General features: G+C 33.4%; 3 protein-coding genes and 2 long non-coding RNA genes across 6 annotated transcripts in view; 3 read left to right on the top strand and 2 right to left on the bottom strand.

Moving 5' to 3' along the window:
- Positions 1–4,671, top strand: part of Sec16 (endoplasmic reticulum export factor secretory 16) — a 72,465-nt gene extending 67,794 nt beyond the window's left edge. For both annotated transcript variants that reach the window (XM_088234879.1, XM_088234869.1), the window contains 3 exons: positions 1,068–1,207; positions 1,294–1,445; positions 4,437–4,671. In XM_088234879.1, coding sequence (XP_088091005.1) covers positions 1,068–1,207; positions 1,294–1,445; positions 4,437–4,472 — 328 coding nt within the window. In that variant the 3' untranslated portion in view covers positions 4,473–4,671. The remainder of the gene's footprint in view (positions 1–1,067; positions 1,208–1,293; positions 1,446–4,436) is intronic.
- A 7,869-nt stretch (positions 4,672–12,540) lies between these two features.
- LOC148284785 (uncharacterized) lies at positions 12,541–13,964 on the bottom strand. Its single transcript, XR_015823870.1, has 4 exons — positions 13,625–13,964; positions 13,336–13,425; positions 13,064–13,153; positions 12,541–12,610 (listed from the first exon to the last, which is right to left on the bottom strand). It is a non-coding gene; the product is annotated as an uncharacterized LOC148284785 (long non-coding RNA).
- A 3,455-nt stretch (positions 13,965–17,419) lies between these two features.
- Positions 17,420–20,022, top strand: LOC148284784 (uncharacterized). Its single transcript, XR_015823869.1, has 3 exons — positions 17,420–17,530; positions 18,799–18,932; positions 19,990–20,022. It is a non-coding gene; the product is annotated as an uncharacterized LOC148284784 (long non-coding RNA).
- A 3,722-nt stretch (positions 20,023–23,744) lies between these two features.
- On the top strand, positions 23,745–30,765 carry LOC148284783 (ionotropic receptor 84a-like). The gene is made up of 7 exons (XM_088234820.1): positions 23,745–23,767; positions 24,012–24,156; positions 25,331–25,439; positions 26,525–26,736; positions 27,169–27,285; positions 29,134–29,282; positions 30,534–30,765. The coding sequence occupies exons 1-7, from the start codon at positions 23,745–23,747 to the stop codon at positions 30,763–30,765; spliced, it is 987 nt and encodes a 328-aa protein (XP_088090946.1).
- A 23,421-nt stretch (positions 30,766–54,186) lies between these two features.
- On the bottom strand, positions 54,187–71,824 carry LOC148284782 (uncharacterized; the record flags this gene model as incomplete). The annotated part of the gene is made up of 7 exons (XM_088234898.1): positions 54,187–55,066; positions 56,971–57,064; positions 58,198–58,324; positions 59,984–60,189; positions 63,171–63,294; positions 70,356–70,458; positions 71,709–71,824. Coding segments are annotated over 7 exons (897 nt in total), but the record flags the coding sequence as incomplete, so codon positions are not given.
- Between the last annotated feature and the right edge of the window lie 265 nt (positions 71,825–72,089).

Below are 72,089 nucleotides of genomic sequence, written 5' to 3'. Positions count from 1 at the left end.
GAGGAAATGTGGATGTTCAAACATGGGCAGAATGGTGAATGTTACACAGTGTGTAAAGTGGCCACTTAAACCAGCCAATGACAGGTCATAAGCCCTGTAAATGCCTATACTTCCATATTCCATTTCCTTCTCAAAAAAAATTTCCCTCTGTTGAAATAAATTTTTAAGTTTTATTTATATTCAAAGCATTAATGTTGTGGTCAAATATTTCACTTGATGTCAGTAAATTCAGTTCAATCTGCTTATTGTTTTCACTATGGGACCTGTAAATAACATTTGTTTTTTTATTTATGTTATTTTATTGTGACTATTTTTACTATAATTTATTGATATACATTTAAAAAAACTTATACTACTACGAGACTTTATTAACCATCTAGTAAAATTATATTCGATTGTATAAATTGCATCTATCTTAAATTAAAATTAATCTTATATAAATTCTAATAAACTGCTTTAATAATTTTTAATTTTTCTTTTGTGACTATTGGTGTTCACATATAATTGGTGAAAGACGTTTAGTGTTATTATTTTTTATTTTATAAATTGTATTTATATTGTGACATCTTTTACTGTTTGTGAACTGAAAATAAAATTAAATTAAAAAAATATTCATAAACATTACCAAAACAAAATTTTAGTGCGACTCAACTTGATTGTCTTTCCCAGATCGATCTCACTTTCAATCTATGTTTTGATTGTAAATTTGAGATTGAGAATGAGATTGTAAATATGCAATATCTATTCACAGTGTGCAGATTATTTGTATACAGATGGTTTTGAGACTGACTAATTGTGATAACAATAACCAATTGATTAGAATTTTTGCCTTCAAAACAAACATTTCACGTTGATCCTGCCAAAAATCGAACCGGGGACCTCAAGCATGATAGGCAATAAGTCGAGCGCACTACTACTGCACTACGAGGCTGCTTTATTTCACTTGATTTCGAGTCAAAAACACTCATCTACGATTCTTGTCCTATTTCACACACAGAACTGTATTATGCATCCACCTGGACACAGACATGATGTTTTCAAAAATAATATGTCATAATGAATTTCAGATATCAACCGATAGCAGCGCAGCCGAGCCAGCAGACCCCTCCCCCCTCCTCGAACTTACTCCCACCGCTGGACCAAGGTAGTGGAGTTCTCCAGAATATGGCGCCAACACCTAATATATTCAAACTGCAGAAAGGAAGACGTAAGTTATATTGTATTTTTTATAAGCATAGGTCTTTTTTAATAAATTTGGTACGCCATAAATTTAAATAATCTTTCTTTTTTTAGATATAAAAAAATCATACGTAGACGTGTTCAACCCGAGTGGGGCCCCTATTAAACCTCTTCCCCCCGCCTCTGAAGTTCTAGGAGCCTCTGTGCAGACCGTAGCACCCACTTCGTACTTTGTACCGGGAGCCACCAACAATAATAGCGAACAGGTACAATTATGTATATTTTTATTCATTTAAAAATGTTGTTTCTATTCCAAACATGATACAGATGTTCACGAAATAATACAGAGAGAAAAGAAACAATGGTGATTATGTAAAAAAGGAAAGATTATGAACCGATCACTTTATTGACAAATTTACAATTTACAAATGACAAATAAACATGAATAAGTACCGGTGAATATAACGTTCGTAATCGTCCCCTGGTTTCAATACCGTATCTACACCAAATCCATTTAATTTAATATTAATTCCAATGCTCGTATTGTCAAAATACCTTTAAAATATTTTGCAATGGACAAGTGAAACATCAATATTTTTGTAATTTTTTAAAAGGATCCGACCAGATCGACTTGCGACCTATTTTCTGGAACCGATTGCAGTCATAAGTCAACAAATTGCTGTATTTAAACTTTGGTGTCCTCCTTATGTAGCGATAATATTTGACAACGCCATTGTCATGAATCTGCATCTCGGACAGTTGACATATCGATCGCCGGGTCCAGGCAAGTGCGAAGAAATGAAATTAAACTTGATTATACAGCTGTATGTAAAATTTTCTTGTCTTTTCGATTTACAAAAATATTATGCGTTAAATCTTCTACAGAATGTAATGGCGATATTGCTTGAGTCAGTTCGAAAATATTCCTTAATCTGCGGCATTTGAGTAAAGAGGTACAAGTCTGTCTTAGCTGATTATACAGGAAAGCTATTTAATAATTCATTCTGATTTAATTTTTCAACATACAATTTTGGATGCAATTTCAGGATCAACTTTAAATGCGTAAACTTCATAATGAAATAGTCAAAATGAAAGCATAGAATTAAGAATAGTCCAGAAGGTGCGTAAAATCATATTTGAATACATCGGACTCTGTCCAATAATTCCCCCACTATGCCCTACTTTCGCCGCGCGCATTCGTGAGGTAGCGTAATGTTGCTTGATGGGAAAAAATAAAATCATAACACAAATGTAAGGTTAAAAAAAAAGCAATCTGTTAATTTCTCTAAAATTTTATTGTGCACGCGGAAATATTTATTGACACAACAGAGTAGATAAGTAAAGGGTCATTTAATAAGAGTAATTGAAGTAATGAACTTTAAACTTACAATATAAAACAAATTTTATTTTACATAAAACAGATATTTTTTTATCATGTTAAATAATATTTGATGTTTTGAAGATAATATCGGTCAAATGTCCACCACAGAGTTGTTTAATCCGGGATACAATTTTCATTAATTCTCTCATTAGATGAGCAAAGTAGGGTTAAAAAAATTACTACCCTGGCAACACTAACGAAATTTCCATTTTGTTTCTTCGAGAATCTGACAGATGGAAAAATAATTCAATTTTTAAGTAATGCATTTGTCACATTCTCATTCATTTGCTAATTATACATGAAATGTGATTGCATCCTGTTTCTTTAAGATCCTAGCAGTATTTCTACACGTTAAAAGGACACAACATGGCATGGCAGTTGAATTCAAATCAGGAGTTGCGCACTGAGAAAAAAAAATATGCAGTAAATTATTTTTAATTTTTAAAAAAATGCAGCAATATTTGAATATCATTTTCATAAATAATAAATGTCAGTAAAACACAATAAACTGTTTGCAAAATTACAATAAAAATATCACGAAAATGGCGGCAATAATTTCGATTATCGATTTAACTTACTAACAAGTTGGTATAATGGTTGAGACTAACTTCAGACTCTTGTGCTGTCAGTTTTCACTAAGTTGGTATAATGATTAGAGAATGACTTCAGACTCGTTGAGTTGTCAAAAACACGAAAATGGCGGCAAATGTTGTCAAAACGCATTAAACTGTCTTTAAAATTACAAATTTAGATAAAAAAAAGTTAGTGGAGTGATAGAAACTAACATAAGACTCTCGGGCCGTCAGTTTTTAGTGCGAAATCCAAATTTCTCCGACGTTAATTGCGGGGAAAAAACGTAATACTGGGTTTTTAATGTACTAAACAATTCAATCTACAAAAATTATAAGTAAATCGCGGGAAAACACAAAATTCGAGGTTTAACTGACAGCACTTCACATGCTCTACATTTATTTTTAATAAAATTTGACTTTAAAACTCTATTTTCCAAGATAACTGAATAAGGAAAAAAATTCACACATTATTTTGATCACCACAATAATATATAGTATCTTCACAATAACGCTGTATTTTTATTGAACATTTTAGGTTTGTTAAGCGAACTGAAACGACAAAAATAACTAGAATATAGCATATTTAATTCTACTTTTTAGAAAACAAAGTATGGATTAAAATTTTTATGTTTTAAACATCTGACAGCAGTTCACATGATCTACATAATATATTATATACATATTATGTTAAATAAATAAAATTTGACATATAAGCTCTATTTTCATTTTATTTATAGATTCTGCAATTGTGGAGTTGTTTTCATTTGTTTATCGCTCAACTTATTTAATTTTTTTATAATTTTAATTAGTTTATTATTTTTACCGTTTAATAACATTTACAACGATAATTCTAGAAATTTTTTGTTCTTACTGAAAATAATATACCAACAATGTTTTGAGTACCTATGTCTAAATGTTTGTAGACAGGCTGGATTTTCTCCCTAAAGAGTTATTTACATCTAAATTTATTGCAACAGACTGAAACATTTTACACGGTGTGTAAAGTGGGTACTTAAACCAGCCAATAGGTCATAAGCCCCTTAAATGCCTAGATTTCCATATTCCCTTCTTAAAAATGTTTCCCCCTGTTCCAACAAATTTAGAATCATACACACTTTACCAAATATGCGAAGGTTAGATTTGAAGTCATTGAAAATTTTGGTTTCTTATATTATTTTTAATCATTTGTTGACCAAATAAATAATTAATTTTGTATGAATTCTGTTCTAAATAATCACTGTTTTTCGCAGCCCTGAAACTGAATACACCTTAAAGATTCATTGATTATTGTTTCTTTTTTTCAGGGAGCGCCATCATTTTACAACCCGGCAAACTATTGATGTCTATATTATGAATAAATTCAGTGAATAGTCTAATTTCATTATCATTAAATTTTGTATTATAATATTGTCCAGTTAATCAATCTCATTCGCTCACTATGTTGCTCAGAATCAGAGGAATATATTCGTTATACATTTTTATATTTCGTCCGCTTCGTGGTGTAGTGGTGAATGATGTCTCAGGTTCGATTCCCAAAAAGATTTGCATGAAACATTTATTTATACGGCATGTTTTCATCACAATACAACCCCTTAGAGTCAAAGAAACGTAAAATGATTTTGCCTACTTTACAGGAGAAACCAAAAAGCAGTGAAAATATAACCTGTTTTTACTACTTTTTGAACCTGTAACTCTAAGAGGTCGATTCGCTTCCTTCTTTTTTTAACCTTTTCCTAATTGTGCTAAAAAAATCCGTGCGTTTTGGTATGGTGTTGTCAATATACTACAAATTTAGGATTTAAAATCTGAATAATTCAATCAACTATATTTGAAGTTAAAAGTGATAATATTTTAAATATAATTGCTATAAACATTTAAAAAATCCATTGGCCATCAATGCTCACGGCGAGAGCGAACGGACCACCGTTAGCTGAGCTCTCAGGGCAACTGAGAGTGACTGGTGTTTTGTGTTAGTGGTACTGGCTAGCCTATGTCTCACGTGTAATTTTCTCTCATTTTCGAATATACTACTTATGTGCGCAAGACAATCGTATATTCGGTACTCCTTTACTTCATACGCCGCGCAACGTGACACATCAATATACTTTTGATTGTTTTGGTGATTTATCTCCGATTTCTGTTCTGATAAAATGCTTTTTTTGTGCCCAAAATGTATTTATTTTTTAATAATAAATTATTTAATTAAATATGTAAAACGGAGGAATATCGAAAATCTTAACTATGTATTTATTACATTTATAGAGATATAAAATTCGTTAGATGCAATGTGTACTGGCTACGCATCACAGGAAAGGGAGAGTTAAAATGTAAAAAATCATTCATTTTTGAAAACAAAATATCTTTGAACAGGGCTGGATCTAATGGGAACTAGCGCTTCGTAACTTACTGAAAAGGGACGGGAATATTGTTTGTAAATTAATACGAGCATATTATTCTCCCATCCCTTGTAAGCAAGTGTCTGGTTCTTTGTGCCAACTGAACATAATATTATTACATATTTCCACCAAAGGGTGGAAATATGTAATTTTTTAAATCGTGCTATACTTTTCTTTCTCGGACTTTTCCAAACCTTTGGTGCATAGGGCGCTAGATAAAATTCTGATTCCACTATTTATTTATTCATAGACAAGATTATCCAACTATTGTTTTAGAATCTAATTCAGGAATGGTAAATGTTTCTGACGAAAATAACTTTCAAATTAATATTTCATTTCGCCCTTGTCGGAAATTGAACCTGTGATCTCACGCAGGGTGTCCTAATGTCCTGACCACTACACCTCAACGTGGACATAATAATATGTGTGTAAAATTGATTTTATGACAATTTGATTGGTTTGTGTTAATTCCAAATGTTAACCCACTGTATTATTTAACTTGATGAATTTAAAATATATAATGTATTAAATTTACAATATTTAATGAAATGGGTATCAGGTAGTCTATTGTGTATTATAAAAATAATATTTGTAAATAATAATATTTAATTAGACTGCCTTAATTTAGTTTTTATATAATTATTTGGATTTCATCTAGGTTAAGTGTTTTTTGTATTTCATTTTTTTACTATAAATATTTTGTGTTTTTTCATTTTTCATACAGCCAATTATTTTTTTTTCATTATCTGCACCTAATGGTGCATAGGGTATTGCATTTCTATACAAATTGCAGAGTAATTTTTGTTGAATAGCAAATGTTTTGGAGCAAATTTCTGCCATCCTTCTAAATGATATTTAGGCCAAATTTTAAATATAAATGCACTAAAATTAAACTAATTTGATTGAATAAACATATATTGTAAGATAACAACACATATTTCATGAAATTTATCGAGTTATTGTCGGTTTGAGAGCCAGTGGTCATTAAAAATGTTTTTTTTATTTCTTACATATAAGATTATAAAAAAAAAATCAAAGATACAATGTATTTTTTTAATCAAAAGCAATTCAATTCTGAAAGAATTAAGGTGGGCAAATATGTTTTTGATTCTCTCTTTATGGATTTTTCTCATTATCGTTCCCTTTTCAGGCCTAATGGTGCATAAGGCACTACATTAGTACACCCCTGTGGCTTATTCATGAAGTGAAGATGATCCAACTTACGCTTCGGATACCAGTCCAGTCCACTATAAAATATTTCAGTGTTAAAACATATTTTTAAATAAATATTTCATGTCAACCATGTCGGGAATCGAACTCAAGACCTTTTGCATGGTAGGTAAATGCACACGCCATTAGACCACAAGGCGGACAGTATGGATTTATACCTGTGTGTAGCCAGTGAGTCAAAAAAACTGATGAAGAGTTCTGGATCTATTTCGCCCAGAACACTAGATCTATTTCTCCCCAAAGACTATATCAATTTCACCCAAAGTACTGGATTTATTTAGTTAAAGAACTGTATTTTTTTGCCTGTCCAGACACTGGTAACATTTTACATTAGTTTACGTGAATTAAAAAACATATTGAATTGGCCGTGGCAATTGATCGTTTGTTAAATACACTAATCGATAATATTTATAAAAATTAAATTGTAAACTTAACCTCCAATTTGACCAGGTTTTGTTATACGTAATCCATACTTTATTAGAATTCGGGGAAAGTTAATATAAAAAATGGCTGATGTTAAATTAATAATTGTTGCGTTTTTGTCAAATCAAGTTTTATTTTACTTTTCAATTTACACGGTGCTACGTTAATATTCCAATTGCAGTGTATCTAAATCAAGTGTCGGGTGATATTAAGGACGATCCTGTCGGATGACCGATTATGTGTATACCGCTACGCAAGTGTCCAACAACCTGATTGGTATTTTCACCAACAATATTGAAAAAGTATGACACGTTTTATAAGAAACTTAAGTGTTTTTTTTTTTTTTTTTAATGATTTGTCAATAGACTATTAAACTACGCCTATTTTTTTTTCAACTTAATGTCGTATTATCAGCGCTGTGATTTTTTTAAGTTTTGTATTTCTGAAATAACTTCAGACGTCAGTGGTTCTTTTCCGGTTATTCTCGATCAGTTCTTCCCATTGGTCCATCCATGGTAAGCAACCTGGAAGTCTTCCATAACTCTCATATTATCATAGGTTGATTTATATGAACTAGTGACGTCATTCAAAGTACATAGTTCGTTTTTCATTAAATATTTTTTTTTTGTACATTTTCAGGAAACTTTGCTGTACAATTTAATGCTTCAATTTTTACCGCGCGCAAGAAAACATTTATTGTATCCGATTTCCCGTAGGGCTGAAGTTTATGAATGATATGCTATATTTGTTTATTTAATGACAATAAATAGGCAATGGTGATTGTATTTATCAAAAGAAAAACTTTTCTCTGGTATAACAAATAAATTCAGCCAGTCCTATCTTACTCGTAATAACTAAGTTCGATGTATTGTAGTTCTATGGATAAAACAAATTGTTATACAAGGTTTGTCGAAAACATCATCATCATCATTCCCTTTCCGCACCTAATAGTGCATAGGGCACTGCATCGGTACACCAATCGCGGTGTATCTTGATCTTTTTTTTACGTGGTGGTAAGATGATCAGTCTTACGCTACAGGTGTCAGTCCAGGGACTATGAAATATTCTAGTGTAAAAACACCTTTTCAAATTAATATTTCGTGTCAACCATGTCGGGAATCGAACCCGAGACCTCTTGCATGGTAGGCTAATGCGCTGACCACTACACGGCAGGCCGACAACGCAACATTTATTAACTTTAAACTTTTTTGTGGTTCAACTAGCCCCGGATTCTCATCAGTAAGACTATATTATTTGTGTTTTGTAAGTTAGACAAATACAATATTTGTAATTCCTCCTCTATGGATTATTCCTTTGATACAATTGCAACATAGTAATTGCTTGAATCATTTGTGATATTGTTTGTATATGTTAAATGTTTGGTTTATGTTGAATATTATATTGTTTGGGTTTTATAAGCATTATATATAATGTGCTAGTAATAAAATAAAGGAATCTTTATTGTTTTTTGTAGTATTTTATTTTAGCTATCTTTGCAATAAATCTGGTGATTGTATTATTTATATCTAGACATAAATAGAAAATATCAAATCAGGTATGCTGTTTGGGAAAAAAATACACATAATTTGTGTTTATTTTTGAAAATCTTTGTTTATTCCTTAATATTAATAATGTCCTCTTCATGTCAGTATTTTTTCCAATCCTCGAAACATCAGCGATTTGGACTTTGTCTCCTTTCATAGTTCTCTTTATATTTAGGCAAAAATCGCGGAGGACCAGGTCCGGTGAATACGGGGCTGAAGCATCAATGCGGTTTGTTTTTTGTAAAAATACCTCACAGACAAGCTGCCAGGCATGAGGGAGACATTCGCTCTGGAATAATGTAAAAAAAAATAGCGATAACACCAAAATAGGCCTCACTAGTTGTCCACTATGTGTCCAAAATGGTCAAAAATTTACAGAAATATTATTAACATGTAGAAAAAAAAATATAGGCTCTTACAATTATTATGTATTTAAAATTGAAATTTGAATACTTTGTGTATTTTTTATGTACATGTTGACACTGAAAAGTAAAAAAAGAAAAGAAATAAAGTGTCATTTGAAAACATAAACAAATTTTCATCCTTATTTTGCTGCGTTTGGACTGACTTTAATTACTTTAAAATCATCATCATCATTCCCGTTCGCACCTAATGGTGCATAGGGCACTGCATTGGTACACCAATCGCAGCGTATATTGATCATTTTTGTTACATGAAGGTAAGATGATCAGTTTTACGCTTCAGGTACCAGTCCAGGGACTATGAAATATTCTAATGTGAAACCACACTTAGATAAATATTTCAAATCAACCATGTCGGAAATCGAACCCGAGACCTTTGAATGGCGCTGACCATTATACCACGAGGACGACAAAAGCTTTTAAAAGTCTGATGTTTAAAGTCACATTAAAAATCTTTTGCATTATAAATATTTATGAAATAACAAGATTCCATTTTTATAACCATGTTTGAATAAATAGATAATAACTATCTTTTTATAATTTATTAAAACCCAATGATGTTTGCTCTTTAGGAAGCTTCATATTCTGACAAATTCATTATGTGAAGGTCCAAAATTTGTGCGATTTTTCGGCAGATTTTTGTTTTTATGTAAATAAAATGCAATCTTGTAAAAAATTTGCATGTTGTATAGTCAGCTTACATCTCGTAACAGTATTTTTTTATTGTTTAATAAATTAAAATTATATTCTGGATGTGTGACATTTAGAAAAATGAAAAAAATATCCAGGAAATAAACTTATTTAAAAAAAACTTACATTTTTATTACTCTTGAATTCATTGATTTCAGTGTGGCCTTTTTTAGGTTTTCAATATTATATTCTGACTAGCTCAATGATGCATAATTAGATGGCATTTATCAATATGATTATTCTTTCAGTCAGAGGCCGTGCCAGCCCGTTCTTGTATTTTCCATCTTTATAAAGAGGTGTTGGCCTCTTCACAAAAAGGGAGGGCCTTTGAACTTTGTTCGTCGTTGTGCGCATTATCACGACATTCATTGAATCTCTCATCACATGTTCTCCATAGACCTCACAGGTCTTTGATGAATGTGGACTGGTTTAATGTTCTTCGCATTAAGGAAACGAATTACAGACCTTATCTCACATATGGGGATAATCAATTTTATTCGGCATTTCAAACAAGCACCACAAAGCGCACAAAACAGTCAGCTAACTCATTATGGCGTCACGCAAGAGAAACACTGCTATCACAGGCTGCGATGGCAAGAAACACGAACGGAACACATTTTCTGGATAAATGTCATATATTAAAATATTTAAAAAGAAACAGAATTACAAATTTGAACAAAAACTTGGATAAACAAACCCTTATGAAGAAATCTAAGCATACCAAATAACCATAAATTTGGATACAGTATAAAGTATTCTGAAAAACCTAATTAATTGAATGAGTGCGTAGATTTTTATGGTCACTGTTGTAGGTTAGATTTGTTCAGACATTTCGGCTACCTTTGCTGGAGCCATCTTCAGGGTAAACTGTAATGCATTAAACATCCGAACGAATCCAACCTACGCTGGATCACCCAAAAAATATGATACATATACATTACAAAAAATAAAATATAAAAAAATTATTTATATTTATTACAGATGTAATATTTTTTTTTTTTAATAAATACTGTTTACTATTGTATACTTTTTTGATGTTTTTGTTCTTTTTTTATGTTGCTATTTTTTTCACTGGTTTTATTGTAATTATGTAAAAGTTTTATGAAACTGCAAATAAATAAATACATACCTTATTAGTATTTTCATAACTAGTACTGAAAATTGGTCAGTTTCTAATGGTGCGATTCGGTATGCAAATTGTTTATTATCTCATTTAACAATTATATGCGGTCCGATAGACAGTCAAAATTAAGTATTACAATAACAAATTTCGGGGTGTGTGTTTTTGCCGATTTCCTACAATTCCTTCCCTTTCATTGTTTTTTCAGGGTCCTGCTTTTGGTATGGTTTTAATACGATAGAGAAAAAAAAATCTTTCACTTGGCATGCTCTGAATTTTTGTTTCCTTTATAGGTAAGATGTTGAACATTGTAAAGCAATTGAAAAAGTATACAAAACTGATAAATTATGGTGTTGAAGTGCCCAGACTAGATTTATTTATTTATTTTACAGAAAAAAAAGTCAACCATGATATAATAACATAAAAAATATACGGTTTAAAGACAGACCAGCAAAGTTTCTAAATAAAAATCATCCATATTCAATTGTGGTAAACAAAAGGGATTGTTTGTGTGTATTGGTATGAAAGTAAGTGTAAGAATTATATTTGATCATTGTAAATGTTATTGAATAACATATTTGAGGTATTAATGTATAATTGATTTTTATTACAGTAATTAATTAGACAATCAAGATTTTTTTAGAAATTAACACAGTGCGAAATATCTTTGACATTGACAAAGATCTTTGTATAATCAGCAAAAAGTAGAAATTGAGAAAATTTAAAGCACTGATTTATTAGGAGAGAAAATAAAATGGGACCTTTGCGAAACACCAGAGCTGCAGTATTTGAAACTAGATAAGACACCATTTGTAGCTACTGCCTGGGACCTATTTGTTACGTAAGAATTTAACCATCCTAAAAGATCGCCATGAATTCCATAACATTCCAATTTATGAAGCAAGATGTTATGGTTAATTTTATTTATGAATTCAAGAAGATTCGATTTAACTGACCTACATTTATAAAAACCATGTTACTTTGTTATAATAATGGGAGCGATAGCAGGTATGAGTTGATCAACTACTATTATTTCCTCAATTTTACTTAAAACTTATATTTTTTAAATAGCTCTATATTTTTCTACATCACATTTGCTTTTACTTTTGTGAATATTTTATTTGGTATTTTTACATCTATTACATAAACAAAATAAGTAGAAAAATATTAACAAGCCAATTTTAAAAATCCACTGTAAATCTAATCACAATCTAATGACACATAACATATAGGAAAAGAGTTTACGTAATTGTATGTGTGTGACGTTTGTTTTCGTGTGTATGTGAATGTGTGTATGCGTAAATAAATGAGGGAGAGGTTGCATGTGTATGGGTGCGTAAGTATAAAAAAATAATTGCTTAAAACTTGTGTAAATATATTAAAAATGGTACAAGAAAGAGCTTGGTAAAAATTTTGAAACCTTTTTGTTAAAATTTAAATCAAGAAATGTTATAAATTGTATTTTTTTAACATTTCTTGATTATATAGTTTAGTATACCTAATTATTTAGTAAGTATATTAAATTTCAAAACCGTATTCTGAAAAATTAGCATTTTACTGATACACACTGAATGAATAATGTGCGACAAGTCCATTCAATCCAATCAATAGGTGTGACAAAGGATTTTTTCCATATACTGGGGAAAATGCCTTCTGTAAAAGATAAGTTATCAAGAGGTAAGATAGTGGAGCAGAGAGTTCATCTACACAGTTTATAATAAAAGATGATGGAATACCATCAGGACCATAGTTATTATATGAGCAGAGGCTTTTAATTATTTTACTATTACATCAATACTGATTTCGATATGATGAAAGCCAAAAAATGTGAAGTAGATAGCACAGATGAGTTACAAACCATATTTGGTCGATAAGCAACATCTGTACATAATGTAGATGGCATTGTAGGATCAGCTGTTGAGGTAATCAGAACGGGCAATTCAGCAGTAGAGTTTGATTGAAATAAAAAGGTATCAACTGCAAGAGCCAGGCCTCTTATCAGATTTTTTTTTGTATATTAGGCATTTTAATATATTACTATGGCGTTCTGTCCTTTCTACCTATCCCTAAGATTTGCTACTAAAATAAAAAAAGAACAACTTATACCTGATACGAGAAGTAACTAGAATAATCGGGATGAAAACTTGTTACTTGCATCCCTCATTTTTGATTTCCCGAAATCAGGCAATCACATTTCTATAAAGAAAAACATAATGAAGAAGTATTCAAATTATTTGTAATACAAAACATGAAGACTGATATTCATACTATAACATTAACGACAAATATTGGAAATAACTTTTATATCTAAGGAAATATAAAGCGTTGAAAAAAAAACATATTTTTACTGTATTTTACCGAAACCTATAAGTACCTACTTTCATTCTTTGTCTCCCCTATAGGATCGAATATTACAAATGGCCTTCCCCGGCCTGCCCTCCAGTTGCGCGATTCATGATATCTGTAATCTGTGGATTCATAATTAGATTTTTCTATCGCACCTATTTATGATGTAGGGATCGCGATTTTTTTACGAAAAAGTGTCTCTCAAAAGTCTCAAACACTATTGCGGATCTTTCTATTGAAAAATATTCACTAAACCCAGGTAATTTTTACATTATTAAGTACATAATTTTAAAGTAAATACCCCCGAAACAAATATTTTACCATAACAAGCTTTTTTCAAATGTCAGACAGAAGTTTAGTAAAGCTGATGATTATTTGATGATCCTTCATTATTTTTCAGTCGAACGATTTTGAACGAGCGTAACATTACGTCGTGTCAACAAGGATAAGTCAAGTGGCATAAATTACTGTTATAAAACGAAAATAAAAGCTTTGATGGTTAGGACTTAATGCACTGTCAAATCATGTTCGATGTCATGCATCGTGATGAAATTGGTAAGACCAAACAAAAATAAATTATTCTCTTTCGGACGTTAACGTTGCGGCGCGGCGGTCGCTTGTCACACCACAAATTACGACGACAGAAAAATTACAAATCTAATATTCTGTTTGTAAAATTTAACTACCTACTTAGGAAACACAATCCTTCTTAAAAGCCCGGAACATTCAATAAACTTCATTTTATGATTGTAGCATTTTATCTTCAGTAAAAATGACACGTTTGCGCATATTTCTGGTTTTTATTTTCGAATTAGTTATTTTAAAAAGTAGTTTTTCATTCAGTTCAAATTTTCTTTCTATTTCTGAGGATTTTTTCCAGTTGCAGTACTACAAACATGGAACTATTTTAAATTGCGACTCGAACTCTGGTATTATTCTTGTATGATTTTTATTGTTTATTATTTCTCCCAATGTATATTTCTAGAACTTTGACAGTTAATATTAAATATTTATTTCCGTAAATGCAGTGGACTCACGCAATAAAGAATGCATAGGCGTGCGCTAAATTCATTTAAGTTTTTACCTACCTACTCGAAATTACCTAAATGTCATTGTGTTTCAGAAATTCTTAGATTGTCTAAAGTAATATCTCAAGAAGTAAATTTATGTGTAACAGTGAAGAATTTGAATTCGCCCGAGTTCCAGGAATACGAAAATACTAAAAATACTTTTAACTCCATCTTTTCTGATATAAATTTATATCACACTGCAACCATTTTAAATGCCGATTGCTCTGCGTGTCGTCACGTCTTGAAATGCGTAAGATTGATTTTTATTATTATTTATTTACGGAAATTGTCCATTTATACAATTCATAGGGATTATATATGTATATGTATATGTGCGCCTACTAAATAATTTTTTTAAATGGTTTTTTTACTACTTATTCTAATTTAAAACCCATTTGATTTTTTGGTAGTCTTTAAGGCCGTTGTCTAATAAAAAATAAATAAATTATACAATGTAACCATGTAATAAATCCATGTATCACGCATCAACCTTGTCTCTTCTGTCCATCACCAACTGGGGTAGGATCTCCAACCCCCTCAACAACCAAGATCTTACATGAGTGTTATATTATACTAATTTTGTGGATTATAGTCGGCCTCATGGAGTAGTGGTTAGCACTTGTGCCTACCATGGAAGAGGCTCGAGTTCGATTCCCGATATGGTTGAGGGGAAATTTATTTCATTTTATTTAAAAAGGTGTTTTTACACTGAAACATTTCATAGTCCCTGGACTGGTATCTGAAGCCTAAGACTGATCATCTTACCTTCATGTAACATAACTGATCAAGATATGCTGCGATTGGTGTACCAATGCACTGCCTTATGCACCATTAGGTACGGAAAGGGAATGATAATGATGATCATGCTTCATTGGTCATTGCACGATATTTCGGGTGAAATGATTGACTTTGACTCCCACACTCTAATTACGCCATAATATAATGCTCAAATTCATTGTTAAATTATTTCATTTTAAAATGAGCATGTTTAATACAGGCTTCAGAAATGGAACTATTTGATGAGACTCACCATTGGCTGTTTATTGGAAGTAATTTCACCAAAGTTCAACAAATTCTGACCGAGCTAGATGTGCGGGTTGATAACAATATCATATTTGCTTTGCAAGGAAAATTTCTGAATGGTAAGACAAGTTTTACTCATAAGGTAAAAAAAAAAACAATCCATCACACTGTTTTGCCGGTAGGCAGAGAGGAAAGAACATCACACCTCCTTTTATGCATACAGACCTCACTTCCTCTACACATCTTCTCGTCTTCTTCTTCTATGCCAATTATTTTTACTTTTGACATCTTCATTTGTATTTGTTAAATTTAGTCATGCTATATCTTTCTTGGTCTTCCTTGTTTTCTGCATCCATCAACATTTACATCATTAATCTTTTTGCCTGTTCTTTTGCTCTGCATGTTTATAGTCCAAACTAATGTAGTACTCACCTTAATTTTATCAAAAACCAACTGGTCTCAAAAGAAGTATAAACATTGTTTTTAGAAATGTCAACAGATAAAATAATTATTTTAGAAATATTCATAATTGAATCATTGTGTTAGATTGTTTGCAATACTCATTGTCATAGTTTATAGTATATTTTAATGTATCTTTCGATAACCATGCGCCGCATCGATTCGACGTCTGTTTGTTTGAGTGCACATGTTTTGAAATGTGTATATAATATGTTGGTGTAAGTGGTAATAAATCACTATAAATGTCATTGTGTTATGGGTAAATGAAAAACATTAAGGTTTATTTGTATTTTGATTAGAAATGATCTTGAAATAACAAAAATAGATATTCCTGTCTTTACAAAACTAAAAAATATCGAGATCTCTTCTGCAGGCTTATAAATTTAACTTTAAACTTTTTTAAATAAAGTTTTTGTAATCATTTTAATGTGAGGAACGTTGGTAAAAAACATTTTTAATTCATTTGGCTTTTTAACCGTAAAAAGTGAACCATACGTCACTTTGATATACAGTAGGTATTCACAACTGTGGATTGACTGAATTGACACAAACACCTACTACAATGGCGCAATATATGAGTGAATTATACAAATTTTTAAAAATCAATCAATTTGAAGTAGGTTATCTAGGTATCTAGGGTTGAGTAAAATTTGGCAAATACTTTTTGTATTCTGCAATGCTTCTTACCTTTGTATTTTAATGTTTATTTTAAGATCCTTGGATCCTTTATGACATCTACAACCCTGGAATTCAATTTAGAGGAAAGTTAATAATAAATGCAAGAGGTTTATGGATTCCATCTACAAATAATGAGATATTAGCAGTTACAAATAAATCACTATCTACTAAAATGGTTTTAGGGAAAGATACAGAAGAAGAAAAAGTAATCTGTGATTACAATATTTCAGAAAAACGTAAGTAGTATTTTTTTTATGACAAAAGTAGGACCTTAATCAAATGACCCTTTCTAATACTTCTACATACAGTTTCTGCAGTGCATATGATAAAACATCCATACACATTATATAATATGCAAATGTGATGCTTGATATCACAACTGAAGCCGCATCTTTGAGGACCACTGATTAAGGCTGTAGTCTCTTATACAAATCCCAGATTTCCCACTAAACATTTAAAATATACCATTTCAAGACGAAGCATATAAAAAAAATATCCATGAACATTTTATGTTCTTCAATTACTTACGTACTCTTCATACTTTAATTGCCAAAAAGAGAAATGTGAGAGTGGTCGCTTCCTACCTAATAGAGTGTAAGGATTCGGGCTTGGAGGAAATTTAGCAATAGTTATGTAGTTATGAGAGACTAGCTCTCCACTCAGTAGCCCAGCTCTTCAAAGACCTAGGTTTGAGGGGCGAGAATTAGTTTTTGGGGACTCATCACAATATTTCAGGTCAGTGTATAAGTTTGTGCGCATTTATAGCATGTATAAGATTCCCTATGACTCACTACGTAGAACAATAGATTTTCAAACTTGTCTAATCTTGTCATCGATTGCCAATTGTATTAGTCAGTCTATCACCAACTTTCTTGAACATTGTTAGAAAATAAGTACCCATAGAAAATGAATTTCGATAATCAATACAGACGTGCCGTTTTATATTTTTTATTTTCGTGTGTTGAAACCGCCAGATCTGCAGCGATAAAAAATAACAGTGCACATGGTATCAGTATTAAGCTGCCAATAAATGGTATTAAAACAATTAAAGAAGGAGAAAGCAGTATTGATGATGAGCCCTTATCAGGAAGTCCTGTTAATTTAAACAACGACATTCTTAATAGTCTTATGGAGGCAGAACTAAAATTAACAGTGGATCGGATTCATTTTTTTTAAGCCAATCAGCAGGCTTATGAAAGCCCTAACAGATTGGCATTACTAAGTATATATCATATAATAACACTTAATCTAAACAATCTTAAAATCTATTCAAATTTACAAAGGTGTAATTATGGCATAATCTAGGCGGACATGGTAACTGTGTCATCGCAAGTCAGGACTGACAACACCACTTGCTTCTTGAATGCTTGCCTTTGTTGTAGGAACACATCGACAGAAGGATTGCAGAAAGGATGGATTCATCTCATGAAAGTCTTTTGTCACTTAAAAGAGATTAGGAAAGTGTCCAAGCTTAGGAAGTGGGAATCGCATGAGCTATCCGAAGTTGCCAGCAGCGATTAAACTTCTACGCTTTGAACAAGTACCATTTTTAGACTGTTTGGTAACAGGTGACAAAAAATGTATTGTTTATCACAATGTCACAAGAAAAAGACTGTGGAGATGTGAAGAAAAGCAGCTGATTCCAACAGCAAAAATACCTTTGCATCCTAAAATTATACTTTTAAGTGTTTGACGGGATGTATGAGGTGTTATTTGTTACAAACTGTTAAAACCAAATCAAACCATTGGTATAAATGTTTACATTTAACAACTTTCTCGTTTAAACTCAGAATTGATTCAAAAACGCTCGCGATTAATGAATACCAAAAAAGTGTTATTTCATCGTGATAATGCTAGGCCTCTAGGAATAAACATTAGTATACAGATCAACATCATTGCATACCATATTACTGTTTCCTCTTTTCTGAAGAATTATTAAATGGGTAGTTATATTTTCAAAATTACGGCTAAATAATTTGTGGTTTCTAGTGCTGCGGTTGGGTAACAAATAGTGATAGTGAACCTATTTAGGAACCATGAACAGTCCAACAGATTGTTTCATAATTTATATTATAATAATATTTTATTTTGGAATCTTAGATTACTCCGATTTGTTAAAACATCATTATCATTCCCTTGCCATAGGGCACTGCATTGGTACACCAATTGCAGCGTATCTTGATTATTTTTTGTCACTTGAAGATTAGATGATCAGTCTTACGCTAAACATTAATGTTAAAACATAATATATGTTTATTTTTACAGAAAGTATCAGTTTGAGGTGGTGTGCCATGGAAAAAAACAATCTTAAGGAAGGACGATGGGTGTGGTTTGATAGAATGGATAAAATTTCCAGAAGGAAAAATTTGCAGGGGATTACTATTGACTCAGTAGTGGCGGTAAGTATCATATTTGAATTTTTAAGCGACCGCAAGTTTGAAGTAAGTAAGTAATTTTGATCCCTGACCCTTCTGACTCCAAACCCCTTAAAAATATATAATCATAGTGCTGCAGGTCAATCTCCAACAGGCTAAAGCGGATGTAGGGGTTTTTAAAATAGAGGTAGTGTAGAGGTTTGTTTTTAATTTTCATAAAATTCAAAATCTCACCATTCGGCGTTTCATGTTCGAAATGAGTTTTCTATATAAAATTGTTAATAACTTAACCGATAGCCCAGAAATTGTTAGAAGCATTTCATATTTTATTTCACTTTCTAATGACCTAAAAAAGATACAAATCATATACGTACTTAAAAAACCCCTAAATAAAACAGTTCTTACAGCCCGTGTGACGAGTGATATGTGATGTTATTTTATCGACTTTTTATTTAAACTATTGTGTTATTATATATAATACCCCCTGATATCAGCACTTTTCCTGATTGGAAATATTTCGTACAAATAAAATATGTAATGTAATATGTAAAGTTTAAAAACCTTGTATTTTTTTTGTCATATCGAATCCCTGTCCGTAGAACTCGTCATTCTGTACTCTTTGACATATCGAGCTCACAGACTAATTACATGAAGAATAGACCAGTCCAGACTACCCATGATGACAGTTTTAGTGACATCGACATACTACACTGTAAATACTATAGTTTTATTAGATCTGTTAGACATTTTAAATGTATCTCTTACCTGTCTCTAATGAATTATTGTTGGTTGTGAATTTTTTAGAAATAAATATACATGTTCATGAAGGCAGAGAGAGGGGGGAGGAAGGTATAGTCGGAACTGTACCATGTCTTCTCCCTTTTAAGTAATTTTTATTATATTTATTTTTTTTGTATCTATTTTTTTCCCCCTTTCTGTATTCATAATAAATTAATGTGAAATCTGTAATTGGTCTTAATTTTTAAAATTGTTTGTACCCTGAGTTTGTTAAAAATACTGTATGATTTCCATAGCAAATAAATAAATATTTTTAAAATTTCATAAATATGATGTATTTTAGATTACAGAAAAACCTAAAGGAAGCTTCATGCAATACCTGTCTGTACCATATGATGTAGAAATGGATACGATGCATCGCCATAATTATGTTTTGTACCTTCTCCTTTTGGATATATATAATTTTAAGTAGGTGAAATATTGTATCGCTTAATATTACTGTGTTTATTCTTAATTTTTTGCTTTATTGGTATATTAGCCCAACTCGAGTTATATATGTAGGGTCCATAGTCTATAATCGATGACACATGCGTGATAAATTAGTTTACCTGAAGTAGACTAATGACCGACAATGCAATGCCATCATTTTCTATCGAATCCAATACATACGTATGATGCAACTCTTACAGTATTGCACGTTATACTGGGAGCATTGTTCTGCAGTACATTCACATCGTCCCCTCATCTATAAACAGACCACAGGACGCAGCCAAGTCAGTCAGCCCAACAAATCAGTCAGCCCAACAAGTTCAGTTCACTTCAGTCCAGCTTGAAAGTCACACGGTTCCAGCATGTAGTTCAAGTGTAGTATCTTGAACCCATCATCGCCGCTACGCTCGGGCTACACAACCAAGTGCTGTATCTTATTCGACATGTAATAAATACGCAATAAACAGCAACATGAAACCTCGTGTCTTCTCTGTCAATCTCTAACTGGGGTAGGAACTCCAACCAACACCCAACAACCTAATCCTACATGTAATATAATATTATGTATTAGCTTTTAACTGTGGCTTCGCTAATGTGGTATTAGGTAGGAATTAATTTTGTCAGTAAACAATAAGTATTTTCTCGATGCTAAGAGATTATGTAGTAGCTTATGACACTTGTCAGCTCTCTTGCTATCCCGGTGCAATTTTTTTTCTTCTGTATGTTCCTAATGACTACTTAAGCCATCGGTGGGTCAAGCTGTCTTATCTTCCTCCTTGCAGAACCAGCCTGCCAATGGTAATAGCGGTAGGAAGAGCGATGTCTTTACTCAACCGTATCTCTTTGGATACCGACATCTTTCATGTTCCTGAAAGAAAGTTCAGAAAGTATAGCTTTCTTTTACTCTAGTTGATGATTATTTCATCATTTTCACATTAATATGTATTCTTAATTTGTGGTTCAGTGGCTAGTGTCGCGGACTCACGGATTTGAGGTCCGAGGTTTGAATCTCACTTTACCCTAACTTAATTTCCATTTTCTGATAGTGAGATATTTACAACCCGTTGAAAATGACCACCAAAATTTCATGTTTGGGTAAATTAAAAGCAAACCAAACTCATCATAGATAATGCAAGTCAATTACATCAATTTAAAGAATAAAATAAATAAAAACAATTTGTAATAATAGGTGCAAAGGTTTTCACAGTCACTGTTTTTTTTTTTTTTTAATTTTTAAATTTATTTTTTCACACCCTTTATCAAAATACAATTCCATGTTCACTTTGCCCAGCTAACAAGGGTACATACCCCGTTCCAAGCTAGGCAATTACATTTTATTATAATAGTTAACAAATTAATATAGAGCACAGACAAACAAAATATAAACTTATTCGGATACACATTTTGATTCATATACATACAGACTATGAATGAATGAATATGTTATGAATATGTTTCTTTTTTGGGTGATATCGTGTGTGTTGGATTTGTTCCGACGTTTCGGCTACCATTGCAGGAGCCATCTTCACTCGGTTTACCCCGAAGATGGCTCCTGCAATGGTAGCCGAAGCGTCGGAACAAATCCAACACGCACGGTATCACCCAAAAAATAAACAATAAATTTTTTTTTGGCTTTGTGTTTAGTACCATATAGAAAACTATAATTAAACGTAGATATACAGAAAGCAGCCATCCATAGAAAAGTGAAACTGAGATAATAGCCATTTTGTGAAAAGAGTGAATTATAAAATCTACAATATTTTGAGTTTGTCCAAATTTTTGTAGATAAGATCCCTGGGGAGCTGTTTATATTAACGTATTACAAGGCGTTGCCTAGTATGTAGGTGAAATAATTCAATTAGATGAATCTCACCTGCATAAATAAAGGTTTCAGCTCTTTAACTTCACAAACATCAACAGATGAAAGAATTGAAGGAATATAGATGTTCAAATATAGGCAGAATGGTGAATGTTACACAGTGTGTAAAGTGGCCACTTAAACCAGCCATTGACAGGTCATAAGCCCTGTAGATGCCTAGACTTCTATATTACCTTTTCTTAAATGTTCTTCATCTCTGTTGTAATATGTTATTATAAAATCTACACAATAGTTTGAATGTTTTTGACTTTAACAAACGATAAACAATGAATACATAAGTTTTTTTTATATATAACAAACAAGAATCTTATTGTGTATTTGACCAGTTTAAAATATTTTTAAAGTACCGTAAGTTTTTTTCTAGTTTTGTGGGTGTTTTCTGAAAATTGAGAAATGCCGTTTTTGTGATCGACACCTTTTTCCGGAGGTGATTAATACAGTTTTTTTTTATGAAAGTGGTCTGGTTGTTTTTAGCAGAACATAGAATCGACCTTACTGCACCCGATAACATCAATATCTCATTTTTCCGAAATGGCTGCTTTCTGCCTAACTACGTTCAATTGGCCTGTAATTTTGGTTTATTTGCAAACGTTGCATTTTTGTTGAAATATTGTTTTCTTTAATAAATAAATTGAAATTCTTAACATTGATATAAAATACATTATATCACAATTTAAAGGATATTTTTGTTAGGTTGAAGGTGATTCGGACTAACAGCTGGGGTTATATAGAGAATGGCTCATGGACCGGTATGATTGGGGCCCTTGTGAGGAGAGAGGCCGAATTAGGAATAACTCCTACTCAATATAAAAATGACAGGTTTCATATCACGGACCAAACAATTGTAACGTGGCTTGCTCGGTGAGATATTTTATTAATTAATCATAGTAACTAGTAGAGAGAATCACAAATTACTTAATTATTAATTAATTGTGGTATCAAAGATCTGTCATTCAAGTCAAAATTTATTTAGGTAATAATTGATTTTTGTAAATTATCACTCACACTTTCGAATGGTGTTATGCACATGTGACAAAAATGGACCAAAGTAATAATAGAAAAACATCATCTTAAATCTATCGGCCATCACCAACTAAATTTTTAAGTATGTTCTCGGAGTCATTAAAAACTTTGTCAGCATATATTAAATATTATCTCTCAAATATTAAAGAGATAATATTACATTCATTCTAATGTCATTATATTCAAGTTATCCTCTACATATATTAGATCAGAATATACTTTCTGCAGGGGTTGTTTTGAATAGATAGATCATCATAATTAATTTTTATTAACAAACATTTATGTTTTAAATAATATCATGTTCATCCAGTAGCATTTAATGATTGTTTTCAAAAAATGTGCGGCCACACACAGGTCATCCCTTGGTAGGATTTTTTTTATTTATGTGATAGAGTATTTGTTTTTGTAACATTTATTGTAAAAAGCAAAAAAAATCAAATAAAACTTTTCTACGAAACCGGCTCTATTGATATTTCGGTTTGTGTTTTTAGAAAGATATCGTCGGCCTAGCTTGTAAAACTTTTAAATCCAAACTTCTTTTTAATTTAATAGCAAAAATTACCAAAGTATTTTTTCCATACATATTTTTTTTTATTGTACAAGTTTTACACACACTTATAGATTCTTTGAAGTCGTAACAGAAAGTGTCAAAATATTATTTTAGACCATTTGTTGACTTACAAGTTTTACATGTTAGGTTTGACGATATGGTGTTCAGTGAAAAGAAATGGTGATATTTTATTTTCATCGTGGGTGTTTATAAAATCAGCATTTTTTTAGGTCTACCCTGCAAGGAATCAAACTCGCGACCTCAAGCATGGTGGACGAATGTGGTGGACCTATTTATTTTGACCTAAGAGCAGCCATCGAGTCAAAAACACTTGTCTATGGTTCTGGTCCTCATCCGTCCGCACACAGAAAAATGATTTAAATAATATATCATAAATGTTGTAATATTAAGCATTGTTTTTTAGCCCTGCAATTTTATTTCGCCATCCGTCAAAAGAAGAAGGTCTCAAGGACAGTTTCACTAAACCCCTTGCTCCGGATGTGTGGTGGGCCACTATTGGTGTGGTAACTATCACTACTATACTCCTGAGAATAGCTTTACTTCATGAGGTAAGTACATATTGTATTCCTAACTAAGCATCGTTTTGTAGCTATGGTTTCGTTAGAGGGCGGTGCTGTCATTTAGCAGTAGGTGGCATTATTAAAATATTTGTACAAACCAAATAGCGCAGGTTTCCGAGAGAGCGTTGATTATGAACATAACGCCAAACAGCGATGCCGTCAAATATTAATGTTTTTTTCTCATGTTGCAGTGAAAATTTTTGAGCCTTAAAATGAGTGCAAACGTCATTGAAAATAACAAAATTTTGTAAGAAAATCATTAAAATTTTCAAAATGCACTCTCTGTACCATGCTCAAACACTTTACAATTACTTTCAAACACTTTACTTTCCTCTTAACTATAGTTTTTAATTTTTAATGTTGCAGTGAACATTTTTGAGCCTTAAAATGAGTGCAAACGTCATTGAAAATAACAAAATTTTGTTTTATTTTGTAAGAAAATCATTAAAATTTTCAAAATGCACTCTCTGTACCATGCTCAAACACTTTACAATTACTTTCAAACACTTTACTTTCCTCTTAACTATAGTTTTTAATTTTTAATGTTGCAGTGAACATTTTTGAGCCTTAAAATGAGTGCAAACGTCATTGAAAATAACAAAATTTTGTTTTATTTTGTAAGAAAATCATTAAAATTTTCAAAATGCACTCTCTGTACCATGATTATCAAACACTTTACTTTCCTCTTAACTATAGTTTTTAATTTCCGATGGTTTCTCATCTTCTGAGAGCAGCCATCGAGACAAAAGCACTCGTCCAGGGTTCAGGGTTCTGCACATACACAACTGAGTTCTTCATCTGCCCGGAGACTGATAAAATTCATGATGTCATTTTGAATCAAATTAAATTTAAATTAAGTTAATAAACGATTTGTCGGCCTCGTGGTGTAGTGTTCAGCGCGTTTGCTTACCATGGAAGAGGTCTCAGGTTCGATTCCCGATATATTTGACATTAAATACTTATTTAAAAAAAGGTGTTTTTACACTATTTCACAGTTCCCGGACTGGCACCTGAAACGTAAGACTGATCATATTACCTTCATGTAACAAAAAATTATCTTTAGTGATGAATGGTGAAGATAAAATGGTTTTACATTATTTTCAGTGCTGACAGAAAAAGAAAACCTATTTTTTAATGCCGATATTTTCTCCTTTGTTTTTAGGCTAGATACATTAAATCTGTTGGTTCTCAGCAGTCATCAGAAATATTGGAAGATAACTCATGGAACTACACATTACTGCTGGCTATACCTGGCATCTTATTTCAGCAAGGTAACAATCATATTAACAGCTAAAATGTTTATATACATTCCTTATTCACTACCTTGTTTGAGCATGTGGTGTCCAAGAATAGCTCTCCAGGTTAAATTATTTTTTAAAGTAGCCACAGTAAATTTAATGCAGCACCAAATTTGATAAAACGTAGCACATATTGTAAAGTTTATTCCCAACTACCATTAGGCACAGTTTTATGCAGTGAATATTTTTAAATATATACAAAAAACTCATTAGACATCTGAACGGACGTGAAAATCTAAGAAATTTAGTCTTCCTAATGCTTCTGAAACTTCTGGGCTCAGAGCGCGAGAATTAATTTACGGGGACTCGTCATAATAAACCAACATATATACCATAGTTATATACCACTGACCCTCATTTTTCAGAATAATAATAAGCTTCTGATAATCACTATGGCCCCCTTAGAAGGCTTCAGCGTCTAGTTTGGAAACCTATAGTCTTATAAATGTGTGGGGGGTCATAGTCCAGTGATCGATGACACACATGCCAAACGATTTTACCTGAAATATTGAGCAACAGCCGAAGAAGCAACTCGGCATTTTATATTAAATTCATCATCATCATCATTATTACCCTTCCGCACCTGATGGTGCCTAAGGCACTGCATTGGTACACCAATCGCAGCGTATCTTGATCATTTTTGTTACACGAAGGTAAAATGATCAGTCTTGCGCTTCAGGTACCAGTCCAGGGACTATGAAATATTCTGGTGAGAAAACACCCTTCAAAATAAATATTTCATATCTGCCATGTTGGGAATCGAACCCGAGACCTTTTGCTTGGTAGGCAAACGCGCTGACCATTACACCACGAGGCCGTAAATACAATACATAATTAATTAAACAGAGATGAAGAACGTTTTATAGAAGTCAGTTACGAAAAAAAATTTTATTTTTATTTATTTAGTTTTGAATTGACAACTTGTATATTACATAAGAATTTGTTTAGTCTTCCACCAGTCTGACAATGTCGGTCACGATGAAACCCGGTCTCCAGTGAAAACCATAAATAAATTTTGAATAAAACTATTATAACATACGTATATAAATATTTTCTAGGTTTGATGCATAGCCCCACAATATTTAGTGGACGGGCGGTATCTCTTTTCGGCTTGGTTTTTACCTTTCTACTTTACCAATTCTACTCAGCATCTATAGTTTCCTCGCTTCTATCTGAACCTCCTAGGACCATCAATAATCTTAGAGATCTCCTGAAGAGCAAACTGAAAGTCCTTATCCAGGATATTCCCTACAACTATGACTTTTTCCAGGTTAGAAACATATTATTTTATACAGAATTTCTTCAAATGACCAGAGGCATCTGTTCACGTTTTGCGAGGTTTTATGGCTAATATGACTAATTTAAATATTACAATTCATTAAAAAAACTCATAACGAATTTATTTTCGCAAATCATTTTCACATAAAAACATGTTACACAGTATTTCAGTATCACAGCCGATATACCAGTTAAATTGTAATGACTGTGATTTGATTTACATAGGAAAAACTTAAAGAATTCCTAATTATTTTAGTATCTGATTCCAGTGGACAAAAAAAAATCTAGTTTGTTGTATGTTTAATTTTATGTTCATTATAAATACATTTGATTATGTATCAGATTGATTATTGTGAGTGAACTGAATTTTTTTTTTTTAAGTTTTGTATTTCGGCATACTATATATAGTTTTATATTATTTCAGACTACGACAGATCCTTGGGCCCTGGAAATATACAAAAAAAAAGTGACGACTAAAGATCATTTTGTTTCTTCTGAAGTCGGCCTCGAAAAGGTGAAATTGGGTGGCTATGCCTTTCAGGTAAGTTCTAAATTTATACAAGAATTTAACGTAGTAGTTATGCAGAAAGCAGCCAGCCATAGAAATGTGAAGTTGATATTGTAATAGCCCTTTTGTGAAAAGAGTGAATAAGTGAATATCTACCCAACAGTTGGGAGGGTTTTTTTTCTTTGAAAAATGATAAACATATTTTTTTTATTCAAAAAACAATTTAATCATATACGAGGGTTGTCCGTAAAATAAGTCTCCCTATTTTTTTTTTCACAATGAAAACGACTTTTATTTACAACGAGCAATACATTGGAAAGCTTAGACTTTCAGCTATTTTTCTACACGGCCTGGCGGGAGACTTCTATGACCAGGGAATCAAAAGATGGTGACCCAAATGAAAAAGTGCATCGAAGTCAACGGGAACTATGTAGAAAAAAGTCTAAGCTGAAAGTCTAAGCTTTCCAATGATGTATTGCTCGTTTTAAATGGTTTTCACTGTGAAAAAAATAGGGAAACTTATTTTACGGACAACCCTCGTATTTGACCAGTTTTGATGATTTAAAGTTTGGCTGATCATACAACCTAAGATGTGCATTTCGCAACAGCCAGCCCTAATAAAACTCTGATGTGTGTTGTATCATTGTGTATTGAATTATATATTTATATTATCGTACTTCATTTTAAAGTATCACTTAATTAACATATTACAACAGAGATGAAGAACATTTAGAGAAGGTAGGATAGAAGTCTAGGCATCTACAGGGCTACTTTACACACTGCGTGACATTCGTTCAAATATGGGCAGAATGGTGAATGTTACACAATGTATTAAGGGGACCAGCCAATGACAGGTCATAAGCCCTGTGGATGCCTAGACTTATATTTCCCTTCTATAAATTGTTCTTCATCTCTGTTGTATTATGTTAAATAATATGATGACTATTTTTGAAAAGAGCAAAATTTATTTCTGATACTCTTTGTGGAGTTGTCTCTTTTGCACAGTATTCGTGGAGGCGTTTGCGAGAGAGGGACAGAAAATCCATATTCTAATACCTGTATATAACCCAAAATATTAAAAAACTTTTCCATATCTTCAAGTCGATAGGTAACATCTTATCCCTAATTCAACTCAAACAACTATATTATATTTTATGTAACTCAATTATAACTTATGGCATAATAGGATGAGGAGGCACTTATAAATCAATATTAAAACCCCTGCCATCTGCTCAAAAATCAATAATGAAAACAATTTTTAAAATATCCCTTCAGGTACCCCAGCGTCAAGTTATTTGAGGTCTTAGATATAAGGCAATTATATATTTTTAGAGTAGTAATGTTTGCCAAAGCAAATTATTCTACCAATTCCCAAAAGGAACACTCCCACACTACCAGAAGTCAAACTAGAGGATTGGTCATGGGGTCTATCGCAATCTCTGAATTCGGGCAAAGAAATTTCAGGTTTCCGGGCCCTAAAATATTCAATATGTTTCCCAAAAATTGCAAAACCACGACCCGGATTCAATTGAATAAATTCGTAAGAAACTGGTTAATGGGTTTAGGTCGAGAAAAATCAGAAAATTTACTAAAAACACATATTTAAATAATAAATGGTATAAATTAATATTGTATAGCTGTTTAGTAAATTAACTAGTAGGTAGTAATGTGATTGTTTATTTTGCATAAAAATGTCTGCCTTAAAACAGGTTGTACCTAGTTAGACAGACTAGACATGATCCAGAGAAATCTATTACCTCAGTGTGTATGGAGTAGATAAAGTAATTGTTATTTTTGTTAATAAACCATGATTATTATTATTATTCTTCACACCGCTCCATCGCCGTCTCCTCCATATCCTCTTAAGCATATTTTTTGCAGATAGATGTAGCCACAGCGTATAAGGTGATACCAGAAACATTTAGCGAGAGAGCTGTGTGCGATTTGGCCGAGGTGCAGTTATTTGCCGCGAAGCCACTAATTACTCTTGTCAGGAAGAAATCACCCTACAGGCAACTTATATCCAAGGGGTACGTTTAAAAATCGTATCTGCAAATTAAATTTAAGTGGCAACTTGTACAAGACTGCATATTTTTCGAATTTGAAATTTTTAAATAAAAATAACTGTTTAATATGTACTACTACTCGATTAAGGTGTACAATCTACTTCCATTATCCATAAGGACAATTAGTCAGTACTCACAATATAAAATTGCTATTAAGCCCCCCAATCTGGAGCTCAACACTGGTGGTTGGTGGAAACAAAATCTATGATACGGAACACGTTCAACATAACAAACGCGCGATTCACGACACGAGGTCTTATTGTGGCGGGTGATCAAAGGATACTTAGGTTGGAAGTGAACAGTGGTTGTGGGTACAAAGGATGTAGAAGTTGTGACAATAGTTGAACATTGCATACCCACATAATTTGCAACTAGGACTTAGTTGGAATAAGTAGCCTTGGAATTTTGAAATTCATCTTTTAAGATTCATATGTTAATACGCAACGCAATAAATTTGGAAAGTACAGGTAAACGTCGTTTTATGCCGGGGTTCCGTTCCGAGAGACTCCGGCGTAAAAGAAATCGGCATAAAATGAACACAAATATAATGTAAATTATAAGGTTATGTTCCGTGTCAAAATTCTAAGAACAATCTAACATGTTTATTGAATATATATCCTTTTTATATTACAAATAAATTATTAATGTATTTAATAAATACAGTTTAAATTCCTTTACAAAATAAATAACAATCTCTTAATATAAATCATGAATTTTTTTATAATAAATACAAACTCACCAGTTCATCGATGCTAAATTGAATTCTCACACTTTTTTGAAAAAAGCATCCGATTTCATTTGCTTTGATTGTTGCTTCCTTTTTTGCAGAATCATAGCATAAATTACAAATATTTTAATATTCTTTCAATTTCAATAATAATAAAATAAAAAATATAATCATGCCTTTTTATTTTTCTTAAAAACAAAACGGAAACCAACTCTGAAACAATTTCACACACACATGCTCGCGTACACGGTAATAGAATAAAACAAATTGTAAAAGTGTGTCTGCTATTAGAATCGCGGCGCCTGCCTGTCATCTGGTTTCGGCAGAACCGGGGAATCCCACGCCGCGCCGGCACCAACCGGCGTAATTGTAAATCGGCGTAAATTGAACCGGCTCAAAATGACGTTTACCTGTACTGGAATAAGTGCATTTTAGAAATATTGGCCTCAAACGTGTAGAACCTTTTGTTTTCACAATTTGATTTGCAGTTTGCGGCGAATCCAAGAAGTGGGTATTCTGCACTACCAACGCATGGTGTGGCATCACCCAAGGCCACAGTGCCCTCCGAGCGCCCAGGGGGGCATCGGCAGCGTCTCCTTGGCCGGGGCTGCGGGGGCCCTTTTGTTGCTGGCGGCCGGTGTGGGGCTGGCTTTCCTGCTGCTGCTCCTGGAGTTGGCTAGCAAACTCCGCTCGGAAAGGACTAGGGGAGATAGCAAGTGATTTGGCCTCGAAGTATTAGTCAAACTCTCGAAAATTGACGTCTCTCAACAGGAATTGAACCCAGGATCTCAAGAATGGTAGGCGAACATTGCAAACACTACACCCAAGGCGGACTTATTTCCGCTCGATTTTCTTATCAAGAATTTTTTCAGGTGTATAATTCTTAAAGATCCTAAACTTTCCTTTAGTACATTACCTAAAGAAATAAGGAAGTTCAGAGGTTTTTTAAAAGAAAAAATTGTTATTGACTATCAAACTAAGCCAAAATTTTTGTATTATTATTTTTATATATCATATCAGCGCTATGATTTTTTTAAAAGGTTTGTAATTTTGAAATTCCTCCTCCTGTGACATGACAAGTTCTCTTCGGTGAGTTGTCCTGATTAGTGACTTGACTTTCCGGTAGCCAGAAATCTATCTCAACTTTGATAGGGAAATCTCACGTTCTACGAATACCGATAAAAATATATGAAATGGATTTAGAATAATTAATTGTATTTTCAAAATCAATATGGATATTGTGGAGAAATGCTTTCATACATAAATGTAAAAAATAAATTTAATAAAAATACGTTGCTAGAAAAATGCGACGTGTTTGGCCTTGATTGATGTGACGTCAAGATTCGTGATAATGTTCTAAACAAATTTCAATGGCCAGGAACAAATAAACATGGATTGTGACATATTAGGGGCGTGACCAATGGAATGACCGTTTTTGCGAGAATTCAAAATTGCAAATTTTAAAGTATTTTTTATGCCACTAAAAATTATCAAAAAAAAAATTATTTGACAGTATTTCATAGACCTTTATTGCTTTAAATTTTTTTATTTTTAAATCGTGTTTTTTCCCTATTGGCTGATTTCGGAGAACTGGTAATGTTCAAAGTAGTGTTAATTTTATCAATTTTTTCATACCTTTTTTAAAAAAATCGCCATACAATTCTTATTATTTTTTAGCTATCTCTCCACTGCTGGGTATACCTTGGCCTCTTCTAATATTTTCCAATCTTTTCTATCTTGTGCTTTTTTTTTTACTAATTTCTTCCCGCGACTGGGATCACATCTACCCATTTTTTTTTGGGGTCGCGTGCCGGTCTTTTGTCTTCCCAAAGTCTCCATTTTAGAACTCTGAGTGTCCATCTCTCATTTCAACATGACCTGCCCATTGCCATTTTAATTTGGCGATACGGTCTGCTGTGTCGGCGACTCTTGCTCGGTGTCCGATTTCTTAATTTCTAATTATGTCCTTAAAACTTATTGCTAAAGGGCCATTTACACGTGGACAATACAATGAATATAACAATATTGTCACGTCCCAGCTCCGTGAACAGCCTCAACAATGCAGGACATCACACCGGGACAATACGAAAATTCGGCCGCCGTTCGCAAAAATGAATGAAAACGCAACGGCGTTTGTTTTGAACTTCTTACTTAGCGAAAAATATTGATTCTTTTATACCAAGATGTATAGGAAATGTTGGAGGACAAACTAGATCGAGGTTTGTGAGGTTGACTAAACTTTTATAAAGGGGAGGCATAGGTTTTTTGTTCCAGCACCCATTTGTTTCACACGGAGAATTCAGTTTAGATAAACTTTTTATGAGAGGGTGTTCTTTTATGCAGTAACGTTTTGAAAGAAAGGAGTCTGAAAGGCGTTGTCTTCGGATATTAAGTGGCATATCTACGGTTCCTACTTGGAGAGCATTTATTGGGGATGATTTCATCGCTCCAATAATCAGCCGTAGGCACTTAGACTGGACTCTTTCTAGTTTTAGAAATAAATATTTAGGAAGTGGGTCCCAAAGGAAACTGCCATAGTCTAGTCTACTACGAATGAAGTTATTATAAAAAGTTTCATGGTTGAAGGGTGAGAACCCCACCATACCCTTGATACTGCTCGAAGTGAGTTTATATTTTTTCGCATTTGGCTACTATGTATTCAATGTGGGACTTCCGTGACAGTTTCCGGTCAAGAATAAGTCCGAGGAATTTTGTTTGATTTGAACAAGGAATAGGAACTGAATCAACGCAGATTTGGGAGTCGGGGATTTTATGATTTCTAGTAAAAAATATCACCTTACTTTTATCCGGGGATAGATCGAGCCCAGTTTTACGAAGCCACTGGTTAAATGCATCGAGGGCATCGTTTAAGGATTGAGATGTCACTGAAAGGTTTTTTTTAGAGATATATAGAACAACGTCATCAGCATATTGTAAGATGGATGCGTATTGTTGAATGACCTTTTCAAGATCGTGGCAGTAAATTTTGAAGAGTAAAAGACTGAGGACTGAACCCTGGGAAAGACTAATCCTACTGTTATTTGGCTCTGTACTGGAAATAAAAATAGTGCGTTTACTCAATGTATTAAATATTAGACGATTAAGTTTTGGAGGAATACCTATTTGAGACAACTTAGCTTTAAGGATAGGAATAAGGACGTTATCCTATGCCCCGACAATGTCCAAAAATGCAGCTGCCAGATATTGTTGTTTATTAATAGCATAATGAATGTCTGAGGTGAGAATACTAAGATTATCCAGGCTAGATTTCGATTTTCTGAACTCAAATTGTATGGACGGGAGGAGTAGATTACTCTCCACATACCACTCAATTCTGTACTTGATCAGGTATTCCAGAATTTATGAAAAGCACGAAGATAAAGCGATTGGCCAATAGCTAGAACCCAAATTTGGGTCTTTCGCCTGGTTGAGTATTGGAATTACAATTTGCTCCTTCCAAGAGACAGGAATAGTGCCAGAGGAGAATATGAAATTATAGAAGTCCAAAACATACTTCAGAAGTTGATCTGGAAAATTTTGAAAAAAAACATGGGATCTTATCTTTTCCCGGGGCAGATTTGCGGACAGATTTGAGAACTATATTTAACTCATCCTGTTTAAATGGGGCATCAAGCCAATTATTTGGAAATGTACTCATCGACGGAAAGTTTTCCTTTGAGAATAATACTTCGTCCTCATTGAGAACATAGGGAGGAGCTAACTTATTGACGAAACCCTGTAATAAACCTGACCTAGATAGCTTCGAGGAGAGCTGAATAAAAGAGGACCAGAAGCGTTTTATATAGTCTCTTTTATCGTTTATTTATTTATTTATTCGACACTTTATATACATATACATATAAGGGCGGGTATATTGCCTTAAGGCAATTTCTTCCTACCTCCTAACCCAAACCATTCAGTTTGAGAAAATTATAAATACATGGACATATTGAATCTTACAATTTCATACAAAAATTAAAAACAAAGAATAATTAAAGAATTAAAAATTAACACTATACTATGAAGAGAGGAGAAGGGATGGGAAGGAAAGAAGAAGGATAAAGGAACAATTTAAATATTCAGATAGTGACATTTTAATCTTGACTTAAATGTAAATAAAGAAGGGGGTAACATTAGTGGGTAGATTACTCCACAATCAAGCGGCTACTACTGTGAAAGAGGAGGCAAGAAAATTAGAGCGATGACAGGGTATTAAAAGGGTTCTCTCGTTACTAGAACGAAGAGATAGTCCGTGTTGTGAAAGAGGTTGGATGAGCTCTCTCAGATAAACAGGCAAAGTGAGATTATTTAAGATATTGTGAAGAAGTGATAGAATGTAAATGTTTCTTCTATGCCTGATACTGAGCCAGTGTAGTTTCGTGCGATACTCGGTTATGTGGTCAAATTTGCGAAGATCAAAGATATAACAAATACAAATATTCTGCAATCGTTCTAACTTATCAAGTAATTCAGAGTTAGCATCTGGATAACATACATCCGCATAGTCAAGGAGTGGAAAAAGAAAGCTCAGGACTAATGTTTGTTTAACATTAATTGACAAGAAATTCTGTAATCTTTTAAGTGAGTGCAAACTGCTATGAAATTTACAACTGACTTCGTTAACCTGATCGTGCCACCCTAAATGCTTATGAATGATAATACCTAAGTTTTTGACTGAAGTCATGAATGGAATTTCTGTACCATCTATTTTGAAAAGAGGAAATGTGGAAAAATTAACCCTTGAATACATTTATTTACTACCAACAAGTACAATTTGGGCTCTTGTTGGATTTATGAGAAGTCCATGTTTTTTTGTCCATGAAGAGAAATGCTCGAGTGCAAGTGACATTACTCTATGTGTTTCAACAATGTCGACAGGTTCGAAATGAATATACAATTGCAAATCATCGGCATATAAATGGTACAAACATTGTTGACTTTGAAATATTAGGCAGAGGAGTTTCATGAGGAGAAGATTCCCGATAAACAGTTTTTCTAAAGGAGGAAGATTTTGTAGTGTTGTGGGGGAGAGACTGGTTATTTGGGGTTTTTAAACTATCTACATAGGATTTCCCCTTGTTAAATGTTTGTTTTGCGGCTTTGAACTAAGAAATATTAAGCTCCGACATGTTTTTTTTTATAATGTTTTGGCGAATAAATTCAGGGCAACTGCGGTTAGTAGAAAAGTGATTACCGGAACAATGAATACAAATAGCATTTTCTAACATAGTGGAACATGTCTCTCCTAAATGGCTGGATCCATCGAGGCTGAGATCTGCATACCGGTTTAGAGTGATCAAATCTACAACATTGGAAACATTGCATCGTCAGGAATGTGTAATGTTCCACCTCGGTGGCGGAATAAAAGAAGAAGATTTTGTTTGGGAGTATTTGACCTTGAAATGTTAGAACCACAGTTTGGGTCGGGACCCATGTACGGCTCTGTGTGTCCGGGGATGAGACTTTACGGGAAAGACGCCGAGATTTTATAATTTTTCCGCAGTTTTCAGGGAGAACCACATTCTCCAAAATATCATTGTGAGACCATTCAGTAGGAATGCCCCTCACTAGGCCCATCCGAGAAACCATATAAAGGGATAAATGCCTTATAATTCATTTTATGAAGAATAAGTTAATTTTCAGTAAATAAATTTGCCCCTTACAAAGAATTGAATTCAACTGAAACCCTATTACGACCTATTGTTTTTATTCCACCTCGAGGAATAATATTTTGAACGTTGTTGGAATGTAGGTATTTGCCTACGTCTAGACAGTTAAGATGAGGAAGAATTTTGAACGTCTTTTTGTATATGCACAATAAATGGACCCGCATCTTTATCAGTATAAATGTAGTTGATAGTTTCCTCCGAATTCTTTTTTTGGATCAAACTCACTGCTTTTGCAGGCGGGGAGGACCTCCCCAAAAGAGTCAGACTGAAGAGGCTGTTTGCCTCTCATTCTGGTGGATTGCAAAATAGGACTTCCTAGATTGCAACTGTTCTCCTCTAAATCCTTTTCTATTCTATCCCCATCTGGAAGATCAGGAGGTTTCTCCCCTTTCTCCATATTTCTAAAATGGGAATTTATCTGTAAATTAAATTTGATAGCAAAAGAAAATAAATTTTACAAATAGTTAAATTTTGATTATTGTTGCAAAACGATACTATAAAAATCACAAACTATAATTTTTTAAATTTAAGATAAAAATTAGAGAATATAATAAACTAGGTAAATGTAGAAAAGAATGAAGAATGATCCCAAAACACAAAAAACTTAGAGCACTTTTAACGGGTATTGTTATCACTTTGACAGCTGTCAGACCACTCAACAAATGGTTTTATGCGTATAATAATAATAGGTACATTTTTTAGAACCGTTTTAGAAACACTACCATAAGATCAATGCAGGTTGCTAATAATGTGCAAGTGGCAAGTGACGGAATGACTAAAAGCTGAGACAGATGTCCAGTCAGAGTTAGCCAAACAGTAGGTTAGGAGAATCAATTTTATTATTTATTAATTTGAATAAAAATAACTGATCTAACATTATTCTTCGATTTATAAGAGAGTTTATTCCATGGTACTGCATACTTTCAGCATAATTAGAGAAGTTAATGTTTAACCGGTAGTCGACCTGCTTAATTTTTTTTGTAGGACCCTTTCTAGTCTATTAATACTTACATTATAGTAAAGTGACCAAATAGAAGTACAGTATTCTTAGCTGGGGACGAAGAAATGTTTTTCAAATGTCTCTGCATGTTTGAATGGTTTCATAATACGATACTCGATACTCGCATAATAAGTCCGACCATTTTGTATGTTTTTTTCAGGACTGATTCAATATGAATATTAAACATTAGTTTCGTATCAATATTAACACCTAAGTCGCGAATTTGACTATCTGTTATAGAGATCGGGGTATTATTGAAAGAGCTAGGAAAGCTGATCGTCGTTTGTTTGCGCGAAATACAAAATGAATGACAAAATAAGATTATGTATATGTGCAAGAATCTTTTCTGGAACGTCCAGCAGAGTTATTCCGCAGTAATTATTGCACTTTAAAGGATCGCCTTTCTTGTGAAGTGCAATGATCGTACCATTAATCCAATCCCTCGGAAAACATTCTTCATCCCAAATTTTTGATAATAAAGTGTGGAGAGGCTGAACAATTGCATCCAAACTACTTTTTATCAGCTCGGCACAAATCCATCTTTGCCCGGCGCTTTCCCATTCTTTAGGGATTTCACCGCCTTGAAGATTTTATCAGTGATTGGAGAATGGTCAAGGATATTGGCTGCTCTGGGGATCTTTATTTGAACAACCTCTGCCAAAATATCGAATAGGTCCGAGGGAGGTGGGCGATTAAGGACCACGCAGAAATGATTCTTCCAAATGTCGCACACTCGATCAAAATTAGACTCAACCACCCTACTGAGATTGTGAACAAAACTCGGGGAAGGTGATGTCTTGCCACATGTTTGGCAAGTGATTTTAAATAGTGTTTTGGAGTCATTTCTGCGAGATGCCTCTTTTGCTGCATTTATTTGCGAATCCAGGAAGCTACGTTTGTCCATGCGAGCAGATTTCTTGACAATTTTGTCTTTGCATTAATAACTGTTTCTTGTAACAATAATTTGATTAGGGTCTGTTTCACTGTCTCTCAGTACTTTCAGTTTTGCTCGCTTTTCAATTTAAGTACCATTTTACATCCACCGCGGACGCATGCTCTCCTAAGCTCCTATAACAGTCTTTGCGGACAACATAATTGAGGTCTTGAGAGTTTGCCACTGACTCTCAATGTAGTCCGTCGGAGTTAAGGAGTTGTGACTACACTTTGTGTTTTCAAGATTGGCTCGAACATTACTGTTAAAATGTTGTACAGTGCGGGATTTTTCAGCTTTTCGATGTCGATGGGCTTTGGCATATTTGGTTTAGCCATGCGGTGGAGCTTAAGGAGAATTTTCCCAACGAGCAGCTCGTGGTCTCTGTATAAATCGGCTCCGCGATAAGCCCTAACATCAATCAATTCCCGCCTGTGTGTTGAGCGTAGAGTAGGTGGTCAATTTGTGATTTTGTGCGTCCATCTAGTGAGGTCCATGTATACTTTTTTTATCTTAATTTTTTTTATTTCTTTTATTTATAAATACAAAAATGTACAATAACATAATTGTATTCCCATGAGTTAGCAAACATTCTGGGATAGATACAATAAAAGATTATCAGATAAAAACGTATTTAGTAAAACATCATTAAAACAAAAATGGACAAATCTCGTAAACCTTTTTAAAAACAAATTATAATATATTATTTAACATTAACTTACTCGAGGGTTATTGAGAAATAATTTAAGGAAGTGATTTTTTAATGGAATTTTATTACCATTCGTAGACTGGAAAGAAATTGATTTAAGGTGAATAGGCAGAAGGTTATATTGAGTAGAGGCAATGTAAAGGAGAGACCTCAATCCGAATTTAGAGGAGTGTACAGGGGGTAAATGTATACAGTTGTGAGATCGTGTGTGATGGTTATGAATATCTCTGTTGAATTTAAGCGTTAAATTTGAGTTTAATTTATGTTGCAATATTTGTAAAAAAGTGTAAGTTATCTCATATAAAGGAAAAATACTAAATGGAATTATATTTGTATCAGAATATATTTCTTTTACGTTTTTATCTCTTGGAAAATGAAACACATTTCTTATTGCTCTATTTTGTAGAACCTGTATTTCCGCAATCCACTTTTTCGTCGCAAATCCCCAGACACAAGTAAAATAGGATAGATGAGAGTGAAACATGGCAAAATATACGGCCCGAAGTAGTGTTGTTGGAAGCATGCCCGAAGTCTATACAGGATTCCAGCAATTGGCGCAATTTTAGATTTGACATTTTGTGAATGTTCTGATGAGGAAAGATAGTATCGCCCAATGGTGAGCTCATTTAGTGTAGCCAATTCTATGAGTTCCACACCATTTTCATTTGTACCACTAGGACCATGATTCCCCATGATTGCGGGTCCTACCATGGAGGTACCCTAGCATTAAGGTCACCAATGACAACTACATGAACCTAGATAATGCTGAGTGAAGCGAATCATAAAAGTGGTCTTTGGCAGAGGCGTCTGTATCCTCTGTAGGAGCATAGCAGTGAAAGCCAGTGATGGAGCTGTCGGGCGTCTTGAAAGTAGCACATATCAGCCGTTCCAAGGTTAGTTCCCACTTCACAAGGCAGCGAGACACCTTCTCCGACATTAATATAGCCACTCCTTGGCGATGGTATTGGTCCTGGCTTGAGTATAGATACGTGCACCCGTCCAACAACTTTTTACCCGCCCCTTTCCAGCGAACTTCACTCAAATCTAAAATGTCCAAATTGTAATTTTTTAGAACACGCGTGGCATGAAGGTCTTTACCAGAGGTTCGCAAGGTGTGTTCATTCTAGGTTCCTACGCGGAAGGTACAAGGGAGAGGATTTGTCTATATTTTTCTGGTGGGGATGTGCCAGCGGTTACCGTTACCATTTTGAGCCCGAGGCTGAGGGGGTCATGTTTCCGTAATCGAGGTGTTTTAAAAAGGCTGGACAAGCCGGACAGGCCGCGCTCTCGAGGCCTGGACTGCAAGAGCCCTTAGGGACGGCTGGACCCGGTTTTTGTGTCGGGGTTTTCCTTCCCTTAGCCAAGTGGAGATAGGTTTTGAGGTGCCGAAGACTCGCCTTCACCCCCTGCCGTTGTCTATTGCCCGATGGCGATGATGAAGTATTTATGCAATATTTCTTAGATACACCTTATTGGCGTCAGTGTATCCGCTGCTACCTAACCTGCCCCTTTGGGTTCGATATCACTATTTTTTACTAAGTTAAAACGATTTTAAACATATCTGTTGTATCCAACGATGTATGTTTACATAATACATAAATGCTATGCTAAGGCTAAATTATATGACGCAGACAAAATATCGATCTGAGATTGATTTGATGATTGCTCTAAATTCCAATCCTTAGTTTGTGCAGTGAGCTGTTACCAGATCTTCCAGTTTAAGTACAGTTTGTTACAAATACTTCCAGTTTGATGGAGATGAAACATTTCGCGCAGTTTGAATACTTAATTTTGGTGACTGAATCGACTCTGAGACCGCAGAGGATGATGCGGATAATGGTTGTGGCTGAATAGACAAAGAAGACAATGTAAGGTATGAAGAAAAAGTCCGTCTGTTTTGGTTTCTAATGTCCTGGAGAATTTCTTCCATGTCCATAACACTTTGCTCTAGCGACAGCTTGCGTAGCTGCTCAGAAACATGAATACCAAATTTGTCCACGTGTATAATATGTCAATGTCTCTGTCCAATTCAGTTTTGGAGATGTTCCTTTCTAATTTTATGGAAGTTTCATGGAGCTCCTTTATCAGATCATTTAAATCTTCCAGGTCATCATTAGTAAGCCATACATTTAAATGCTTTTATTTTTACCGTACATAAGAAAACTTTTTTTATATCCAATTTCCTGTAGCACGGAACTTCCTCATTCAGACTAAAATTTCTCTGTTGCTGTTTTAAGACACAGGCCCTCTAAATTCCTAGGTTTCCACATTCCCAATCACTTCTTCATCTCAGCTGAGTTATACTAATTAGGAGTTGTAAATAATTTATAGGTAGGTACACAATAAAAGAAAAACATCTTTAATTTCATAAAATTTTATTCAAATAAACTTTTGATAAAATTACGAAAAAAGATTTAAACAAGTCTATTATTGTAATTAAAAATCACTACAATTTATTTTCTAATACATTAAAGTTCAAATTATATAGTTTCTACATAAATCAATAGAGTTTTTTTCTAAAGAAAACAAAATAATTAGCAAATCGACTAATAAAATACATATAGACAAAATGTAAAATTATACACTTTTTTAGCTAAATATTAAATGATCAATGAAATTTCTTATCCATGAATTTAAAATCAATAATTTTCGAACTAAAAATATTTATCTTATTTCATATGAAGAAAACTATTTGTTTCATTATTTTCTATCTTTAAAAGTGTTCACTGCCTGAGAATAGGAATCCAGTTGTGGCAAAGTGAGATATTGATCTATCAATCGTTAATCCATAGTCAACTTTAATTTACCATAAAAAATTTGTATATTTTTATTTTATTTCATATAGAAATAATATACGGTCAATAAACAGTTTTTAACAACATAAGATATGCTGATGGTACTGCCATTATAGCTGAGTGCTTGGCCATAGTGGCGAGCGTTTTGCGGCGCGATGTGGGAGCGGTAAACTCAAACATATGGTAACAAGTGCAGTGCAGTGTCCATAGTGTTCAAGGTGCCACGTTACGCGCCCGTTATGCGCCGCAAAACGTTCTCCACTATGGCCAAGCACTGATACTGCTGATCATCTGAAGCAACTTGTCAACAAGGTAAATACTGCAGGAAAGGAATCCGGACTCAAATGAAGACTAAAAAAACAAAAGCTTGCTGGCAAGCAATCAGTGTCATTAACATCCCGTCCATTATAGATGGTAGTGGGATGCTGTTTAAATGTCGGGTGGAATCCGGATTCGGAAATAAAGACCAGAATTGAGATGGCGAGATCAACCTCCTACAAAATGCGGAGACTCTTATGCAAACTGAGATCCGAGTCTAATCACAAGATGGAGAGCAATGAAAGCCCATGTATCGCCTGTGTTGTATGGAGTGAAGGATTGGACTCTCAAAGTCTCAACGATTAACAAAATTAAAGCCTTCAAACTATGGTTGTGCAGAAAAATGCTGTTAATCTCGTGGGCTGATCGTGTCTCCAGCGAAGCGGTTTAAAGCATCGCGAAAAAAGAGAGGGAATTACTGACCTCTGTCTAAATAAAAAAGCCTCAAACCTTGGTTAAATATTTTGCAATGAGAAGCATAGGATATAACGCCATAATCATTCGGTCTTTGCATACAGATCTCGCCTCTGCATTCATACATCTTCTCATGCACGCATGGCGATTATTTCGACTTTCGACATGTCCATCCTCAAGTATTTGTTGGATTTGGTATGCCGTGTCTTCCTCGATTTCTGCATCCATCAACACTTGCATCGTAAATATTTTTAGCGGTTTTTTTGTTGTTCATTCGCTCTACATGTTCAAACCAATGCAGAAGTTCTTTCTCGGTTTTGTCCATAATGCTTGTCACAGATTATGACATTAGTACATAATTTTACCATACATTTTGCTTAAGGGATCATATTTCGACAGCATATGGCGTATCATGCTTAATTTTCCTATTCCGTACGTCGCTCATATAAACCTAGCCGAACCGAAGGGGGGATTCGAATCCCCCATAGACCGATTTGGTCAATTTCACTTTATGTACATAAGCATTTGGCAAACTAACAAAAATGAATAAAATACACGAATGAGTAAAAAATATGTGTACGCGAAAACATGAATAAATTATTGCACGGTCATAAACACTTCCAACGTTTTATTCTCCTGATGCCATATACAAGTAGGCGCTGGGGTCGTTTGGTCCCCCCGTTCGAATCATGTGTAATTTATGGATGCTTAGTGAGGGAAAGGTTAGAATAAATATTAAATTTTTGTATGGCAAATGTGAGTTGACTAAGAATATTTCAATATCCTATCATTCCACCAAAGCAAATATTAAAAAACCGTATATGAGAAAAACAGTTTTTATTTTAAAAGAAATTTACTTTGTAGCTCTTAGAAGATAAAAAAATCACTTAAACAATAAAAATAAAAAACAATTGTAAATATCAAATTCATATTAAATTAAATTAGCGAGTTGATTTTTTATTTTACTTCGTTTGGTTACCGACAGTTGATTACTTTGAAGAGGACAATATTCATATTGAGGAATAAATAAAGATTTTTTAAGTATGCACAAATTCTCTGTATTTTTTTATCAAACGGCATACCTGCTTTAATGAGGAATTCCAGCCCAACCCGGAATTAAATTTTAAAAATGTTTTTGTGTACACGTGAATATTCAAAAATTTTGGAGTAGGATGAAATATCTCAGAAATGCACGCAAAAATAAATAAAAAATGTTAAAAATAGTATTCATTTTAAAATCGTAAATAATGACATCACTCCGAACGTTTTGACCATAGAAAAAAAGAGTATAATTTGACATTTCAACCAGAGATTATGTCAACTTTCTAGGTTTTCTAAATCGAAACGTTCGTAAAAACAACCATAACATAGAAATGAGCAAAATACGATCAACTAAATGAAGTAATCAAAGCAATATTCCATAGATTCTTGTCAGGTCAGTGAAAGTAAGAACGCCAACCGTTTCATGACGTCACTACTGAAAAGTGACACACTGATCACAGTCATTTGGCGCGGTATTTGATAAATGTAACTTTAAAAAATCATATCATTGTAAATAACGCACAAAAAAAAAAAATTGCTTAGTTAAATAGTACGCTAATAGAAAAAAAATAAAAATAGAAAACAGTGGAATTCCTCATTATGGTTTGCACGTTATTATTGTAGTAAATCTTTTGTCTCAACTGTTGTTGACAGGACTTGGGACAGTATTGTCTTAATAAACGTCAACAAAATTATATGTTAATAGATAAATGACTTGATAATAAAACTGTTTGAAAATAGTATCAACTCGTAAATTTATTTTAATAAATCATGTATGTACATATATTAAAGATCATAAAACTATTAAAACTGACATATTTTGTATCTACCAAAAAGAACTCTTCTATTCATTAGGCCCCTAGTTTTCACAAACCCTTTCTAAAACTCAATTACATTTTCAAACTCAGTCTAAACTAAAATAATCCTAACTCTTATTTAATTAGTCAAAAGAATTGGCAGGCATTTGAATGAATTGTACAGAAATCACTAATCCATCACTATATTTCACTAGTTAAATCTAATTGAATCACAAGTTTTGCTAACTTTTCACAATTTACACTATAAGTTTAAAAATATAGATATAATATATTTAAACAGCTTATGTTTGAGTTAAAACCTTACATTCTATGTAGCTTTGGACTGGATTGACATGTGGCATTGTGACAAAAGATATTGCTTCATTAAATTAATTTTTATTGCTCCTTAAAATCACATCGCAAAAATTTTACAGCCATAGAACGAAACAAGCCAAAAAGCATGTTTACCTAAACAAAGCTTAGTGCTACCCGAAACAGGGTCTTAAACACATTTTTTATTGCATATTTTTTTTTAAAAAGCGATCCATGGAAAGACAGATGGTCGGTGTATGTCTAAGAGACAATAAGAAATAAGGCTCCGAACCGCAGTTGCAGATATCATGGATCGTACAGCAAAATTAAAACGGCAGTGGACAGGACAATAGGGAAATATCACGGTTTTTTTTACATTTTCAAAGTAATAAAGGTCTATGAAATACTGTCCGTTGAAAAATATTTTTTTGCTAATTATTAGTAGCAGAAAAAATACTTTAAAATTTTAAATTTTTAATTACCGCAAAAACGGTGATTTCATCGGCCACATCCTTAATACGTCACGATTCATGTTTATTTGTTCCTGGCTGTTGAAATTTGTGTACAACAATATCACGAATCTTGACGTCACAACAACCAAGGCCAAACACGTCGAGTTTTTCTACGAACGTATTTTTATTGAATTTCCATTTGGCATTTATGTATGAAAACATTTCTCTACAATATCCATATTGATTTTGAAAATACAATTAATCATTCTAAAAATCCATTTCATATATTTTTATCGGTATTCGTAGTATGTGATATTTCCCTATTAGCGAGGTAAAATGATGACGAGTGGACACTCAAAATAATGGAGTGGAGACCACGGGTAACCAAAGAGGTGTTGGAAGGCCACAAGGAAGATGGGCCGACAACATAGACGGTTTAGGTCATATAGATGGATGAAAAAAGCGGGGAATAGAAAGGAGTGGAAACGTTTGGAAGAAGCCTTTATCCGGCAGTGGAGAAAACAAGGCTGAAGACTAACAGTATTGTTATTCTGTCCGTGATAGGTCAGATGAATTTTCTACAATGGTTTAAAATACTCATATTTTGAATTACTTGATAATGCACATGTTACGTTATAGTGCATTTTATATTCTATTTAAACAAAATAATATTACTTTATACTAAAATTGTATTAAAATATACTATTGGTTTGATAAGTCTATAAATTGCATGTATATTAATGAAATTGTCATCATCAATTGGCTCAGAAAGTACTATTTAAATCCAAAAGTATATAGTATATTTTATGTAGGAACTATTGAGATAAAAACAATGTCTTTTACCATAGAGCCACAGATACCTTTATTCTTATTTATAAACTATAATAAAAATTACTAGTTAGAATTAGATTTTTAAAAAGAACTAGTAATGCTTATAAGGCTTATTGTTATTATGCTAAAAATGTTCCACTACGTGGCAAAGAATTACAAAAAAGAACTTTAAATTTTGATGTCTAAATTCTAATTCGACATTTTGTTTTAAAACTTTAATGCTAATTCGTTTTTCTAAATATTCATAATAAAAATGCAAATTTTCTATCTAAAATTCAAAATTGCAATTATCACTCATTTTGATAACAAGATGTTGAAATTTTGAGTGTACTTGGCAAATCAATCTGATTTGTCATTTTTAAAATATCTTTAAGCGATTTAAATTTGAGTGTCAAACTGTCAACAAATCAACATGATTTGAGATGTTTAAACATAATCGTAAAGAGTCAAGTTATACTCGAGTCTAATTATAAAAGGGTCTTAGAATGACGTATTTCATATTTACATACTAGAAAAATAGTTGCATATCTCTCATATTAACAAGACGCAATGAAGTAACAAGTCGAGATAAAATTACTATGTGAAATATCATGACAAAGAGATGTATGATTCTCATTGATTTTTCTTTAAGCAACACATGTTTTATTATATTTTACTACGAATATTGACTCCATTCTTCAAATATAAATATTCAACATTGAAAAATATGTCACATTACGTAGATTTCACACATTTTAGTGTCCGATAAATGTTTTAAAAATAGTTTACACCGTTTTGCGTGGATGTCACTTCTACCCATATTTATTTTTCAAGTTTTGGCTCAAATTAAGGAATGAGTGCATTTTCAACATGTGAATTGTTTATATAGTATTTGGCATGTGTTCACAACCAAATCTATGGTCCCAGCTTTAAAAATAGTTATTTTTAAATCGACACCATACATCAGTAAATGATGTACAAAAACAATCAGAATTCACAATACTTTTGTTGTTTTTTAATCAAATTGATATCTTCATGATTGTAGAACAATGACGCATGTGATTTTCTCCAACTTCACAAAAGTATATCATTTAATACTTGATTTAGTTAGTACCTTTATAAATATATTATATTCTTTCAAGCCTGGAAAATAAAGCCTTTATTTCCATTCCAAAATCAAATATAAAAGGAATGTCAACGTCCCATTTTTCGCACATCCGTCTTTGTTCTACGATCACGACGATCTGTCATGATAATTAATGATAGTGATTTAAAAGTGTCTTAAGCATAAACTCAAGCGATTATTATCTTTAGGCAGTACGTAGAAATTTTGGAATTACACCGGAACCTCTTTTTTTAAACTGTTTTGAAATGACACAGTACAAAGATGTACTCGGGTGCATTTTAAACTAGTGACGCCAAGTTCTAAAGAACCTTTCATATTTATATTTTTTAAATTTCTTTATAGTGAATAAGTTCCTATAGCACACATTGAAGAACTGTTACATATTGTAAGTTATTTATTTATTTATTTGGGATAAAAACAACAGTTTGTTCATATATTGCATACAGAAAATAAAAATGTATATAAATGAAAACTGTGAAAACAGTATTTTATATTTATAACATAACGACGAACCATTAAGTTTATATGCCTTTTATTTCATTGTGTATTTTATTAACACTTATTTTAATGAACTTGCAAGGTTTAAAAATAAAAACTCCTAATTTTAGGCGTTTTGAAGTGGCTTTTAACTTATTTAAATAAAAAATTATAACAGGATGGAGAATACCTTAAATACGGGAATATGGAAGTCTAGGCATTTACAGGGCTTACGACCTGTCATTTGGCTGGTTTAAGTGGCCACTTTACACACTGTAACATTCACCATTTTGCCTATGTTTGAACATCCATATTTCTTAAATTCTTCCATTTGTTGATTTTAGTGAAGTTAAAGAGCTGAAACCTTTATTATTGTGAAGATATTCATCTGACACATTGATAACATATTTTGGCGTTTCAATTTTTTTCAATGGCGTTGCCTACCTTGGAACGGGGTATGTACCCTTGTTTTGTCTACAAACATTTGGACAAACTCAAATATTATCTAAATAAGTTTTGGTTTCGGCCGAAACTAGATCAGAAGCCGAAATTCGGTTTTGGTTCCGGTCAGCCACATATTTTGTTCTCATGTTACTTTTTTTAATAAAATAATGATAAAATAAATAGTAAACAATTTTTTTTTTTTGATTCTCAAAATTATTTTTATACGGGAAAATCTATCCACTATTGTTATTTTTTTGTATGTTTTTTTTTACAAGGTAGCGTTTTTACACACGTAGTGGCGCCGAAAGTATTCTTAGTGTAAAAAGAGGTTCCAATGTATTTATAGATACTCAATTTCAACAAAAATGTAAAATGATTTGCACATTCTCCATTAATTTACATATTCTTAACTAAACATTTTCACAATCTATATTTCATCTAATGTTACAATATAGTTAAATAAATCTTAGTTTCCCTTACCGATCACTCTTTCATTTCACTCTGTAAAAAAAAATAAACGTGTAAATTTGAAAATAACGTCAAGGTAATGTTGTGTCGGTCTACAGAAAACAGGCGTTTGCTTAAGCGTAGTGCTGAATGAACCATAATTTAACATGTGTGTAACATTGAACATTTGAAAACATTTTTTGTTAACAAAATGGATCATGAAAACAGTAAAATGATATAACAACTAACAATCAAATATTTCTACAAAATACAGGTAAACGTCGTTTTGCGCTTGTTCGATTTACGCCGATTTACAATAGTTGCGCCGGTTGGGCTGGCGTGGGATTCCCCGGTTCGGCCGACACCAGGCGACAGGACCGCAATTCTAATAGCAGACACACTTTTACACGTTGTTTTTATTCTATTACCGTACGCGAGCAGCCTATTTGAGTGTGAAATGGTTTCCGAGTTAGTTTTTGTTTTGTTTTTAAGAAAAATTAAAAGGAATGATTATATTTTTTATTTTATTATGATTAAAATTAAAAGAATATTCAAATATTTGTAGTTTATGCTATGATTCTGCAAGAAAGGAAGCAACCACCAAAGCAAATGAAATTGGATGATTTTTTTCAAAAAAGTGTGAGAATTTAATTTAGTACTGACGAATTGGTTAATTAGTGTTTATTATAAAAACTACACTATTCATATCAAGAGATTATTGTTTATTTTGTTAACGAATTTAAACTGTATTTATTAAATACATTTATAATTTATTTTGAACATGTATAAGATGTGTATTAAATAAATATGCTAGATTTTTCTTAGAATTTTTACACGGAACCTAAACCTTACATCTTCTATTATATTTGTGTTCATTTTACGCCGGTGTCTCTCGGAACAAAACCCCGGCATAAAACGACGTTTACCTGTACAATATTAAAAGCAGTCAAAGGTTTTTAAAAAACTTTTAGTTTTCAAATATTTTAGGTTTGAATTTCTTGGTAAGAGCATCGGTATCGTCTGTTAAGTGACAATTTTTAAATCTTTTTTTATTGCCAAGTAAAATCATTTAAAAATAATCATTAGTAAATTTCTTATGAATGATAAGAACAATATTTCCGTGGCTCGGATCTATAAGGACCGATGTAGGAAATGGTAATGACTATTATAATTCTATGATGGTAATATTGCAGGAAAGTAATTATTTATCCATTTTGTGGCGTTATATTAAGTAAGTATTTAAAAAAATACACTGCAACAGATGTGTGTGTGTGTAAAATAGTTGAATATGCATTTTTTTATTGACACCGACCCTCTACAAAATGGTGGCGAGAAAAATATGAAATTTGACATTTGGCCTTCTCAGTCAGACCCAAGCCACAGATTTATTGAATCAACAATTATTTGTGTTTATATAACTCCTGATGAGATAGTAACCTTGGAACCGATCTGCATTAAGCTGTTAAAGTGGTTTATAAAAAAATATAGGCAAAAAAGTGTAAAATATCACACCACAAAGTTAGTAAACGGTTTTAGATATTTAAAAGAATTAAACAATGTCCCAACAGACATAACCAGCATAAAACCGACACATTTTTTATTATTTACAGGTTCAATCCACATATCTTCGTGATTACTGTAATTGACTGTATATCAAATCATTTTTAGTGTGTCATTTATTCCAGCAAAACTAATAAAATCAATTGCAAGACAAAATCAATTAATAATAACACTATTAGTAGTTTCGTAGCTCTATGAACATATAACTAAAGAAATTGTATCTCTTTCTCACTTTAATGTTGGCATTACATGTATCGTGATTTGACATGACTAGGATGATGCCATGCCAGGTTTTGAATACGTTGATGCTACGTTCATCTCTTGAACGGAGTGATCCTGGGAATATAATGGATTTGAATCATTATTTTCTTTTGAGCTTGATAGGTTGAAATTTTTGATAGATGTCTGAATCAGGATGTCTTTGAAACAGACAAAACAATGTGAAAAGGTTGCTCTTTACGAATTGTCGGACTTCAGCGGACGATCACCTTCAAAATCGGGAAAATTCGATTGACAATGACAGACAAATTGACTGTATAACCAAGATGCACTGTAATAATGTGAATCTTGTATAAAACAAAGAAGATTTTTTTTAAAGTAATTTACCGTTTATTTGTAATCTGCGGATCTTAAAAGAGGCTACAGAAGGGATCCGGCTAAGTTTTGTGTCTCGTATCGTTTTTCATATCGTTTTCGTATTGTTTTGTATCGTTTTTCGTGTCGTCTTTTGATCTATCGTGATTTGGAATCTCTTTATTTCAAATGAGAAGTTCAGTGCTATGGGAAATTGGATATAAAAAAATTAGAGCATTAAATTATAGGGCGAAGTTTCTTGAAAATGTATGAAGAAAGGAACAAAATCAAACTCAACATATTTCAACAGACATTAAGAACATTTTACAGAAGGGAATATAAAAGCCAAGGCATCCATAGGGCTTAAGACCTGTTATTTGCTGGTTTGAGTGGCCACTTTACACATGTGTAACATTCATAATTCTGTCCATATTTTAACATCTACATTCCTTCGGCTCTTCTATCTGATGACGTTTGTAAAGCTAAAGAGCTAAAATCTTTATTGTTACAAGGGTAACGTCAACATATAGATGAGCTGAAGGAATATAGATGTTCAAATATAGGCAGAATGTTGAATGTTACACGGTGTGTAAAGAAGTCACTTAAATCAGCCAATGACAGGTCATAAGCCCTGTGGATGCCTAGAATCCTATATTCCCTTCTGTAAAATGTTGTTTTATGTTAATATTAACAGCTCCCTAGGGGGTTTAATCCAGTCCTTGTTTACAAAAATTGCACAAACTCAAAACATTGTTGAAACACAAACTTCTTTGAATGACGTCACTAGTTCTTCTAATAAACCAATGATAGTGTTTTGATGAAAAGCCAATTCACCAATCAGCAAAACTTCTGAGATCATATGCGGAGTAATTTCAAAACTTAAAAACATATTTTTTCTTTTTTTTTGCTAGTAACATAGTTTGATAGTTTATTAACAAAATATTTTTTACATATAAAACCACTGAACTTTTTCTTTGTTGATAGCAAAGTAATATTTGTTAAATATGATATCCTGTTAGCGAAATTATAACGTTCCTATGTTAGTGCATTTGATATACAGCCTTTTGCAGTAACCACGACAGTATTTTTCATTTCTTCGAAATTAAATATTCAATTTTTGTATTCAAAGTGAAGATATATCAAAATCGTTGCTTTCGTGAGCTTCCAATTATGGCACTCTGATCTGTAAGTCAGTTTTGTGTGTGAGGTTCACTACCAGGTTGGAAATAGTGTTTGTGGGTATGGGTTCTTCAAGTTGGCATGTTTCTCAACGACCCGCAAGATCTTCGTCTCAACTGCTTCCAAAACCGCCTGTCTAGTTGCCTTTCTTGTAATACCTATGGGGACATAAACATTGCGATATTTTCAAGGAAATCATTTGAGAAATCATCAAATGAAATCAAAGCAGCACCTACAAATATTACAGACAAAACAATTGTATTTTGAGATTCACAGCAAATACAATTGACATATGATATATCGGTATTATTTTACGTGATTGAATACACAAAAATCTATTCGTAAAAATGAAAAATGTGCAGATTATCTGAAGCAAAATAAGGTTTGTTAAAGCGAGATTATTAAGCAATTTAACAGGTTAAAAAAAACAAAAAGAAAAACAGATTCAGTAATAAATTTAATTGAGTAATTTAAGAAAACACCAAGATGTGCTTTAGTTTTAAAAATTAAAATGCTTTAGAATTAGATGCTGCTTAAATAAAACAATACAAGTAATTCCTGAAAAAGTGACATTCATTTGTATTAAGTATATATCTGGGACTTATCCAGAAACCAATTTCCCCTGTCGCCTAACCTACTACTGTCATACGTGCTTTTCAGATATGTAAACAACAAAATAATCAAAACTTAAAATTCTGATTACTAAGCACGGATGTCAAATTGCTGAAATGTCGGGGAAATAGAAGATGTCAAAACAATTGTCACAATTTTTTGTTTTTATCTTTGTAAAAATAAAATAAAGTGTTCAGAGACCAGTGTTTGATTTTTTATGTTATACATTTAAATATGGAGTTCTACAAAATGAACACCAAATCAATCAATAAATAGAAGATGACTTTAATTTCTCATTTGCATAACTATAAAAGCAGCAGTACCCTAAGCTACGATCAGTAGCTTAGTGTAGAGAAATTTAGTTCAGACCAAAAAAAAAGTTTGAAAGGTCCTTTAGACTTTAAAAAATAATATTCAATTGCTATTAATAAGTTTTGAAATCGACCTCGGCAAATAAATGTTTGTCACAAGAGGCAAAATTGGCAGTTCACAACGGAGTCCTGGTCCCGTCCCTGATGTATGGGAGCAAAGTATGGACTTGGAAAAACAGGGATGAAGTGAATCGGGTTGTGGTCCTGTGGCTAGTGTCTCGGACTCACGGACCGAAGGTCCATGGTTCGAATCCCACTCTACCCCAACTTGATCCCATTTTCTAATAGTGAGTTATTTACAACTCGTTGAAAATGGCTCTCAAAATTAAATATTTGGGTAAATCATAAGAACGCAAATATTTCTTTTATAAAAAATATAAAAAGTAGGCTGTCGAAATGCGATCTCTCAGGCGAATGTGTGGTAAAACTATGTACGATAGATGCACCAATGCTGAGATCCGTACATTATGTAAGGCCGAGACAAGCATTATCGACAAAATCAAGAAAGGAGCTCTGCGCTGGTTTGGACATGTAGAACGAATGGACAGCGAAAGTACGGCTAAGAATATTTACAATGCGAATGTTGATGTATGCAGAAATAGAGGAAGACGGAGAAAGACATGGCATGACCAAATCCAACAAATACTTGAAGATGGACCTGTCAAAAGTCAGAATAATCGGCGCGCGGGCATGAGAAGATGTATGAATGTAGAGGAAGCGAGATCTGTGGCATTCTGTCCTCTCTCCCTACCCTTACGGGGAAACAGCGTGATGGTTTGTTGTTGTTGGATTTCGGAAAGAAAACATGTCACTTTTTCAGGCTTTTATGAACAGATATACTTTTATTTAACTTGAAGAGTGTCAATTATTATAAATGCAGTTTATCGCCAAGTGGTAAAATAATAAAAACGGAACAGAGAAGAGAAAAATACTTGGAAAGATAACATTGAGGCAACTTGCAGGCGGTTTGTAGAAGCAGAGAGGCGATGATGGAAATCTAAAAATTAAAAAGAAATAATTATTCAAAAACAAAATGCGTTAAGCATCCAAAAAAACGAAAAAAACAAACCTGTTTGATATTATCTCTCAAAAATATATGTTTGTCGTGTTTTAAATTAAATAAAAAACTTTATTTAAATAAATATATGTGTGTTCTTAGTATAAACTATGGAAATCTTTTTCCACCTTTTCGTTTAGTGGTCAGTGCATTGGCCTACCATTAGGGTCTCAGGTTTCATAGTCCCTGGACTAGATCCCTGAAGTGTAAGACTGATTATCTTGCCTTCGTGTAATAAAAAATATCAAGATATGGTGCCATTTATATATCAATACGGTACCTCACCCACCATCAGATGCGAAAGGGGATTTATGATTATAGTGGATTCCGCTTTTTGTGATCACTGTGGCACTTGTAATTTTTGATAAAAAAAACCGGTTGAGAACGTTGAGTATTAAATTAAATTTTTAAAAATGCCAATACAAACCATTATTTCCACATTTTCCAGGTTAAAGAAAAAACAATTTTTTTTCGAAAAATTCATCGAAGGTTGTTTGCATTTTGTTCAAGACGATCAACTGCTAAATGTAGTCATCGTTCATAGAAAGTTTTTAACAAAATGGTATTTTTTTATCAATTCCATAGAAATCACTTAATTTATATTACACGACTTTCAAGTGATAACGATAGGCAAAGTTTAATCATGCAATGTAATTAAATTGGTGAACCCCAAAGAATAACGCGCTCCTGTTGGCAATCTTGCCATTGTGAGCACAGTCTCATATCTGTAGCTCAATCACAAATAACTATCGAGGTGATGATAAGCAACGTGATAACAATATCTCACCATGGTTGTTTATCGTATACGCGATCACAATGGAACATCCGCGAACACCTAATATTGAATGTCAAAATATTTCCATTTTGCGACGTATAATCCTGCTGCGCAATCACATATTTGAATTTCACCGGCGTAAATATGGAAAATATTCTAAAACTGCTATTTTTATTTATTATTTATCATGCTATTTATTGCATTTAGCCAGCGGTTGGCAAGCCAAATGTCAAAAAAAGCAGTCGCCATAGTAATTGTAATTTAATTTTCCCTTTTTTGTATTTGATACTCCTTACTATTTTGCAAATGCAATATATTGTATATTTTTTTATAGTAAACGCCGACTTTTTGCCAATGAAGTGTACATATTTACGAGGAAAACAAAAAACAAATCGACGTGAGCATCGACTTAGAGATTACACACGAGTTGACTAATGACTAAAGCATGTTCATTATTGTTCATTGTGATCGCTCAAATGCTTAGCATGTTTTTAAGCACGTCGATAGTTATTTGTGTTTGAGCTACTGGCACTCTACGATTAGCCTCCTGACAATACAAAACCTTTCAATATGTCAATAAACTGTAGACAATTATTAAAGTGTTATTACTTTAAACTACTCTCGCACCTAAAGGTAAAGCAGATCACAATGTTAAAATATATTGGTTTTAGGACTGACTCATAAAGATAACATTATCAGCCATTTTAACGTACGGATTCCACTGTATTAAAAGATGACAGCATTCTTTGAAATGGGAATTTCGTTACTCAACCACTGTGTCCATTTTGTTTTGACCCACCAGGCTTGGGGTGCTAACGAAGGCAAGAATTGTAGATAATAATATTGATAAAGTAAAATAATATACATCTTAAAAAATAAATCCAATTCTAAACTGGAGTGTCTCTCCCTAAATAATTGTTTCTTGTGGCAAATGAGAAATGGTAAAGCGAGAACGGGCAGGGTGTGTGTGTGTGTTTGTAATTGGCGGTGGGTGGGGGCAGGGTAGTATATAAAGGGTGTGTTTTCTAAACAAAGCCATTGACAAAGCAGATCTTGTAGTAGCCGTGGCTGCTCACGTGCGGCTGCTGACGGCGCGGGGAGTACGGTCGGTCCGGACTGTCTGAAGACGCTCGCCTTCTCACGAGCCCCATACTGAAAAAGATAGGATAAAGATGGATGGAAATGGCATTATTTGGTGATACAGTATCTCTACAGGTATAAGGAAGATGATTGCTGACCGTGTAACAGACTTTCCAGGACATTCGCCACAAGACTGTTCCATGTTTGACATTGTGAACTAATGTGTGCACGGTAAGTTGTAAGTCGATAAGTGGTTATACACAAATATTTAATAACACATAGTAAAATGTTTGACCACAAAGTATAAGCTTTAAATATCAATATTATTGTATCTTTATTTTTTCATTTTTATATTTTAACCCTAGGATGGTAACATGGGCGACTCGTCACCCCAGGCAACCAATCACGCGCTCATATCTTGAATGTGATTTGTTGTCTCGTTCTAACATTTCACGTATTCTCTTGTTTTGCTGTGCATAATTAGTACCCATTGCGCGTGGGCAGCGGAAGCACGTGGTTTCAGAGATACAGGTATGTGTGGGGTGACGCGTCACCCTGTTACTATTTACGTTTGTATTTTTGTATGCATACTCAAATTAAGTGACTGTTTCTTTAGATCAAAAATGGTTTTGCTCAGTGACAAAGAGATTGAAATTTGCCTAATGAATATGAAGAGACTGTTCTTGAACTACATGCTGGAATTGAGTGACTTTGTTGAGCTGGTCTGACTGACTGAACTGAACTTGCTGGGCTAACTGACTGGCGTTGCGTCCTGTGGTCTCTTTATATACCACATTTCTTTGTAGTTAATTTCTTCACAGTAGGGACGATGTGAATGTACTGCAGAACGAGGCCCCCGATTTCATGTGCAATACTGTTAGATTTGCTGTATTTCTTCGGTTATCACATTATTTCAGGTGAAATGTTTTAGCACGCGTGTGTCATCGATTATGGACTATGAACCACACAAATATTGCTGAATATGATGATGAAGATTGTGCAATGCTGGAGACCGAAAAAACGTCAGATTGTGAAGATAACGTCTCGGGGATTTGGATGAAGAGGATGTCATTTCCGGCTCTAATGATGATGACGTGCCATTAGCTCGATTGCGAGGTAACGTTTGAAGAGGAAAAAATGGCTACTTCTGGGCATCCGTTGCACCATCATCAAGTAGAACACTTCAGTGCAATATGGTAAACCTTCAGAGAACTCCGCAAGCAACAATGGAAAATATTCAAGATGAGAAAGATGCATTTATGTTGTTTTTCTCTAAGTCTATTGATTTGATATTTTACTATAGTATATTATATATAGTATACAAATCAAAAAATTGAAAGACGTGCTCTTAAATACAAAGATCAACGTTTAACTTACAAAACAGACTTTATAGAAATCCAACTATTGATAAAATTATGCATAGTTACTCGACAGCCAGAGGCAGTTTTGTAGAGCGAATGGACAGTGAAAGAACGGCTAAAAGGATCTACGATGTGAATGTTAATGGATGCAGAAAACGAGGAAGACCGAGAAAGACATGGCACGATCAAGTCCATAAAATACTTAAAGATGGACATGTCAAAAGTAGGAATCGCCGTGCGTGCATGAGAAGATGTATGAATGTAGAGGAAGCGAAGTCTGTATGCAAAGACAGATTTGGTTTGTTTTGAAATTATACTGGGGTGACCGATCGATCACCCCCGCTTTCATTCACGTTTTAATAAAATGTGTTACTAAATAAAGAACAATCATGTAGAGAAATATGGTATTGACTGGTATGCGTTCGCTGACTAGCGAAAAGTGTTTTTTTTAAATTATGTTTTAGTTTTAAAACGTATTTGTTGATTTGTTAAGTGACGGTGGTCTAATCTCAACAGCTACATGTCTATTGATAATATTTCATATCAATTTGATAGGGAAAATTTCAAGAATTTATCTAGAAAGATTTGAACATATTCGAAATATTGCAAACTTACAGTCTAGCTGTGGGGCGCACCCTGCGGGCCCCCCTCCGGCCTCCCCGAGCCTCCTGGAGGGCCAGGCGCTCCATCGCTGTCACCTTCACCACTTCTGGAATGATAAATTGAAATAAATCAAAACATCGGTTCAGAAAGCAAAACTTGCTGTTTTCCGAAGTTTTTTTTTAATTTTATTTTTTTTATTAAACTTTTTGTATATAATGTTGATTGTCAATTGGCGGGCTTATTGTCAAATGGCAATTAAATTTGTTGCAACAGAGAGTGAAAATATTTTTATGGGAGTTTATCTCTTGGGAGTCATTAAGATTAAAAAATTATAACAGGGATGGAGACCTTAAATAAGGGTATATATGGAAGTCTCGGCATTTACAGGGCTTATGAGCTGTCACTGACTGGTTTAAATGGCTGGCCACTTTACTTCACAAAAGTCAACAGATGGAAGAGTTGAGGAAATGTGGATGTTCAAGTATAGGCAGAATGGTGAATGTTACGCAGTGTGTAAAGTGGCCACTTAAACCAGTCAGTGACAGGTCATAAGCCCTGTAAATGCCGAGACTTCCATATATACCCTTATTTAAGGTCTCCATCCCTGTTATAATTTTTTAATCTTAATGACTCCCAAGAGGATGAAATCCAGTCTTTTGTCTACAAACATTTGGACAAACTCAAATATTATCTAAATAAGTTTCTGACTCCCAAATTCCCTTCTCAAAAATGTTTTCCCTCTCTGCTGCAACAAATTAAAAAGTAAGCCAGTCTGCAAACATTTGGACATACTCATAACATTGTTAAAAGTTTTATTTTTTATAATTTGTTGCAAAACATATTCAATAGAAAATAAAAATAAAAAAGCTAAGGATATACAAAAAAAAAATAATTGTATTTTTACATAAATTACCTCAAATCGATACTATACTCAATGGGAAAAGGGAATAAAGAGGAAAGGCAGAGAGATTAAGGAAGAGAAAGGATATGTTTCTTCAGACGTGATTTGAACAGATAAACTGTAGTTACATCTTCGATAGTGGATAGGAGATAATTTTACTGTTTCTGGAAAAGTTCAAATTAATGTAGTTTACGTTGTATTCAAATTAAGGTGACAATATTATTCTCCTCTTCTTGTAAGCGAGTGTCTGGTTCATTGTGCCAACTGAACCTATGCTGAACCTTCGTTGGTCCAGCTCTGATTCTGACTGGGCGCAGTTGGGGAAAATGGTGGCTCACCTTGTTGAGCAGACACAGAACTGTGTGAAGTAATAGTGTGGGCGCGGCGGGGGGCGCGTGGGGATTGGCTGAGGGGCTGCAGAGCCATGGGGCGACGCACCCACCCGCAGCGGCCGCTCGCCTGATCCTGGAAATAGAAAATGTCAATTATTTTTCTTCACGATATACTGACTGGACCCGACTCTAGTCTCAAAATTAGCCACTAACACTTCAAAGGAAAGAATCGTCCCCAGAGAGAGAAATACAGTCGTCATGAGTTTCAGTTATTTTTCCCATTTTTTAGTAAATTATACGCCTTCTTTCAAAGTATCACCTTCATTTAATATTTATTACAATTATCCGGATTTCTGCATATCCAGATAACGTCTGACAATCTGGATATCAAGAGTTGTACTCAACATTAATGCTACCATTGAACTTTTACATCGATAGCCTTATCTTTCTGAAAACATCTATCGACAAGTAGGTAAAGCCGGCTTCGTCAAATCGAGATAGATGGAGAGGATGGAAAAGTAAGTATACTCTCGTGATATGAACCAATGAAGATGGTGTTTGTAATTGCCCCCCAGGAGTGCTATTCTGAATCTTCTGTACCCCCTAGAGAGTGGCTAATTTGTAGTTTTTTTTTAGCATGCGACTTTACTTTGCTTCATAATAAATAATTACAAATACGTGAAACCAAACATGATTTTCTAAATTTGTTGCAACAGAGAAGGAAAATGTTTTTGAGAAGGGGATAAAAAAGTCTAGGTATTTTACAGGGCTTATGACCTGTCATTGGCTGGTTTAAATGGCTGTTTTACACACTGTGTAACATTCACCATTCTGCCCATGTTTAAACATCCACATTTCCTCAACGCTTCCGTCTGTTGTCTTTTGTGAAGTAAAAAAGCGGAGACTCAAAGGTAAAATCATGTGGGTGAAATTCATCCGGCTGAACCTTGCAACAAATTTAGATCTAAATAACTCTCCCTAGGGTAGAAATTCAGCATGTCTGCAAACATTTGGGCACACTCAAAATATTAATGATGATTTTATTTTAAAACATTATTGTGGTCTTAAGAATTACTCAATGCACTTAGTTAGGGTGAATCGACCAACCTGTAATAGTTTTTTTTCCATTTTTTTAAAACAGTTTTATACATCATTTTATCAACAATATTTTGAGTTTGTCCAAATTTTTGCAGACAAGAACAGGATTCACAAACATCAACAGATGAAAGAATTGAAGGAATATAGATGTTCATGAATATAGGGAGGGTCCAATGTCTTGCAGGGTACCCGCTGGCACAGCGCGGGTTTAAACTGTGTAACTCGGTTATAAACTTAGACTATACCCTGTCTGCGTAAACTATAAGTGCGAAAGCACTACAATTAATGATATGAATCATAACACGTTTAAACATGTGAGTCGAGGTCCTGTAAATATAGGGAGAATGGTGAATGTTACACAGTGTGTAAAGTGGCCACTAAAACCGGCCATTGACAGGTCATAAGCCCTGTAGATGCCTCGACTTCTATATTACCTTTTCTTGAATGTTCGTCATCTCTGTTGTAATATGTTAACATAATTTTATGTTTAGTTATCAGTGTGGCTGTATATGAAGCAAAGTGTAGTCACTTGAAAAAAATCAAACACTCTGTAGAGTGAAGATTTAGAATACTGCCCCAAGGAGTATGAAATATCATAGTAAACATCACACCTGGAACCTCAGGCATTGCCAGCAAAAGCTCTAAAAGACTAACCTCCACTCGATTCCCTTCTAGTAAATTATAGATTTCTCACCCATAACTGATCCTGCTCGGCTAGAATGTCCCTTCCCTCGCGAAGTGCCAGGCGCATCTCCATGCGCGGGCTGAGGCGGCCGGGGGGCGCGCCCCCAGCAGCCTCCGCCCCGTCCCCAGCACCCGGCGGAGCCCCCTCGCTGGCTGTCGAGCCGCAAGTGCTGCCCCCGTCTTGGTCCGATACGGTTAGCGGCGAACCTCTTGATACTGAGAATAGAGAACGGTATTTAGCCATGGTGTTGAGTAACACAGGACGTAATCAAATATTTGTGGTAGTTTGTTACAAAAAAACTATTTTACGATCAAGAAACGATTTATAACAATTGGTTTTTAGTTAGGTAATTTCTTAAACTATGGGGTTGCAAATGGCACCAAATCTGGTGCTTTACAACATTACGTCGTTGCGACGGCAATTATCCCGCCAATGTACAATTATATCGCACCTTTAGGACGAAAACATAAACGACTTTAATGAACACTATCCATATTTACGCATTTAAAAAAATGCAACATTCGGGTGGGAATAGGACAAAACCTTACATTATGGGTGCTCAAGTGTCGTGGCGACCGTTATTTCGTATTTTGACAGTTCAAAATCAACCGCCAAAGTGGGAGCAGCGTTGCCAGACCCGATGAAGCGAAAAAAGGTAGATTCAGAAAAATAAATCGGGAGAGGGGGAAGTAGGGCAAAAATAAATTTGACAGTTGTTCGAAATTAAAGCGCCGTTTTGCCTAAGGCCTAAAATAGTTGAAAACGCTTGGTAAATGAACAATTGAAAACCAAAAGGACTGCAATAAGTGAATCAGCAAAATATAGTGATTTATGTCTTCTTTTTCTTACAAAAAATGTAAATTACAATATTTCATTTCAATACCCAAATATTTATTTAAGAAAAGGAATATTTGAGTTGGTTCTTATAAAAAATAATAATATAATACATAGATTAAAATTCAAAATATTATTTTACTGAATGAATGACACAATTTTATCAAAATATAAAGTATTTTTATTGTCAAACAAAGAAATAATTAACGTTTTAAAGTTCTTTCAGTGCAACTTAAAACTTAATAAAAACTGCTAACTGCTGAAGTACTGAACAAATTATTAAAACAATGATCAACTAAATTTAAATAGATATTAAACTGAAGATAAAACCATTTAAATTATTTTCAAAATGAAAAGTGATCCCTCTACATTTCACTTCATAAAATAGACATACATACATTTTTCAATAATGTCATGAAATTCTATGCCATGATTTATTTTACCATATTATATTTAACAATACTAGCCAATTCCATAATTAATATATAATTAATTGTATACTTATGTACGATAGATAAGCAGTTTTTTAAATAAGCAACTGATGGCAATCGAAGTGAGCAAACAAGCAATAAATTATTATAATATGAATTCGTTTTACTTGCATTGAAATTTTGTTCTGTGGAAAAAACAAAGAAATGTATAAAAATCGGTAGAATTTCAATCGAATTCGGTAGATCGGTAGATTGCTCCCAAAATCGGTAGATCTGGCTACGCTGGTTTAGGAGCAGCGAGCAGCGTTGCCAATGCTTATTTTACAAATTCCCGATTCCCCACAAATTCCCCACATAGTTATCTCAAGAAAGAAAAAAAACAGTTATGATAAAATATGTACAAAATAACATGAAATAAAAACTGGCTAGAATCGTGAGTGTAGCGAGGGTCCACCATCGGTAATTTTGACATTTATGCACATATAATATTACAGTATTTTTCAATTCAAACAAAATAGACTTAAGGTCTAAAATCATCCTTGATATTTCGAGGGGGCGTTTATGGGCTCTTAAGAAGAATTTTAACAAATATTGTTGATAACCTACGTTAGGATTATCTTGCGCTTTCTTATCAACAACTTTTAACAACCATTTATATTTTTTGGCACAAAACCGTTATTATTTTGAAAGATAATAAAACAAAACGCAAGCAGTCGTTTGCACTAGTAGGTACCTAATGTGCTCATTAGATTGTCATTGTTTTCATCTTCCGATAAAAAGGGGATCCCCAAATTACTATTTGAAGTTTATATTGTGTTGCTATTAAAAAATATTGATTTCATTCATAATAATATTACCATCAAACTATTGATGTGTTAGCTACAGATAAATTAATAAATGTTAAAATCCCCGCATAATACTAAACCCCACAAAATCCCCAATCGAGTTGAGATTCCCTGCAGTTTGAGGAATTCTCCACAAATTGGCAGCCCTGTTCAATGTTGCAATGTTGCCTGTTGCTATGTTGTAAAATTATAAAATAAAAATGTGTTTTTATATACTGAACGTAAACCCCTTTGATCACTATTTTATGAATCTTGACCACAGTAAACATTTTTTTTAAAACTGACACTTGGAGTTATATGGGTTTCTAAAACGGACAGTTAGATTGACGTTGTATTAATATGACAGTTGACTTCGGTTCCAAAAACGTACATAGATATTGTCAAATCATGTACTTTTATTTAAATAATACATATCTCCTATATTCGAAGTGCATAAAATAGAATCTCTAATATTGGTTTCTTGTGTATCCAAAACAGAAAATCACCTTTGCTGAAATATAATGAAAATGGTTATTGTCCTACTTTGATACTTAGGTTCTCATGAATTATTTATGAAAAATTATGTTTTTATTTGAATCTCAGTTTATTTTGATTTAAGAAAAAACTTTTTGATAAAGGTTTTTTTTTCACATCGCTTCATAATTTATTGAATAAATGTCTAATTAAAAGTAAAATCAGTGTTTTTAAAAAATATTGTAAAAATGAAAAATTAATTGTAGTTTATCCATGCAAGAAATAAAAACGTATGAAAGGATGAACAAAATATTTTTAGCTACGGGTGTCCCAAGCCTAGGTCATTATCCGCGCTACGTAAAATAGATTGATTAACGCCGGGTTAAAATGTTCGAGATTAAGGCAACATTTTTAATGATAACCATTGATACTTGGGTAGGAAAAAGATATTGTAAAAAAATCGATTTGTGTATAATAATTGATTAAATCTCCATAATATAATATTTGTTTCGGTCCAAAGAGCAATTTTTACTTGAGGCATATGAAAATAAGCGGGAGTTGTAAATATAAGTATATCATATTACGATTAATACATACAATTACTTTTCTAAATATATAAATACATGAACTTACGCAGAGGCGATACGAGTTCGGGCGGCCCGTTTGTGGGAGTGCGTTCCGGGTCCTCTGTCTCCTGCCCGGGGCCCTCTCTGGGGCGCCCTCCGCCGTCAGCAGCACCGCCACCCGCGCTGCTTTCCTGCCGCCAAACACCAGACACCACACCACACCCGGCATCCGCTCCGTTACTACACCTCTAGTCTAGTGTGGCCACACCACACCCTGCGTCTACTCCGTTACTACACCTCTAGTCTAGTGGAGCCACACCGCACCTGGCATCCGCTCCGTTACTACACCTCTAGTCTAGTGGGGCCACACCACACTTGGGGTTCTCTCTGTTATAACTTCTCTAGTCTAGTGGGGCCACACCTTACCAGGCATACGCTCCGTTACTTCACTTCTAGTCTAGTGGGGCCACACCACACTTGGCGTTCTCTCTGTTATAACTTTTCTAGTCTGGTGGGGCCACACCACACCCGCTATCCACTCCATTACTACAGCTCTAGTCTAATAAGGCCACACCTTACCCTGCATCCACTCCGTTATTACAAATTTAGTCTAGTGGGGCCACCCCCACACTTGGCGTTCTCTCCGTTATAACTTCTCCAGTCTACTGGAGTCACACCACGCCTTGCATCCATTCCGTTACAATTTATCTAGTCTTCATTAGCGGGGCTTCATTTCATCAGTCACACAACACCTGGCATTTGCTGTTACTGCATCTTTACTCTGATGAGGCCACACCACACTTAATCCATAAGTACACCATTATTTATCTTATTTATCATAGTGCACAATTTAGGGTTTCACTTTACCATTCACACCACCTCCAACATGCACATTTTATAACTGGATATAAAATACATTTAAGTACATATATTAAATATACATTTACATTGCCCAGTTATTCAATCATATGTAACATCAAAAGCAATATAAATTAACAACTGTTAACATTCATATAATCACAAATTAATTTTAGAATATGGTATGTATATGTATGAAATAGGGTGGCATTCATTAAAAGGTCTCAGTGCAACAACCTTATCAACACAATAGTTTGAAGAACTGAATTACGAATGGTCAATTTGATTTAAAAATATGGTATTGATAAAAAAATATCTTAAATCGGTTTTATAAGTTCAAATCAATTTCGTAAAAAAAATGAAATGTTTTGTTGATACGTACCCTATGTTCGTATTCTAATAAGAAATTAAAATGTACCATCAACTGTATCTACAAATGAAAATGAAGTAATCGTGTGTTAGAAATACCACATTTTAAAACGAGGCTCGCACAGAGACATGCATATTTTATAGCCCTAAAATTTTTTAATTCTTTTTTTACTGATAATATTTCGTTGATTCCAAACTTTCAAAATTTTCCTTCTTTTAAGAAACATGCACTATCCTGGATTCAAACTAAAGATATGTACTCTTTTTTTCTATGATTTATTTTGTTGCCCTTTAATAATAAGGAATATTTTTGTGTTTTTTTAAAAATATTTTTCATTTCCTTTTTTAATTACTATAAAAAATACCATATTATCTTTTACATAATATTTTATTTTTTCTTTCTTATGTTACTCAAAAATATTATAACTGTCCATTGTTTATTATAGGAGCAAAAATTCATTAACATTTTCTTGTATACCCACGAACAGGCCATGCCTTTGTGGGATTTTTTGTTTACTATTAATATGTATTTCATTGCTATGTAATTATGCTTTATTTTTTGAATACTCTGTTTTTATCGTAAAAAAATAATTGAATTAATTAAAATTTATTGTAAAAAAACAAAAAGTTTAAAGAAAAAAAAGTCTTGTATGAAAAATAAAATATGATAACAATATTTTTTCCTAACAAGTTCAATTACAGGTTACCCATGAAATACTTTGAATTTTAGTACTTATATACACATTTTCGAAGACAAACCTTCGCGAGTACCCTTTATCAGACCCGGTATTTCCTACCAGAGCATTATGCTCTGTTTTTTAGCCCATGACCTAGCTCATAACGAGAAATAACTCACTTTGAGAAAATATTTATAAAGTTGTGGTAAAGCGGGGTTCGAATCTCGGACTTTTTATCTGTATGTCCACGAAACTAGCCACGGGACCACAACCCGGTTTATTGTACGCAAACAATTATATCTCTCCATAATCTATTTACTATGCACTGGGTATCTAGATTATGCCTCTTTGGGGTTTCCCTGCGTTGTCTTAAGTACTTTCATCTTCATTTAGTTTTTCTATTTAGTTTTTCTACTTATTTTTTCTTTTTTTTTATTTTCTCTCGATCTATCCTCGCCTCTATTGTATACACCATGATCGGTCTGACACACGTTTTGTATATCCGTATTATGTTTCCAATAATCATGTTGTGTTTATTGTACTATACGACATTTCTTAGGCATCCAGATGTTTACTAACTGAGATGGATATGTTCTCATCATCACTATGGCTGCAGCATCTGCGTAGCATGTGATGTTAATGACCTTATCTCCCTTAGTAGATTCACTACTTTTTTTTATTCTTAAAAGCGTTTTTTATATATTTATTCTGCTTGTGTAAGAAAAGGTTTTTGGCGTATTTATTGTTGTGCTATATTTAGTTATAAAGGTGCTAAACTTGCTTTGTTTCTTTGTTGTTCTCAATATGTGTTATTTTTTTTAATGTTAATATTATTTATGTCCCGAATTGAGTTGTTGTAACTCCTGGGAATGTGATTCAGCATATTATACTTGTAAAATACTTTGTGTTACATGATTTATAAATGAAAAAAAAAAAAAAAAAAAAATTATATGATATTATGAGGTGGACTTATCCCCAGTCTAGCTATTCAAACAAAAATACTCATCCAGGATTCCACAATACAAAATGAGAATCGAGAAACTTTTTATCTGTTCTTAACTCTTGTGTGGCTGTGATGTCACACTAGTCGACATAGGACATAAAACTTAATGTATCTCTCTCAGTTTTTAAAATGATGAATTCGTATTTTTTGTAATCTTCAAATGGACATTTTCACACCCGATTTGGAAAGTAAAATTTGTATTTCTATGCTAAATGTTAGTACAATAAATATTTATCCTTGCTACGCAAAGAATGAATGTCTGCTAATTCAGCAACACATCTATACATATACCTTATACAAGAGAGAGCACGAAGATAGAAGTCGTAACAAGGAAGACAGAGACGCTGTTCTGCGGCGGGTGTTGTCTAAAACAGATTCAGTCTTCAGTCGGTTGATGACAGTGATGGGGGACGCACGCGCGTAACATGAGCGGCGTATTTGTGATTTTTAATTTAATTTGCTATAACAGGGCTAAATTAAATGTTTATTTGCATAAATTATGGAAAAGAATTATTAAACAGTATGTTTCCAAATATAATTTTTTTCGAATGTCTGAACTTTGGAATATTCCGTCTTTTACTAGTGGTGACACGATGTTACACCGCGCGCAAAGGGATTATTTACCACAGTCTTTAAAGAGTTTATAAAATATTTCTATATCAAAATGACCATTTTTAATACAAAGATATATTTTTTGTGATGAATTATTCAGACGTTATAAGGCAATAAAATGTGTGTATATAATTTCAGTAAAAATCTAAATTATCTTTCTCTCACATTGATAGATGTTCCCTAAAATATTATTAAATGTTCTGAAATGATCGTTTAATTCTATCATATGAAAAAAAACTAAATTATTATTTCTATTTCTGATAAGAAAAACATACTTAGTATAAAATAACAACAGAATTTTCCAAATTAAGTGATAAAACAAGAAAAATGCATATCATCTTAATTTTTGTTATATTTATGATTAATTTGTCTTTTATTATTAATATTTAAGGCATTGAATTTGTGGTCAAATATTTTAGTAAATTAACAAATTACAGCAGGGATGGAGAATACCTTAAATAAGGGAATATGGAAGTCTAGGCATTTACGGGGCTTATGACCTGTCATTGTATTCTATATTCTCCATCCCTGTTGGAATTTGTAATTCTTAATGACTCCCGAGGGGATGAAATCCGGTCTTTTGTCTATGAACTTTTGGACAAACTCAAATATTGTAATTTCAGTAAATGTTATTAAATATTTGTATATAACCACTTACCGACTTTTCTTTGTCTACCGGTTTCGAGACGTACACGTCTCTTCGTCAGGACACCAATTAAACCAACATGCAAACCAGCATGCAAAATCCACTATTCACCTTCACCATAGTTGTTGCCCAAAAATATAAAACCAACATTACATGCACTTTAATAAGCACATGCACTGATTAGGACAAACATGCACTGATTAAATTATAAAAATATTCTAATTTAATCAGTGCATGTTTGTTCTAATCAGTGCATGCGCTTATTAAAATGCATGTCGTGTTGGTTTTATATTTTTGAGCAACAACTTTGATGAAGGTGTATAGTGGGTTTTGCAAGTTGGTTTGCATGTTGATTTAATTGGTTGCTTGAAGAGACGGGTACGTCTTGAAACCGGTAGACATAGAAAAGTCGGTAAGTGGTTATGTACAAATATTTGATAACATTTAGTTATTTGTCTTTTACTTTAATTCTTTACTAAGTGGCTTCTGAACCTTATTTTTTCCAAATAATTTATACCAAAACATATTTCAAAACTAATCTTAAATATTCTAAATATTTTTGAGTATATTAATTGATTAAAGGTAATAACAAATAATGTCTACTCTGTTTGAGGTTATGTTAGGTAATTTCTAAGGAAAGGATTGGTTAGGCTATGTTAGGTTTGGTTGTTGTGTTATTAAATCACTGAAATTAGACCCACTGTTTAAACCAGGTTAAATGGATTTTGGTAATGTAATCGGGGCAAACCTAATTTGTTAAGTCTGTGTGTAGATCAAAATAAGTTCGGAACATTAGATAAAAGGGCGCATGTTTGTAAACACTTAAAAAATAGCACATTTCTTTAAAAACAATCATCATGTCAGTAACAATGTATTAAAACACAAATTCATACAAGCAAACCAAATTAAAACTGTTTTACCTGCATTAACAGATAAAAAAAAATAACCACGTTCCAAAAACACTTTAATTCATTCACACAGACTTAAAACATGAGTGCTGTGACAAATAATGGATTTTTAGGATAATAAAATGTACACTTAGTGCATTTTTTGGACTTAGGCTGACTTTGGACTGAAAGCTGAGGCAGTTGTTTATTTCTCAGTCCAAACATGTAATGTTCATGCAATATGCAACATCTACAATACCCTAAAACCATTTGTCTGTCATTGATATTATGTTGTACATTCTACATAATACGTACATTATGTTTCATCAAAATCTGTCCACTAAAACAAAAAGCTTCCTTTAAATATGAAAAACTACAAATCAGGATCGTCTTTTAAAGCAGTTTATTTTACAGGATATGTGAAAAGCTTCTAGTGATATGTTTATCGATGGAATTTATGTTAGTTTGAATTTATTCTTTTTTCTATTTGAGAAAAAGTATGTGCCAGCCAGAAATATTTAAGCATTCAGCAAGAAGATGCGCGGTCTGACTTTTCTTCAAAGAAACGTATTTCTCTGTTTTCTTCCTGGATATCAATAAATATCCACCATTGTCGTGTCCCTTTCGTTCCAAACCATCAAAAAGCCCTTAAAATGGCCTATTTATTTGCAGTCTTCGGACGTACAGAAAACAAATATGATGACTATTTTCTTTAATCTGAATTTACACAGAAATTTTCTTTCTGATAATCTTTATTTTAAAAAAAATCAACATTGGATCAGTTTTGGGGTGCAAAAAAGGGAAACCTTGATATTGTAAATTTTAGCTAGGTATAATCAGTCCAATGTACAGTTGTTTTTTTCGAAGAGTATTGGGGGAGACGTCTGCGTAAAGGTGACAGAAAAACTATATACAAATACCAATTTATCAAACCGCACTCCGCTGCAAAACCTCTTAATATCCATATATTATTACTCAAGAAATGATTGATTGCGTCTGTCCTCTCTCTGTACGGGCCCACTGTGCATCCACCTCCCCACCCTACCACCTCACCCGACCTACGAGCAATTAAATTACAAAAGACGCCACACTTCCAGTCACAGGCGATAGCCGACTGTTGCTTGCTAGTTAGTATTATTATCGTTTCCTGTTTGCACCCAGTGCTGTATGGCGCACGCTAGTTACGTAGGACAAAGATGACCAAGAAACACTGTAGCCTGATCAAATAACCTGAAATCTCAAGCCTGGTCATGTCAAAAGCGGACACAACCGAAGGGTATGTATGATAAGATATATGAATATGGAAGAAGCTATGTATGTATGTCAGGATAGACATGATGCAGTCTATCTTTGCCAGCCCTACGGAGAAATGGCAGGATGGTAGTAGTAGAAACTTTGACATCTATTCTCAAAACTTAAAAGTTTCTTGTTTTGGGCCCTTGTGATGTGCCAAAAGGCATCATTAGAGGAAAATATGTATGTGCTTCAGACGTTGTGTTGCACAGGCGACATTTTATTTGATTACCTATTTATTTTTATATGGCATTTCTGTCATTAACATCACATGTGTTAAAATAGTGTTTATCAAACATACACATATGTAAAAACGATTTTTTTATTAAAAATTAAGTATTTGTAAACAAATTTTTGTAGTATTAATTAGTATAAGTATTTTGTATTCTATTAATAGGTGTATTATATTGAGTTCGAGAATTTTTGACGATAAAATAAAATCGGTGTTCTATTTAACTTAAGCGGTGCGTAGAATGAAATTAACTTCGATAAATCAAAGGTAGCAAACATCGATACAAACAAAGTAATAAGATCGGTTACTGTTCTTTTTTCGTCTTTTTAAGTTTATTTTAGAAAGTTAATTACGTTGTCAACATTTATTTTATCTTTAGGGATACCTATCTTAAAATTAATATATCCAAGAAATTCAGTTTAAATTATCTCAAGAGACTACTAATAAGTTATTTGTAAGGGTGTCTTTAATGGTTAATTATAATCTAATTGACCCGTAATCAGAATTTGAGAAGCATTTAACCGAATAACATATGATTCTCAGACAGTCATACGGTTGAATGTGGAATAGATTCTGGCCGTGCACTAAATCTTTTCTCAAATAGATTGTATCAAAGCAGTGACTTATTAGATTCAAGTTGTGTCATGTGGTGTTTGTTTTGAAACTCAATCATACCTGTTTATCTGTTGGACTCGGTGTGACTTCAGACTCGGCTCCCACACTGCTTGTAGAAGAGCTGTCTGATCCTTCTTCTTCCAAAAGTGGTTCTAGTCTACGTCTAGAAGAAGAAAATAACTTACAGAATTGAAGCTAGAGCAGTTACTGCTCAAACGAAACATCTTCTTAGAACATCTGAAATGAAAACGTTGTGACCTATCGTAGATAGAACGATCAAAGATACGATATGCAGATAGAAGAGATTCGTAGAACCTGCAATATAGAGAATATTAGGAGATAGAGTAGGCAGAGAAGACGATTGTGGAGAGACCACGTTGAGAGGATAGATCCTGCGGGGATTCCTAAAATTGTAATGTACAAGACCCCAGAGGGACGTTGACGACCAAGACTAATATCCTATCTAAAGCAAGATCTATAGAAAGAAGAAGAAGAGAAATGGTTTGCTTATTTGAATACTTTTTTATTTAATTTTATTTAATTTCTATTTTATATATTTTATGAAGGCAACACAACAAATATATTAAAACAACAGTTAGAGAGAATAATGCTTGGGTATAAAATGTTATTTAAGTTGTATTCCAGAGCCTAAATTTTTTACTAGTTGTGGGGTCAAAGTCCAGTGATCGATGACACAAACACGTGTCAAATGATTTTGCCTGAAATATAGAGCAACGACCAAAGAAGCGACTCAGCACTCTATATTGGATACAATACATCATATTCTGCAAGAGCAACGGTATTGCACATAAGGTATCCATCCACATAAGAGCAACGCCTTGAGTCTTATTATTTAAGAATTATTAAAAAATATTTGTTGCTGTTCTTCTTTCCTTATTTATTTATTCTTATTTAACTATTCATTTGTTTCTGTCTTTATTCACATGATGCAAATTTTATTGATGTTCATTTAATTTTACTAGAACTAGTAATTTTACTAATACTGAAATACTCTTTTTGGAATTTGCGTCCTTAATATTTTTATATTCTGCGTGCATTTTATATAAAATTAATGTATTTAAATAAATCAAATAACCCATGGCGATATTTTTTATAATTTAATATTTGTGTATTAGAGATTAAAAAATAAAATAAACCCAATCATTAAATCTTGTGAAAATTGTGAATAAAAATACAGATGTTTGTAGATTCCACCCCAGGGGTTATCAAGATTGAAATTTACTGCAACAGAGGAGGAAAACATTTAAAAAAAAGGAATATCCAAGTCATCACTTCACACCATGTAACATTCACCATTTAGCCTATGTTTGAACTTCCACATTTCCCAAAATACACAAAAATCAACAGATGGAAGAGTATAAAATAAATCTTTTTTTAAAAATAATGGGTTACCTCGGTAAAAGTGGTCTTAGTGAAGGTCCCGCTATAGGTGGAGTCATCAGAAGTTCATCCATCATTAGCTCGGTGTCGTCGTCTCCTGGACACGATGATGATGACTTTGTCGGTGACTGAAAGAATGACCAATCATATTATAATGAAACTTTAATTCCACAGGGGCCAATCATCTGCCTCAAAGTTTTTTGTTATTGTTGATAATTTAAATTTATAAAAAATACACCACTGGGCAAATGCAATTTTGTGTTTTGTGACTGAATTTAACACTTTGTATCCCGGAGCCGTGTACACACGTGATTATATAACCACACGTTGTGTCTCGGTCCCGTGTTTTCACGTGATTTACCAGCTGTTCAAAAAAGTGCTATAAATTGTCAT

This window comes from Micrasema longulum, unplaced genomic scaffold (genome assembly GCF_059751315.1).
Source record: "Micrasema longulum isolate JH-2025_06_02 unplaced genomic scaffold, ASM5975131v1 h1tg000089l, whole genome shotgun sequence".
NCBI classification, from domain to species: Eukaryota; Metazoa; Arthropoda; class Insecta; order Trichoptera; family Brachycentridae; genus Micrasema; species Micrasema longulum.
The sequence above is the reverse complement of the archived record's forward strand: the minus strand, read 5'-3'. Positions and strand labels throughout refer to the sequence as shown.

Bases quoted from the DNA above. Each gene is read 5' to 3' on its own strand.
- LOC148284783 (XM_088234820.1), top strand. From the start codon at position 23,745: ATGGTGTTCAGTGAAAAGAAATG. The intron at 23,768-24,011 runs GTGATATTTTAT...ATTGTTTTTTAG, and splicing joins GTGTTCAGTGAAAAGAAATG to CCCTGCAATTTTATTTCGCC. The intron at 26,737-27,168 runs GTTAGAAACATA...ATATTATTTCAG, and splicing joins ACAACTATGACTTTTTCCAG to ACTACGACAGATCCTTGGGC.